At 50.3% G+C, this 63,279-nt stretch overlaps 4 protein-coding genes across 4 annotated transcripts; all 4 read right to left on the bottom strand.

Moving 5' to 3' along the window:
* Positions 1 to 3,191: 3,191 nt before the first annotated feature.
* Positions 3,192 to 5,324, bottom strand: LOC123721929 (tropomyosin-1, isoforms 33/34-like). Its single transcript, XM_045682064.1, has one exon. It carries the CDS (start codon positions 5,322 to 5,324, stop codon positions 3,192 to 3,194), a length of 2,133 nt encoding a protein of 710 aa, XP_045538020.1.
* Positions 5,325 to 12,451: 7,127 nt separating this feature from the next.
* On the bottom strand, positions 12,452 to 14,728 carry LOC123721928 (neurofilament heavy polypeptide-like). Its single transcript, XM_045682063.1, has one exon. It carries the CDS (start codon positions 14,726 to 14,728, stop codon positions 12,452 to 12,454), a length of 2,277 nt encoding a protein of 758 aa, XP_045538019.1.
* Positions 14,729 to 30,114: 15,386 nt separating this feature from the next.
* LOC106711478 (serine-rich adhesin for platelets-like) lies at positions 30,115 to 45,322 on the bottom strand. Its single transcript, XM_045682062.1, has 10 exons — positions 45,092 to 45,322; positions 43,718 to 43,802; positions 36,350 to 36,490; positions 33,053 to 36,186; positions 32,666 to 32,841; positions 32,094 to 32,270; positions 31,757 to 31,823; positions 31,289 to 31,392; positions 30,845 to 30,912; positions 30,115 to 30,318 (listed from the first exon to the last, which is right to left on the bottom strand). The coding sequence occupies exons 3-10, from the start codon at positions 36,436 to 36,438 to the stop codon at positions 30,159 to 30,161; spliced, it is 3,975 nt and encodes a 1,324-aa protein (XP_045538018.1). The 5' UTR covers positions 36,439 to 36,490; positions 43,718 to 43,802; positions 45,092 to 45,322; the 3' UTR covers positions 30,115 to 30,158.
* Positions 41,457 to 42,741, bottom strand: LOC123721927 (putative nuclease HARBI1). The gene is made up of 3 exons (XM_045682061.1): positions 42,284 to 42,741; positions 41,878 to 42,075; positions 41,457 to 41,680 (listed from the first exon to the last, which is right to left on the bottom strand). The coding sequence occupies exons 1-3, from the start codon at positions 42,373 to 42,375 to the stop codon at positions 41,518 to 41,520; spliced, it is 453 nt and encodes a 150-aa protein (XP_045538017.1). The 5' UTR covers positions 42,376 to 42,741; the 3' UTR covers positions 41,457 to 41,517.
* Positions 45,323 to 63,279: the final 17,957 nt, after the last annotated feature.

The following is a 63,279-nucleotide window of genomic DNA, read 5'->3' as shown; positions in this document are numbered from 1 at the left end:
ATGGTTTGTGGGGAGAAGTACGGCGGCGAAACCCCGCCTCCTTCTCCCCACTCTCCTGCGTCTGAGCGGGGGCGCGAGGGGATTATCCTCGCGCTCTCGCTCCCTTTCCTCCTTCTGCGAAATTACAATTTCGCAGAAGGAGGAAACCGCCTCCCATGACCCCTCACTGCCCAGCATGGCGCAAATTACGCCTGGGAGTGAGAGGTCATCACCAATCGCCGCTACCAGAGTGCGGCGCTCTTCGGACCACGCTGTACATACCTGAAGGGTGTGTTGCGCGGTGTCCTCATCAGCGCCGCACTCGTGGCACGACGTCGTCTCCTCTCTTCTTATACGGCACAGGTACCGCCCGAAGCACCCGTGTCCTGTCAGCACCTGTGAAAGTTTGTAATTCAATGCGCCGTGGCGCCTCCCGCACCAGTCCGAGAGCCGTGAGCGTATGGCCTCTATGGTGCGGGCGCCGTATTTGGCGTCCGCTAGGCCAGCAGCCCACAGCTCTATGGTCATTCGCTTTCTCTCCGCCCGGGACCGGGCGAGCTCCTCTGGAGCCGGGGCTTCGCCCCGAGCTCTCTGCTCGGCCCGCTCCCGGTACGCTTCGGCCAGCACACCCGCTTCTATCTCCCACGGGGGAGTGCCGGCCAAAGCGCAGGCCGCTGCGTGGCTCACCGTGCGGTAGGCCATGCATGCGCGCACCGCAACGATGCGCTGCGGCCTGCGGAGGAGGGCCCTGTTTGGCGCGTCCAGGGCTTCTGCCCATATCGGCGCGCCGTACAGGGCCATACTGCGAATGACCATGGCGTACAAGCGTCTGACCTGTACGCCCGGACCTCTCAAGTTCGGGAGGAGCCTGGCGAGGGCAGAAGCCGCGCCGACGAGTCGGGGGGTTAGCGTCCGGAAGTGATCTCCGAAACGCCAACCCCCATCGAGGATAAGGCCAAGATATTTGATCCGGGCCTTAACCTCGACCTCGTCCCCGTTGATCCGGAGGGTCGCTCCTGCGGGCACTCTCCACCTCGGCCCTTTGAAGCAGAGGGCCTCGGTTTTGTGGAGTGCCACGCGGAGTCCGAGCGCCTCGATCCTCCGGACCAACAGGGTGGCCCCGGCTTCCGCCCTCCTCTTAACTTTTCTCCAGGTGGTGTCCCGGACGGCTATCATCGTGTCATCTGCGTAGCAAATGACAGCCATCCGGGGCAGCACCTCCCCGCGGATGGCCCAATCAAAGCCGATGTTCCACAGCAGGGGTCCTAGGACGGACCCCTGAGGAACACCGGAGGCCATCCGCCGCTCCTCTCTTCCCTCCCTCCCCATGTAGGACACTACCCGCTCTCGCAGGTAGTGTCCCACAATCCTCCGGAGATAGAGGGGCAGTTCGTGAAACCGAAGTGCCTCCTCTATTACTCCGAAGGGGAGGGAGCCGAAGGCGTTGGCGATGTCAAGTGACACCGCCACCGCCCCCTGTCCCCTCTCGGCCGCATCCTTCGAGAACCTTTTCAGGGCGGTCAGGGCGTCCAGGGTGGATCGCCCGGACCGGAACCCGAACTGGTTCTCGGAGAGCTGCGGCCCTTCCGTCTCCAGATGCTGGATGATTCGGGAAGCCAATACTCTTTCGAGTAACTTCCCAGCCTCATCCAGCATCACGAGCGGCCGGTGACCAGAAGGAGAGTCGACGGGGTGACCCTCCTTCCTCAGCAACACCAGCCGCCCCTCCTTCCACACCCCGGGGAAACGCCCCTCCGCCAGACAGTCGTTAAACAGTCTGCGGAGGCGTTCCCCGAGGTGTTCCAGCGCAATGTGCAGGACCTTTCCAGGCACTCCGTCTGGCCCCGGGGCCTTGCGGGTCCCCCTGAGCCGGCCCGCCGCCCTGGCCATTTCCTCCTTCGTTATCGGGGGTGGGGCGAGGGCGGCGGACCGGTTCAGCGGTTCGTCGTCGTCCGCCGGCATGTCTCTTGTCATGCGCGGTGGTACAAAAGAAGGGCTATCCGGGAACAGCCCTTCGACCACCGCGCTAAGGACCGCCGGCTCCATCGTTTCCGTGGGGGGCGCCACCTTCAGCTTCGCCCGCACCATGCGGTATGGGCGCCCCCACGGGTCTGCGTCTAAGGTCGCCAAGAACTCCGCATAGGCAGAGTCCTTGGCGGCCTTGATCGCGCTGGAGAACGCCTTCTTTGCCGAGCTCAGCTCGGCGTGAAGGCGTTCTAGCTCCTCCTCTGTTCGGTTCCGCCGTCTGCGGCACCGGGTGAATGCACGTCGGGCTGCGTTACTGGCGGAGCGCAGGGCGGCTAGGTCCTGCGTCCACCAGTACACGCCTTCCCGGGGCGCGAAGCCACGTCGCGCCCTGGGCATTCCGGCGTTGCAGACGGCGGTCAGATCTCGACGAAATCTCGCCGCCCTCTCGTCGACCCCCACCGTTTGGGGGGGTTCCTCCGCCCATGCCCGGACGATGGCGGCTTCTTCCGCCAGGTCAGGGTCGAGGCGTGAGAGCTGCCACTTTGGGAAGCCCTCAACGCCTCGTCGTCCTGCCGCTGCCGTCCGGGCCTGTGACCCCTGGGGCGCGGTGGAGACCCTGAACCGGATGTACAAATGATCGGACAGGGTCTCCACCTCCTCGAGGACACGCCAACACGATATGCGTGCACCGATGCCGGGGGTCGCGAACGTGACGTCCACGACTGATCCCCCTTGTCGGCGCACGCACGTGTTGGCGTTGCCTTGGTTCTCCGGAACTAAGCCGATCATGACGGCCCAGTCCCGGAGAAGCGCCCCTTTCAGGTCAGTGATGGAGGACCCCCACGCTGCGCACTTAGCGTTGAGGTCCCCCATCACGATGACCTGGGCCGGTGATGCTCTCTGCACAACCGGCTCCAGGCCATCCAGGAACCTCTCGAATTGTCGGAGGTTCCTGTTTGGGGAGAAGTAGACTCCTATGAGTACTACTTCTCCCCAGTTCACCGCCACGTATCCCGCTCCTCGCTCCCTGAGGGAGAGGGGTCGCGGGCTCGAAGGCGGCGCCACAATGGCGACTGATCCCTCTGTGTCCCCGAACCAACTGGGTTGGGGGGGGACAAAGTAGGGTTCAGCCACGACCGCAACAGCAATTCTCCACTCTGCCAGGCACTGCATGAGCAAGTCCTGTGCCCTGGCAGAGTGGTTGGTGTTCGTCTGTAGTAGGTCGAAATGCAGGTGTCTTGGCATTAAGATACCTGCATTTCTTCCTCCTCAGCCATACGGCTGCCGTGCGGTTGGGGCTGAGTGCGAGGCACTCTGCTCGACGACGGGGCTTTGCCCTTCACCGACGGGGGTGTGCACTTGGCACCCCCCATCACATGTGAGTGTGGGCGCCCCGTCGTTGCACACACGGTGCATTTGCAGGGGGCTTCGCACTCTGCCGACTTGTGTCCTTCACTGCCGCAGCGGAAGCAGAGACGCCCGTTCTCTGTCTCCGCTGGGCATAGAGCGCGAGTGTGGCCCAGCATCATGCATTTATAGCAACGCAATGGCTGGGCCTCCACTGCTTTGACGGTGGCCATCGTCCATCCGATGGCCACTCGTCCCGCCTTCACGACTGCCTTAGCGGCAGTCGCTGGGCACTTGACCAGGGCGGAGCCTCCGCCCCAGAAACTCGGCCTGATATTGCCTACTTTCATGGAGGTGGGGGGACACCCGCCGACCGATGCCAGTTGGGCCGCCACTTCCTCAGTGGTCACCGTGTCATCCAGACCGGTGATCCTGAGGACGGCCATTTTGGTTGGGCGGGTGATGTCCGCCCAGCTGCCTACTGCCTCCACCAGGGCGGCGGCGAGACGGTCCGCGGTTTCCTCGGGGGTGGCCCCCCCGACCTCCATCAGTTTGGAGCCGGTCATGCTCGTTCGGATCCTGACCGACTCCAAACCGAATTCCCTCAGGGAAATCGAGGACCTGGCCTTTGCCAAGACCTCGGTGTATCTCGCATCAGTCGTGGCCCCTTCCGCGGTGGTCATGGTGGCCCCTTTCTTGAGGGTCACCACTATGGCCGCGGTTTTTGGGGCAACGATTTTTACGGCCTTTGGTGGGGCCGGGGCGATCTGCCGGGTTGTTCCGGCTGAGGGGGGGGAATTAGCAGCAACAGCCGCGTTTCCCCTCTTCTTCCGCCGGACAACCTCGGACCAGGAGTTGCCCGCAGTCCCCGTCTGGGCTTCCCCCTCTCCGCTTGTTCCAGCGGTTGGGGGGGGAGGGGTCGCATCTGCCTGTCCTGCCCCCTGTTTTCCCTTGGAGGGAGGAGGAGGCGGGGGGTCAGTCGGCCGCTTTGCGGCGCCTTTCTTCGGCGCCTTCTTTACCGCCCTGGGTGTGGGCGCCTGGGGTGGCTGGGCTTCCCCATCCACCTCCATGGCACCCTCCACGAGCCCCGACCGGGACTTGTGACGGGGCGGCGGCGGCTGCCGTTGGTCGGCACGCAGAGGGGGCCTCATGACGGGCTCCGGAGGAAGGCGCATCTCCAGGTCTTGTAGGCGGGCATTGATCATCCCGCCTACCGACTGTAGGAGTTGCCCCTTCATTTCCTCCATGGCGCATCTGAGCACCTCCTCAAAGTTGGGCTGCTGGGGCCCTGTCGCTTCTCTCGGGGCTGCAGCGGACTTCCGCTGCGACTCCACGTACGCCTGTTTGAAGGCACGCAGCTCGCTGCGGACAATATCCAGCTCCCTTGAAAGGCGAGCATTGTCCGCGCGGAGCCTACGCTGTTCTTCTTCAGGCGTTATGTCGCGTAGGCCCTCGACCGCTTCAACAACACATTTAGTGGCCCGGTTAATTTGCCCCCACACGGTACCCTTTAGGTGGCCGCTCTTCTTAATCTCCTCCTTTATCTTTTCTACACTTTTGAGAGCCTCCTCGGCAAGGGCCTCGACCGTGCCCCTGGATAGGGCGTCGGGGGTCCCGTCGTCAGAGGCTTTTGCTGAAGCCACTACGGGGCTCGTCTTCCTCCCGGATGGACGGTAAGTTGGGTCGGGGTCCTCCCCCTCACTATCCCCCCCATCAGCTAGGTAGTCTTTAGCCTCCTTGAGGAAGCTGTAAACCCCTACCGGGCGCCTAACGCGGCCCCTCGTCGAAGACGAGGCCACTTTATGCGCCACGGCCGGGGCGTCCTCATCCGCGGATGTAGCGGCCAACGGCCGTTTATGGGTCGTTCCCGTTCGGAACTGTAATTTAAAGCCCGCTGACCGCGGCTTACCTCCCTTGTTTTGCCTTGCGGCGTCCTCGCTGCACGCGGCGCCCGCAGCTCCCAGCCGGCGCCCGGAGGCGCCCTCGTCCTCTGAGCACGTGTAGTCCGACATGGAGGTGTCCTCCCCCATGTCGTAAGCCGCTTTGTTTCGGTCGCTCATAGCGATTGTAGACTTTTCATAAGTAAAGTTCTACAAACACTAAGATACGCACTTAAACACTAAAAACTAAACTATTATGGTCTCTGTCCACCCTAAAAACTATATCGGTCGGCTTGTCTCACTGAGATGCATCTCCCGATATATAACACGTCGAAATCGGGGCACTTTTTGGAATTTGTCGTAAAAGTGCCACGCCCAAAACGACCGTTACAACACTTAAACACTAAAAACTTAACTAATTTGGTCTCTATCCACACTAAAACTATTTCGGTCGATTTGTCTCACTGAGACGCATCTCCCGATATATCACACGTCGAAATCGAAGCACTTTTTAGACTTTGACGAAAAAGTGCCACGCCCGAAATAACCGTTAAAACACTAAAACACTAAAAACTTAACTATTTTGGTCTCTGCCCACTATGTATTATATATCACTAGATGCGTCTCGCCGAGGCGCATCTCCCGATGTATAACACACGTAAATCACTTCACTTTTTACCACATTTAAAGATTTTTAAATGCGGAGCGACACGGAAGCGATGCACACGGTACGGCAACCGGCGCGCGACTCAACCTAACCTAACCTAACCTAACCTAACCTAACCTAACCTAACCTAACCTAACCTAACCTAACCTAACCTAACCTAACCTAACCTAACCTAACCTAACCTAACCTAACCTTTTTTTTTTTTTTTTTTTTTTTTTTTTTTTTTTTTTTTTTTTTTTTTTTTTTTTTTTTTTTTTTTTTTTTTTTTTTTTTTTTTTTTTTTTTTTTTTTTTTTTTTTTTTTTTTTTTTTTTTTTTTTTTTTTTTTTTTTATACAAGGAGGAATGCTTAATGCATACTCCGTGCCTCGGGGAAGACACGCGAGTTATGTGAGATTCTCTCCCCGAATGGGAGCATACCCACTAAACCTCCTTGTTCCCTCATGGCCATACTGTGGGGCGCCACGGGATCGCGTGAGCTTGCCACCGCGACGCCCCACTGACCGCCCCGGGAGGGGCCCTCTCTGCGCCCTTAGGCGCTCCTCAAGACGACACCGTGCAATGCAGGTTCGGAATCCCCGCCTCCCCCGCTGGTGCCGCCAGGGTTTATAGAGACCCACCTCTTGGCCCCCGTCTTGATCAAGACAGGGGCCCGCGGTCCCGGTGATGGCCACCGGGATTACGCGATGGGACGCAGGATCACACGCCATCGCATAACAGCTCTGCAAGCAGAGTGCTACCGAGGTCGTGCTCCCACGTCCCGACCGACGGCCGCGACCCTAGTGGGCCGCGCCACCCACCACACTCAAGGCTCACCCTCACCTTTCGCTGCCCTGAAAAGGGCAGTTACTCAGCTCGGGTTCGCCGCCCTCTCATGTACGGACCCACAAGTGGGCCCGCACCCTAACCTACCTTAACTAACTTAACCTAGCCTACTCTAAACTAACCCTAAAAGGCGCTCGCCTTGCGGCGAGACGCCGCCCTCTCTTGTACGGACCCACAAGTGGGCCCGCACCCTAACCTAACTTACATAACTAATTAATCTAATAGACGCTCGCCTTACGGCGAGCGCCGCCCTCTTTTCTGCGGGCTCACAAGGGGCCCGCAGCCTAACCTAATGTGCGGGCTCGCATGGGGCCCGCCTAACCTAACTTAACCTAATAGACGCTCGCCTTGTGGCGAGCGCCGCCCTCTTTTCTGCGGGCCCACAAGGGACCCGCAGCCTAACCTACTTAACCTACTTAACCTAGCTTACCCTAGCTAACCTACCAGTGTTTGGTTCGCGGGGCCGAAGCCCTACCCCGGCAGAAGGCCGGGGCGTTCCCCTATCCACCACCCGGGGACGCGCCACGTCGGAGTTCACCTCTCCGCCCACTCGGACAACCGAGCAGGTCCGTGGAACCTAACCTAACCTAACCTAACCTAACCTAACCTTTTTTTTTTTTTTTTTTTTTAAAGAGGGGAATGCTTTATGCATACGACATGCCCCGGGGGGGACACGAAGTTATGCGAGATTCTCTCCCCTAGTGGGAGCATACCCGCTAAACCACCTCTGTTCCTCCTGCGCATTGGTGACGGGGCTACGGGCACGCTTTCGCACTCCTCCGCGGCCCCGTCTGCGCTAGCCGCCGAAGCAGCTCCACCACTGGGGTGGGTGAACCCACCATCCATCCTTTAGGGGAGGCGCGCCGGAACGATACGCGCCATCCTCCTTGCCCTTCGAAGCGGGTGACAGGTCCCCCCGAACCTGCCACCACGGGGCTATGGAAGCCGGAGAGACGAGGTTTTACCCCCGCCTCCCCAGCCACCATCGGCGGGTCCGATGTCGGGCCCCGCCGTTGACCCTACGGGCCGCAGAGGGGCTGGGTATGCCAGTACCCCTCCGCGGCCCCACCATACACATCCGGCCACGAGGGCTGCAGGGGGCAGGATAAACCAGTACCCACCCGCACCCCCCGCGGCCCCACCTCCAGGCATGCTCCGAAGCGGACCCCACAGTCCGCCTCTGGCAGCCTCCTCCGGGTGGGTCGGCCCTGCACGCTAGACCAGCCCAGTCCGGCCCAAGACAGCCGGTCCTGCACGCTAGGCCGACCCTGGTTCCTCTTAGCTTCACCGTGGGAGGCAGCCACGGTTACTAGAGCCCCACCGCCACGACAAGGCGGGAACCGTTGGTGGGGAACCTAACCTAACCTAACCTAACCTAACCTAACCTTTTTTTTTTTTTTTTTTTGTAACGAGGGAAAATACACTTCCGTACCCCTGCGCCGGGCAGTGCAATGGCGCAGGGAGTGTGGGACTCGCCTACAGTCGTTCAGCCATACCCACTAAAAACCCTCATGCCCACCTTAACGCAATGACCCGAGCTTTGTACCAGCTGAGCCATAACCAAAGCTCGGGCCGCGCGTCTGACGCCGAAGCGCCTCTCCCTAAGTGGTGAAAGCCAGAGAGGCAGGATCTTTTGTGTCCTACCGCCCCAGCCCCCACCGGCGGGGCCAACCGGTCCCGCCCTCGCCCTACTCTACGTGCCGCAGAGGGGACTGGAAAACCAGTATCCCCCCTCGGCCTCTCCATCTCACATTCATCCTTCTCCTCACATCTGGCCATGAGGGCCGCAGGGGGCATGGTAAACCAGTACCCACCCACAGCCCCCACGACCTCACCCCACATCCGGCCACGAGGGCTGTAAGATGGGCAGGATAAACCAGTACCCACCCACACCCCCCGCGGCCCCACCACGTCGCATCTGCCGGTGCGACCCCGGTTGGGCATGGTCAGGGCGGAGTCACTGCTGTGACCCACCACTGACGGCCCTCTCCAGGTGGGTCGGTCATGTGCAACACCCAACACGATGACCGACCCTAGAGTTTGGTTCGCGGGGCCGAAGCCCTACCCCAGCCGAAGCCGGGGCGTTCCCCTATCCACCACCCGGGGACGCGCCACGTCGGAGTACTCCTCTCCGCCCACTCGGACAACCGAGCAGGTCCGTGGAACCTTTTTTTTTTTTTTTTTTGTCAGAGGGAAAATACACTTCCGTACCCCTGCGCCGGGCAGTGCAATGGCGCAGGGAGTGTGGGACTCGCCTACAGGCGTTCGGCCATACCCACTAAAAACCCTCGTGCCCACCTAATCGCAATTATCCATTACCTGTACCAGCGTATGCCATAACCGGGTTTTGAATATGCGCTGTCGCATTTGTGCGACTCTCCTTAATGTTCTTAATACTACTAATATTATTACTCCTAATATTATTAATACTAAGACTATGTAGACTCCTTATTATTATTCTTAATACTAATACTATCATTATTGCTAATATCAATATTAATACTATGTTTACACCTTAAGTTTTAATATATATACACGTATATCTATATTTACAATTATATATACAAATGTATTCTATAACTATATCTATATCTATATCTATATCTATGTATATATGTATGTACAACCATTGATTTATTTACAGAGGCCTACGCCTGACGCAAATAGGTGCGCCGGCGACGGCCTGTTCGTCTTCTCCGGAGAGGGGCGGATTCCGGATCGGTCTCGCGCTCCCTCTCGGCGTTCTCCTTTATTGCCAACACTCGCTCCGAGAACTCGTGGAATGCCTTCCACGCGTCCTCAGATTGAAGGATCTTGTTGATAACCTCTGCGAGTGTTGACGCGTCAATTCCGGTGAGTGCGGCGATGGGTCTCCTCTCGGTTTCCCATGCCGGGCAGTCGAATAAGGTATGGGCGACGGAGTCGCTGTCTTCCGGGCAGTGGTGACACCTAGATGTTGGTTCCCTACCAGCAATTCGGTGCAGATACTTGCCAAAACAGCCGTGGCCAGTCAACATCTGCACCAGCCGGTAGGAGAGGTGCCCCCACCGCCTGTTCAGCCAGTCCTTGAGTCTCGGGCGGATCGCATCCACCGTCCACGACCCAGCCCTGGATGTTCTTAACTCCTCTTTCCATTTTTCCATGGCCCTATTTTGGGCACGGACTCTCCACTCTTTTATCTCCTCCAAGGATGGTTCTTCGCCCTGTGCACGCTTGCTAGCTCTACGCCAGTAAACCGTCGCTAGGGCGGCCGCGTCCAGGTGCCACGGCAACAGGCCCGCGATGACACACCCAGCATCGTACGACACCGTGCGGTATGCCCTCGCGACCCTGATCGCCACAGTACGCTGAGACCGCCGTATCATCGCCCTGTTCTGTGTACAGAGGTCGTTGGCCCAAACCGGACAACCGTATAGGGCCTTCGACCTCAGCACTCCCGCAAATAGGAGGCGTCGTTTCGAGCTCGGGCCACCGATGTTTGGTAGAATGCGGCTTAAAGCCGCAGCTGTGGCGTCGAGCTTCGGGGCTAGTTCCGCAAAATGCGGTCTAAAAGTCCACTTTGAGTCGAGGGTAAGACCTAGATATTTGATGGTGCTTCGGATGGGAATCGAAGTACCCCCGACTATGATTTCGAGCCCCGACTGGGGCACTCCTCTTCTACTGTCTTGGAAGAGGATCGCCTCTGATTTATCAAGGGCGACCCTCAGGCCCAAACTGCGGATCTTTGCCGAAACGTGTGCAGCCCCAGCAGTGGCCCGCAGTTTTGCCTCTCTAAAGTCAGAGCCTGTGGCTACGACAAGCGTATCGTCCGCGTAGCAAATGAGTTGCACTCCGCGGACGAGCGCTCCCCGCAGCACCGAGTCATAGCCAATGTTCCACAAGAGTGGGCCCAAGACCGACCCTTGTGGAACTCCACAAGAGATGTTGTAGTTTTCCCAACCATCTTGTGTGGGAAACACAATTTTCCTGTCCCGCAGGTAACAATTGATTATTCGTCGCAGGTACAGGGGGACGTTATGGTGTTCTAGTCCCGCCATTATACTATCCCAGGGCAGGGTATTGAACGCATTGGCGATATCAAGCGACACTGCTATCGTTACCCCGCCTTTGGATTTCGCCTCTTCACATATGTCCCTCAGTTTGGAAATAGCGTCAATTGTGGAACGCTGCTGTCTGAACCCATATTGGGTGTCGGCCAAGTCCGGTCCCACTGAGGATAGATGTTCGTTGACGCGACCGGCAATTATCCTCTCCAACAACTTGCCGGCCTCGTCTAGCAGCACTATCGGGCGATAGGCCGACGGAGAGTCCTCCGGTTTCCCGGGCTTCCTCAGCAGGACCAGCCTTCCCGTTTTCCACTTTATTGGGAAATTTCCCTCCTCGAGACATTTGGTTAGCAGTGTCTTGAGTTGGTCGTCTAAGCCGTGATGAATTGCCAGAGCAAGCACCTTCCCGTGTATCCCATCGGGTCCTGGGGCGGTGCGCTTGCTCTGCATTTTTGTTTTCGCCGAGATAATTTCCGACTCGGATACCCCCGGGACAGAACCGGGAGATATCGAGTCGGGAAGGTCAAGTCCGGTACTACGGGCACTGGGAGGGAAGAGTGTCGACACTACAGATGTTAAAAGTGCTGGATCTAGAGTTGAAGTAAGTGGGGGAGCCCAGGGGCGCAGCTTACTCATAACGAGTTTGTACGGCCGGCCCCATGGGTCTGACTCTAGACTACTCAAGAACTCCTCCCAGGCCCGGTCTTTGGAAGCGGTAATCTCACACCGTAGGGCCTTTTTGGCTTCCTGGTATGTAGTGTAGAGATTCCGTTCCTCCGACTCATCCCATCCTGGGCGTCTTCTACGATATCGGGTGTACCGGCGGCGGGCAACCACACAGGCAGAGCGCAACCGTGAAAGGTCTCCCGACCACCAGTACACTCGATTTTGTCGCCTCGGTGACGGCCGGACTTTTGACATGGCGCAGTCAGAGATGTGCGCCAATGTCTCCGTCAGCCAGTTCACGCCGTCATTTATCTCCTTATCGTCCATTCTTTGCGACCAGGTGCCGACAATGGTAGCAAGTTCGGCTACTTCCCTGTCCAATGATCTTAAGGACCACATCTGTCCAATCTCCGGGGGAATGGCGGTGTTTCGACTAGTAGGGGGTGTTGGCGAGGGGAGAACATCGAACCGGATGTAGCGATGGTCCGATAATGTCTCCACCCCAACCAAGACCCTCCAATTCTGCATGCGACATGCCAGTGCGGGATTTGCGAGCGTGACGTCCACAATGGACCCGCCCAGCATGCGCACGCACGTGTACTCAGTGCCTGTGTTTAGTGGCACCAAGTTATGTTGGGCCATCCATTCGAGCAGTAATTCGCCACGACAATCCGAGACCGGGGAACCCCAAGCCCTGGACTTTGCATTGAGGTCCCCGGCCACAACAATATCCAGAGGTTGCCCCCATTGGATCAGGGTGTCAACTTCATTTAGGTAGGCGTCAAAATCCGCCAGCGACCGGTTCGGCGAGCAATAGACTCCAATCACCGCGACGCCGGCGGATTTGACGCCTACGCATCCTCTACCTTTTTTGTGTGAGACAATTGGGTGGTCGGCTTGGGTGTAAAGGGCCACTAATTCATCGAGGTCTCCCACCCAATTGCCTCTATTCGGAACCGAATACGGTTCCGAAATCACCGCTATATTAATTGACCACTGCGCCAGGCTCTGGATCAATAAATCTTGAGCTCTGGCGCAGTGATTTAGATTCGCTTGTAAAACTTGTATAACCATATCAATCACGTGTGGCTTCGACAACCTCCATACGTTCCCCGCTCGGTGGGGCAGCGCTGCGGCGGAAAACCAGCGATCTCCTATTAACCGTCTTTCTGGGCGCCGAGCAATTTAGACTCCCCAGCCGGTGTTTGGCATCCTTGCCCGCCGCCGCGCACAGGATGCAGTTCGGTTGCGACGGGCAGGATGCGGCCTTGTGGCCCTCTTGTCCACATTTATAGCAGAGTTGGCTACGATCTTCTGCTTCACATTGACTTGCTGCATGCCCTTGTTGCATGCAGCGATAGCATCGTAGTTCTCTGGGTCTACCGATGGTGACCTTGGCAGCCACCCAGCCCACTAAGAAGCGGCCCGTCGCTATCTTCTTCGCTACTGTAACAGGGACCTGAGCCCAGATGTCGAATAGGCCAGATCTGTTCTGGCGGAGTTGGCCAGTTCGGACCTGGTCTGCCGCACATGTCCCTTTTTTGACTATGGCCTCTTTGACCTCCTCAGGTGTAGTCGAGTCGTCCAGGCCTTCGATCTTGATGTCGATCATTTTTTCGGGTCTGGAGACCTTGATATCGTCGTTTTGGTAAATTTCTTGGAGCTTCTGCGCCAGGATGTCTGCCTTCGGGGCGCTGGTGGCGCCGGGGATGCGGATGATAGTGGCCCCAGTAACCGCCCGACGGAATTGCACCGCTTCTATACCTATCACCTCTTTTAGATCGAGCTTCGATCTCGCCTCTTTCAGGACACTACTATATGTTAGCCCCTTATTGATTGCCGCTTCGGTAAGCGTCACGACAACGGCAGAGCTTCGAGGCACTTTTAGTCTCTGCGGTCGCGGTGCAGGCGCAGATGTTGGTGCCTGCGTGGGAGCCGCTTTCGACTTTTGTCGTTGTGCCTTTCCGTTTCTCCCTACAGTTACCCAGTTTTCCTCGAGCGCGTCTGGATTTGGAGGACGACGAGGAGGGGCGACATTTGATGGTGCTACGGGGGCGACAGGGGAGGACTTTGAGTTCTCACTAGTCGACGGCCGAGTTTTCTCCTTCTTTTTGGCTCCTTTTTTGGAGTCTTTCTTGTTTTTCTTCTTGGGCCCGTTGGGCGCCTGGCGCGTGAGCCCACTGGGATCGGGCTGTGCTGGCACCGGGGGCACCTTTGTCCCAGCTGTTTTTTGAGCACCCAAAGATGGTACGGGTGTGGGCTCCGCGGTTGCAGTCGCGTACGTGCGGGTCTCCTTCTTCTTGTCCGACGCTAATGGTGGTCGCAGGTTCCTTTCAGGGAGCAACCTATCCTCTAGGGAAGCCAGGCGGGCATTGAGCATACCGCCCACCTGGACCATTACCGTCCTGCAAATATCCTCAAGAGAGGTCTCTGGTTGTGGTTGTGGGGGCCGGACAGGGACGGCCTCCATTGTCGTATCCATGAGGGCATTGGCGGAACCCTGCTTCCGCACCCTCTCCATCTCCTGGCGCATCTCATTCAGCTCCTTGCGGAGGCTGGCCATATCAGCTTGCAGGCGGGCATTATCTGCTTGCAAGGCGCGCGTCTCATCCGATACCGACCTCTGGGCGAGGCCGGCGACGTCCTCTTTAATGGCGATGACGGCATCCTGTAGTGCGCGCACAAAGGTTCCCTTAAGGTTTGACGATTTCTTCGCCACTCTTTCGACTACGTCGAGGCTGGATCCGATCCGTTTGAGGACGGTGGTCGCCGTGTCTTCTTCAACTTCCAGTGGCGCGGCATTTGATGGACCTGCCGTGACCAGAGCCGATCGAGTCTTGCGGGCTTCCAGAACTGAGTCAAGGAGTTCCGCCTCGGCTCGTGCCCTCATCTCCGCCTCTGTCGCCTTTCTCAATGATTCTTTGGCGGCCGCCAGCCCGACGTACTCGCCGGTGGTTGGCGGACGGCCGCGTCCCCTTCTTTTGTGTACCCCTTTGGCGGGGGTGTCTGTGGAGCTGCCGCTCAACTCCTTATCTCTGGGCCTCTTCTGGCCGCGGCCCTCACTCCAGAATCTTCCGGCACCTTCCTGGTCTAGGGACTCCATGGAAGCAAAGCGGCTGGAAGCGCTTGCCATGGAGTCTCTGCTGTCTGAGTCTGAATCTGACAGCCTCCTCACTCTTTCTCTCTCCTTCTCTTTACTTCCTCCTGCTGAACCTATCCTACTCTCCTCCTCCACACGGCGAATGGCCCCCCCGTATACAATGGGGCCGATGGGCCGGCTGTCCGACCCACCAAGGGATTCCCCGCGAACGGGACCCTCCCGGGTAGTTTTTTCTTTGTTCGTCGTGTTCATGTTTTTTATTCCCCTTAAAAGCCCCCCCCGGTGTTGCCGCCCTCGCCGCTGGTCTCCCACCAACGATTCATCCCTTCGCCGGGCGGCGATGCTTGGGATTAGGGTGATTTTTTATAGAGGTTTTCTTCCTCGCAGCCCTACGCTCCGTGCGCAGGGCCCCCGTTTCCGCTCCGTGCGGACTTACGGTTTGCCCGACGGTGGCCGAAGCCAGCCGCCGCGCAGGGCGTTTCCGCCCAGAAAGGGGTAATTTTTTAGAGAGGTTTTCTTCCTCGCAGCCCTACGCTCAATGCGCAGGGCCCCCGGTCCGCTCAGTGCGGATTACGGTTTACTTGGCGTCCACCGATCATGAAGACCAGTGGGCGACCAAGTGTGGTGTTGCCACCAGGGTAATTTTTTATAGAGGTTTTCTTCCTCGCGGCCCCACGCTCAGTGCGCAGAGCCCCCGTTTCCGCTCAGTGCGGACTTACGGTTTACTTGGCGTCCACCGATCATAAAGACCAGTGGGCGCCAAGTGTGGTGTTGCCACCAGGGTAATTTTTTATAGAGGTTTTCTTCCTCACGGCCCCACGCTCAGTGCGCAGAGCCCCCGTTTCCGCTGGGTGCGGATTTACGGGTTTTGGTGTTTGGTTCGCGGGGCGAAAAAAGCCCTACCCCAGCAATATGCCGGGGCGTTCCCCTATCCACCACCCGGGGACGCGCCACGTCGGAGTTCACCTCTCCGCCCACTCGGACAACCGAGCAGGTCCGTGGGTCCGTGGAACCTTTTTTTTTTTTTTTTTTTTTTTTTTGTCAGAGGGAAAATACACTTCCGTACCCCTGCGCCGGGCAGTGCAATGGCGCAGGGAGTGTGGGACTCGCCTACAGGCGTTCGGCCATACCCACTAAAAACCCTCGTGCCCACCTAATCGCAATTATCCTAGCCTGTACCAGCGTATGCCATAACCAGGTTTTGGATATGCGCTGTCGCATTTGTGCAACTCTCCTTATTCTTAATACTATTCCTAATACTAATATTATCATTACTAATATTATTAATAATACTAATAATACTAAGACTATGTATACTCCTTAATGGCTAATATATATATATATACACATAAATCTATATTTACAATTACAACTAGTACTGTATTCTATAAACTACGTATATATATATATGTACAACTATTGATATATTTACAAAGGCCTACGCCTGACGCAAATGGGTGCGCCGGCGACGGCCCGTTCGTCTTCTCCGGAGAGGGGCGGATTCCGGATCGGTCTCTCGCTCCCTCTCAGCATTCTCCTTGATTGTCAACACTCGCTCCGAGAACTCGTGGAATGCCTTCCACGCGTCCTCGGAATGGAGGATCTTATTGATGACCTCTGCGAGTGATGATGCGTCAATTCCGGTAAGTACGGCGATGGGTTGCCTCTCGGTTTCCCATGCCGGGCAGTCAAATAGGGTATGCGCAACAGAGTCGCTGGCTTCCGGGCAGTGGTGACACCTAGGTGTTGGTTCCCTACCAGCAATTCGATGCAGATACTTGCCAAAACAGCCGTGGCCAGTCAACATCTGCACCAGCCGGTAGGAGAGGTGCCCCCACCGCCTGTTCAGCCAGTCCTGTAGCCTCGGGCGGATCGCGTCCAATGTCCACGACCCGGCCCTGGATGTTCTGAGCTCCTCTTTCCATTTGTCTGTGGCCCTATTTTGGGCACGGACTCTCCAGACTTTAATTTCCTCCAAGGATGGTTCTTCGCCGTCTTTACGCCTACCAGCTCTATGCCAATAGACCGTCGCTAGGGCGGCCGCGTCCAGGTGCCACGGCAATAGGCCCGCGATGACACACCCGGCATCATACGACACCGTGCGGTATGCCCTCGCGACCCTGATCGCCACAGTACGCTGCGACCGCCGTATCATGGCTCTGTTCTGTGTGCAGAGGTCGTTGGCCCAAACCGGACAACCGTATAGGGCCTTCGACCTCAGCACTCCCGCAAATAGGAGGCGTCGTTTCGAGCTCGGGCCACCGATGTTAGGTAAGATGCGGCTTAAAGCCGCAGCTGTGGCGTCGAGCTTCGGGGCTAGTTCCGCAAAATGCGGTCTAAAAGTCCACTTTGAGTCGAGGGTAAGACCTAGATATTTGATGGTGCTTCGGATGGGAATCGAAGTACCCCCGACTATGATTTCAAGCCCCGACTGGGGCGCTCTTCTACTATCATGGAAGAGGATCGCCTCCGATTTCTCGAGGGCGACCCTCAGGCCCAAACTGCGGATCTTTGCCGAAACGTGTGAGGCCCCGGCAGTGGCCCGCAGTTTTGCCTCTCTCACATCGGAACCTGTGGCTACGACGAGCGTGTCGTCCGCGTAGCAAATAAGCTGGACTCCGCGGACGAGCGCTCCCCGCAGCACCGAGTCATAGCCAATGTTCCACAGGAGCGGGCCTAAGACCGACCCCTGTGGAACTCCACAAGAGATGTTATAGTTTTCCCAACCATCTTGTGTGGGAAACACGATCTTCCTGTCCCGCAGGTAACAATCGATTATTCGTCGCAGGTACAGGGGGACATTATGATGTTCTAGTCCCGCCATAATACTGTCCCAGGGCAGGGTATTGAACGCGTTGGCAATATCAAGCGACACCGCTATCGTTACCCCGCCCTTGGATTTCGCCTCTTCACAGATATCTCTAAGTTTGGAGATAGCGTCGATTGTAGAGCGCTGCCGCCTGAACCCGTACTGGGTGTCGGCCAAGTCCGGTCCCACTGAGGATAGATGTTCGTTGATGCGACCGGCAACTACCCTCTCCAGCAGCTTGCCGGCCTCATCAAGTAGCACTATCGGGCGATAGGCCGATGGAGAGTTCTCCGGTTTCCCGGGTTTCCTCAGCAGGACCAGCCTTCCCGTTTTCCACTTCGTAGGGAAATTCCCTTCTTCAAGACATTTGGTTAGTAGTGTCTTGAGTTGTTCGTCAATGCCGTGTTGAATTGCAAGAGCAAGCACCTTCCCGTGTATCCCATCGGGTCCTGGGGCGGTGCGCTTGCCCTGCAGTTTTGTCTTCGCCAAGTAGATTTCCGACTCGGATACCCCCGGGACAGAACCGGGAGGTATCGAGCCGGAAAGGTCATGTCCGGTATTGCGGGCGCTGGGAGGGAAGAGTGTCGACACTACAGATATTAAAAGTGCTGGATCTAGAGTTGAAGTAAGTGGGGGAGCCCAGGGGCGCAGCTTACTCATAACGAGTTTGTACGGCCGGCCCCATGGGTCCGACTCTAGACTACTCAAGAACTCCTCCCAGGCCCGGTCTTTGGAAGCGGTAATCTCACACCGTAGGGCCTTTTTGGCTTCCTGGTATGTAGTGTAGAGATTCCGTTCCTCCGACTCATCCCATCCTGGGCGTCTTCTACGATATCGGGTGTACCGGCGGCGGGCAACCACACAGGCAGAGCGCAACCGTGAAAGGTCTCCCGACCACCAGTACACTCGATTTTGTCGTCTCGGTGACGGCCGGACTTTTGACATGGCGCAGTCGGAGATGTGCGCCAATGTCTCCGTCAGCCAGTTCACGCCGTCATTTATCTCCTTATCGTCCATTCTTTGCGACCAGGTGCCGACGATGGTAGCAAGTTCGGCTACTTCCCTGTCCAACGATCTTACGGACCACATCTGTCCAATCTCCGGGGGAATGACGGTGTTTCGACTAGTAGGGGGTGTTGGCGAGGGGAGAATATCGAACCGGATGTAGCGGTGGTCCGATAGCGTCTCCACCTCAGTCAACACTTCCCAACCCCGCACGCGGCATGCCAGGGCGGGACTCGCAAGGGTGATATCTACGACAGACCCGCCCTGCATGCGCACACAGGTGTTTACGGAGCCCGTATTGAGTGGTGCCAAGTCATGTTGCGCCATCCATGATAAAAGGACCTCGCCGCGGCTGTCTGAGACCGAGGAGGGTCCGTGGAACCTTTTTTTTTTTTTTTTTTTTTTTTTTTTTTTTATAGTCTGGAAATGCATTTACGCACCCCCTACGCCGGGCTGTGCAATGGCGTAGGGGAGTGTGGGACTCGCCGGCCGCAGAAGATAAAGACAAGGCGACCGGAATACCCACTAAAACCAGACTGCCCTCTCACGCGTTACGGCGGGGCCACGGGAAACGCGTTAGCTTACTTCCGTGACCCCGCCTGCGTTTGGCCGCTACGGGCCCTCAAAATTTAAGGCGTGGGGAGAAGGGCAGAAGCGGCGAATTGCCGCCTCCTTCTCCCCACTCTTCTCTGCCGGAGCGGGGGCGCTAGGGGATCCCCTTCGCGCTCCCGCTCCCTCCCCTCCTTCTGCGACATGACCAGTTCACAGAAGGAGGAGACCGCGTTCCAAGACCTCTCACTTCCCAACATGGCGCGGACGACGCCGGGAAGTGAGAGGTCGCCGCCTATCGCCGCCACCAGAGTACGGCGCTCATCATTCCAGGCGCAGCACACTTCGAGTGTGTGCTGCGCCGTATCCTCGCTGGCGCCGCACTCGTGGCAGCGCATCGTCACCTCCCTTCCGATCCGACACAGGTACCGTCCAAAACAACCATGCCCGGACAGCACCTGTGTCAGTCGGAAGGTGAGGGAGCCGTGGCTCCTCCCACACCACTCCGGGAGCTGCGGGCGTATGGCCTCTATGGTGCGCACGCCATATTTGGCGTGCGCTAGGCCTCTCGCCCACAGCTCCACGGTCGTCCTTCTCCTCGCCTCCCGGGCGCGGGAGAGCTCCTCGGGAACCGGGGCTTCGCCCCGAGCTCTTTGTCTAGCCCGCGCCCAGTAGGCTTCGGCCAGCACTCCCGCCTCGATCTCCCACGGAGGGGTGCCGGCCAAAACGCAGGCCGCCGCGTGGCCTACCGTTCGGTAGGCCCGGCACGCACGCGCCGCAACAATGCGTTGCGGCCTGCGGAGGAGGGCCCTGGTCCGTGGAACCTAACCTTTTTTTTTTTTTTTTTTGTAACGAGGGAAAATACACTTCCGTACCCCTGCGCCGGGCAGTGCAATGGCGCAGGGAGTGTGGGACTCGCCTACAGTCGTTCAGCCATACCCACTAAAAACCCTCATGCCCACCTTAACGCAATGACCCGAGCTTTGTACCAGCTGAGCCATAACCAAAGCTCGGGCCGCGCGTCTGACGCCGAAGCGCCTCTCCCTAAGTGGTGAAAGCCAGAGAGGCAGGATCTTTTGTGTCCTACCACCCCAGCCCCCACCGGCGGGGCCAACCGGTCCCGCCCTCGCCCTACTCTACGTGCCGCAGAGGGGACTGGAAAACCAGTATCCCCCCTCGGCCTCTCCATCACACATTCATACATCACCTCATCTGGCCATGAGGGCCGCAGGGGGCAGGATAAACCAGTACCCACCCACAGCCCCCACGACCTCACCCCACATCCGGCCACGAGGGCTGTAAGATGGGCAGGATAAACCAGTACCCACCCACACCCCCCGCGGCCCCACCACGTCGCATCTACCGGTGCGACCCCGGTTGGGCATGGTCAGGGCGGAGTCACTGCTGTGACCCACCACTGACGGCCCTCTCCAGGTGGGTCGGTCATGTGCAACACCCAACACGATGACCGACCCTAGAGTTTGGTTCGCGGGGCCGAAGCCCTACCCCAGCCGAAGCCGGGGCGTTCCCCTATCCACCACCCGGGGACGCGCCACGTCGGAGTACTCCTCTCCGCCCACTCGGACAACCGAGCAGGTCCGTGGAGTGGAACCTAACCTAACCTTTTTTTTTTTTTTTTTTTTTTTTTTTTTTTTTTTTTAAAGAGGGGAATGCTTTATGCATACGACATGCCCCGGGGGGGACACGAAGTTATGCGAGATTCTCTCCCCTAGTGGGAGCATACCCGCTAAACCACCTCTGTTCCTCCTGCGCATTGGTGACGGGGCTACGGGCACGCTTTCGCACTCCTCCGCGGCCCCGTCTGCGCTAGCCGCCGAAGCAGCTCCACCACTGGGGTGGGTGAACCCACCATCCATCCTTTAGGGGAGGCGCGCCGGAACGATACGCGCCATCCTCCTTGCCCTTCGAAGCGGGTGACAGGTCCCCCCGAACCTGCCACCACGGGGCTATGGAAGCCGGAGAGACGAGGTTTTACCCCCGCCTCCCCAGCCACCATCGGCGGGTCCGATGTCGGGCCCCGCCGTTGACCCTACGGGCCGCGGAGGGGCTGGGTATGCCAGTACCCCTCCGCGGCCCCACCATACACATCCGGCCACGAGGGCTGCAGGGGGCAGGATAAACCAGTACCCACCCGCACCCCCCGCGGCCCCACCTCCAGGCATGCTCCGAAGCGGACCCCACAGTCCGCCTCTGGCAGCCTCCTCCGGGTGGGTCGGCCCTGCACGCTAGACCAGCCCAGTCCGGCCCAAGACAGCCGGTCCTGCACGCTAGGCCGACCCTGGTTCCTCTTAGCTTCACCGTGGGAGGCAGCCACGGTTACTAGAGCCCCACCGCCACGACAAGGCGGGAACCGTTGGTGGGGAACCTAACCTAACCTAACCTAACCTAACCTAACCTAACCTTTTTTTTTTTTTTTTTTTTTTTTTTTTTTTTTTTTTTTTTTTTTTTTTTTTTTTTTTTTTTTTTTTTGGGGGAAATGCGGTTATGCACCCCTGCGCCGGGCCAATATGCAGTGGCGCAGGGAGTGTGGGACTCGCCTAAAGTCGTTCGGCCATACCCACTAAAACCCCTCGGGCCCTCCATTCCGCCTTGTGGCTGGGTCACGGGAACACTTGCGCAATCTTCCGCGACCCAGCCGGCGTTGTCCACTCGGACTCTCCTCTTGTGGGGACAAAGATGTAGGGAGTCCCCACAACACACGTCTTAAGGCGCACCCGATACCAGGCGCGCCTAGCACCCGAAGGTTTGGCGGGCAATAGGGCAATAGGCCGTCCATCGCCCGGAGCTCTTCCGTTACGGAGGCAGACGGCGGGTGTGCGCCTGCCGCCTGCGCCCGTCGCGACGACGACGAAGAGGGTCCGCGGATGCGTCCTCCTCCCGCCGACGTTCCGCCGCCTCCTTCAGCGCCATCACCTCTTCGCAGAAGGAGGCGACAGCGTTCCAGGAGCTCTCGCTACCCACCATCGCGTTGACGACAGCGGGCAGCGAGAGGTCCATCCCGATTTCTGCCACGAGTGCGGCGCGCTGGGCCGACCAGTGCACACACGACTCCAGGGTGTGCTGGGCCGAGTCCTCAGCGTGGCCGCACTCATGGCACCTCGCACTGGGCTCTCGCCGCGCAATCCGGCACAGATACGCCCCGAAACAACCATGTCCCGAGAGTACCTGCACCAGACGGAACGAGAGAGCCCCGTGCTTCCGACCCGTCCAGAGCTCGAGGACGGGCCGGATCGCCTCAATGGTGCGTTGGCCGGCGGACGCCGTGAGCAGCCGCTCCCGCCATTCGGTGACGAGCTGCTCCTCCGCCGCCCGCAACCTAACCTAACCTAACCTTTTTTTTTTTTTTTTTTTACGTTGGGAAAATGCATTTCCGCATCCCCCCCATTTTCGGGAGGGTATGTGGGACTCGCCGGCCAAGAAGTGGCCGGAATACCCACTAAAAACCCAACGACGTTCCGCCACGCGCCTGGTGACCGGGTCACGGGAACACTTGCGCAATCTTCCGCGACCCGGTCAGCGCCGTCCGACAAAGCAGACCCTCCTTTGTGGGGACCTGGGGTCCCTGAACTTCATGTAAGGCGCACCGGGAACATTACAGTGCGCCTTCCACCACGAGATCAATTGTGACGCTCGGCGGGCGATGGCTGACTCAGGTCCACCGCCCGGAGCTCTGCGACTATGGGGGCATGCGGCGGTCTTGGGCACGCTGCCTGCGCCCGGCCCTGCGGCGGCGGAGAGGATTACCGACTGCATCGTCCTCCCGCCGCCGCTCAGCCGCCTCCTTTTGCGTCATCACCTCCTCGCAAAAGGAGGCGACGGCTCGCCACGAACTGTCGCTGCTCGCCATGGCATTAGCGACGGCGGGCAGCGAGAGGTCTGTTCCTATTGCCGCCACTAGTGCGGCCCGCTGGGTCGACCAATGAGTGCATGACTCCAGCGTATGTTGCGCTGTGTCTTCCACGTGGCCGCACTCGTGGCACTCCTCGGTGGGCTCTCGTCTCGCCACCCTGCACAGATACCTGCCGAAGCAACCGTGCCCCGACAGGATCTGCACCAGGTGGAAAGAGAGAGCTCCGTGCTTCCGGCCCGTCCATAGCTCAAGGACGGGCCGGACCGCCTCAATTGTGCGGTGGCCGGCAGACGGCGTTAAAAGCCGCTCCTGCCACTGAACGACAAGTTCGGCCTCTGCCGCCTGCCGCCACGTACGTTCCTGCACTGGGGGAGGGGGTTCTCCCCGGAGACGGGCATCCGCTCGCCGCCAGTAAACACCGGCGAGCACTTCGGCGTCCAAATCCCAGGGCGGCGTCCCCGCCAACACACAGGCCGCCTCACATGATATGGTGCGATATCCTCGGATCACTCTGACCGCCATGATTCTCTGGGGCCCACGTAAAAGGGCCCTAGTACGGGCGGTCAGAGCGTCCGACCAAATAGGCGCTCCGTAGAGCGCCATGGATCGCACCACACCTGTGTAAAGGCGGCGACACCGCGAGCTCGGTCCGCCCAAGTTCGGCAGAAGCCTACTGAGGGCTCTAGCCGCTCCCACGAGCTTTGGGACGAGACGCCGAAAGTGCTCCTCGAAGTTCCATCGGCTGTCGAGAACAAGACCTAAGTATTTCATTGTGCTCCCGACGCCGATGGAAACTCCGCCAACCACGACTCCGGACTGGGCTGGAGGCGCTCTTCGAGGCCCATGAAAGTATAGGGCCTCAGATTTGTGTAAGGCTACCTCCAATCCCAGTCCTCGGATTCTGGCCACTATTTGGGCCACGCCGGCTGTTGCTCTGCTTCGAGCCTCCCTGTCCGTGCTGCCACAGGCCGTCACGAGGGTGTCGTCGGCGTAGCATACGACGTTAACACCCCTCGGGACGGCCCCGCGCAGGACCCAGTCGTACCCGATGTTCCACAGGAGGGGCCCAAGAACCGACCCCTGTGGAACACCGCACGACATCTCCCTCTCTGACCAGCCACCGCTGGTAGGGTACCCGACCGATCGCTCGGAGAGGTAGGCCGCCACGATCCTCCGAAGGTACCGGGGGACCGTGTGGTACCTCAGCGCCTCCTTGATGCAGCTCCAGGGCAAGGTGTTGAAGGCGTTCGAGATGTCAATAGATATCGCCACCAACACCTCCCCCCGGGATACCGCACTGTCCGCAAGGGAACCTAACCTAACCTAACCTAACCGAACCCAGTAGCGCCCGAGCTCTCGGCGCGGTCGGATCGTTTTTAGAAGGCTCCGCGCTCGAAAAATCGTGAAAATAGGATTTTTGTGACGAATAGTGTCGTGCTATATACCAAAAGTTGCGCGCTGACGAGGCGTAAGTGCCGGTGAAATCGGATTTTTGATATCACTTTCCCTTCGAAAGTTATTAAAGAAAATGTGAAGTGAAAAGTGGAAAAAGTGAAATTGCTCGAAATTCAAAGCGAGCACCTACCATTTTTATTGGTGGGTTAGATACCCCTCCCCGCCCTCTACAAGGTGGTGTCATCTGAAAGAGGACGTTAAGGAGAGTACCCCACAACTTTCAAAGTCAGGGGCACTCAAAAATTGACGAAGATATAGAATTTCAAAAATTTTTCCAAATTTCAAAATTGAATATCTCCGAAACAAGATCTGCGACCTATATAAATAAAAATATCATTAGACGCGTCTCTGAGAGCCCTATAAAACGGTACCTTCAGAAAAATTTTCCCGTCAAAGCGCGCGGAAATATTAAGGTTTTTCCGGAAACACGTGGCCACGAGGTCATTGTTCTACGGGGAAATCCAGAAAACCGAGTTTGCAGGACGGAAGAGGACCCCGAATAGTGTTATTCAAGAAAAGAAAATTTTTCGATTTTTCAAAATTTACACTAGGAAAATTGAGTTTTCCGAAAAATTGGTTTTTTGCTAATAAAAATTTTATTTTGGATTCTAAAAATATTTTAAGCCCCAGGATACATTTAGACAAAATTACAGAACACTTTTGAGTTGGAAAAACCAGGGGTCTCCATACAAAATTTTGGAAATTTTTAATTTTCAAAAATTTATCATAAAAAATTCGGTGGTCAAAAATTTTACAAGAAAAATTTTTTCGCTGAGCAATATTTCTGGAAGATTCCGCTACTCCGCATCTACTGACAACGCATTTGAAAAATTTTGACATTTCCTTCCCGAGATATACGGGAAAAACCGAGAAAAATTTTTCCGGACGGTCCCATTCCGGAAGTATAAGTCCGGGCGGATCGAGAGTGGTACCAAGGCGTTCCCCTCGCCGAGACGAACACATCGATACCAAACTTGATAGGATTTGGACAGACAGGACCGGAGAAATCGGTCCGTGAAAATAACAAGTACCTACGACAAAATAAAAATTGACCTAATTTTGAGTTTTCTCAAAATTAATTGGAGAAATTGGGACTTTGCGGAATCTACAGCTGCATAATCGAGCGCTACTTAGTTTAAGGTTAATTTTAAGTATACTAGGACATTTTCCCCTATTGGGACATCCAGATATTTTAAGTTTTTAAATTTAATTTCAAGACTATTCCCCTATTGGGATTCTAGAGTTAGTAATTTTAAAGCATTCACACTAAGTTTTTAAGTTTTAAAATAGACCGGTCAAAGACCCAGAGAACCAATCAATATTTGTTTTGTGTTGTCCTGTCCCCTATTGGGACTTTACGATTTTATTCTCAAGCATTTATCTAAATTCAAATTCAGTCTTTTGACCGCCACCCCTATTGGTGGCGTATAGGTTAGGTAGAACAAAGTTATAGTGCGATAGGGTTTATTGACCCAATAAAAACTGACTAAGAGTTCAAATTTAAACTGACACGCACCCCTGACAAGGCAACATGTTCGGCTATAGAACACCCGAAAAAAGAACCGACCGAGCCCCAGCATCAGATGCTGAAGGAGCAATGTCTCTGCAAAGCGACCCATCTCTGACAAAAACGTCAAACGTAAGAAGGAGTATTGGAGAGTGGGAAGCGGGGAGAGCGGAGACGAAAGAGACTTCAAACAGTACCCCGGAGAAAACCAAAGCACCGGTAAAGAGGACATTGCCCCTAAAGGATAAAAAAGAGGCTATAACCCGAAAGGCATCTACAGAATCGGCGAGCCCAACAAAATACGACACCAAAACGGCGGAAGCTAAGGCATGCCTGTTAAAGGCCAAATTTAACCTAAATCAATCAAGAAACACCAAAACGGAGATAAAAGAAGCAGTAATGCAAGCAATAGATAGACTGTACCACATAGTAAAAGAATTGGAAGGCAAAGAGAAGAAAGAAATAGAGAAGAAAGTGGTAGAAAGAACGGGAAAGGAAAAGGAACAGACTAAGGAGTGTACCGAGTTAGCAGAGAAAATCGAAGAACACGCAAAACTATTGAAGGAAAATAACTTAAGAATACAAGAATTACAGATAACGCTGGAAAAACAACAAGGAAGGCAAGAAGAAAAACAGCAACAACAGCAATGCTCTTACTCCTATGCCAAGGCAGTGATGCAGGGAAGGAAAGGTCCGATAGAGCAAAAGTCTCTGCACTCAGTAGCTATAACATCGAAAAATGAAATGGAGACGGGAGAGGAAGTGCTGGATAGGATACGGAAAGCAGTGAAGGCAAAAGAAGGAGGGATAACAGTAGAAAGCATTAGAAAGGCAAAAGATAGAAAGATCATTGTAGGATGCAGGACAGAGGAAGAAAGAAATCAATTAAAGGAAAGATTGAAGAGTGCGGAGGAACATCTGGAGGTTCAAGAGATAAAAAACAAAGACCCGCTCATCATATTACGAGATGTTTTTAAATATAATTCGGATGAAGAAATTATTGTCGCGATAATAAATCAAAATAAAGATGTGTTAAGAGACGGAATCGAGAAGGAAAAATTTGAAATAATATACAAAAAGAAAGCGAGAAACCCGTTGACGCACCACATAGTGATGAGAGTGAACCCACAGATATGGAAGCAACTGACCGAGGCAGGTAGAGTACGAATTGATCTTCAACGAGTTAGGGTCGAAGACCAATCGCCGTTGGTTCAATGCTCGCTTTGCCTGGGATATGGCCATCCTAAACGTTTATGTACAGAAACTGTGGAGAAATGTAGCCACTGTGGGGGGCCGCATAAGAAGACCGAATGCGTAGACTGGCAGGCTGGTCTGGAACCCATATGCTGCAACTGCAAAACGGCCAAACTGGATAGAGCAGATCACAATGCGTTCAGCCGAGAGTGCCCGGTGCGAGAGCGATGGGACGCTATAGCCAGATCGTCGTTCTCATACTGCTAAAGGCGCACCGGGCACTCTTCTTAAACCCACGCTCGATCATATTCGGGGAGACAAGATGGAGATTGTTTGCGACGAAGTCTATAATAGTTCGGTTGCTCTTCTCGAGATTATATATAATACGGGAACGGCAAACAGGAGGAAATCTCGTGATAAAATAGATAAAAAACTACAAGAAAATAAAACTAATAATAAGACAAAATTTGGAAAAATTAATAATAGTCGGAATAAAATGGTATACAATTTTATAAAGGCTATTATAGAAATTTGGGACAAAAAATTCAAATTTAAATTACTAATGAAACAAAAAGAACTGAATTGTTATTGTGGAACAGAATCAAAATTAAAATACTTACCAATAAAAAACGAGAAGACCGGGGAAAAAAGAACCGTACATCTAGCGTCGCCCCGAGCTGCCGCGAGTGGGCTGTGGGAAAAAACACCAAAAAGCTATAAAGGATATAGAGTTGAACGATGCCGAGGTCCGCAAAACCAACGGAGAAAATACTCGGAAACAAATGCCGAGTTGCATGATGAGGCATGTCACCCGGCACTTATCAGAGGAAAAGTCGTGTGGACCTCTAAGTCGTTGAGCCTGAAAAACGCTCCGAGAATCAATGGATTGACCACCGAGTTTTGCTATGCGGCAACAGCGCAGAGTCTAGAGGTGCCCCTAATAAGAGAAAAAATAAGTCTGTCCTTCCTCACCGCGCAAAAGAAGCCGTCGCGGTCGTCCCATGCATCTAAGATACTTCTGCCCTTTTGGATCCGCCGATTTTCGGTTACCTGAAACATAAAACACAACAAAGTAAAATTAAAATTATAGAAGAAATCAAGACATAGAAATAGAAAAATTTAAAGAATCATAAAAACTTAAAACAGCAAATAGTAAAAAATCAAAATTGGAGTTACTGAAAAGGCACTTATCGGAATTTGTGAAACAAAGCCGCAACCGTCGACGCTTCCTTGTATGTATGCCAACATACATAGAGAGAAGAGTCACCCCGCCTATAACAATAGCACCAATTAGATGAGCAAACAAAAAACAAACTAACACAAACTAAACAAAGGGCAACAAAATAATATAACGAAAACAAAGTCTCTGACCCTTATGTCAGGGGGAGCAGCGGGGAGGCACAAAAGGAGCCTCCCATAAAAAAAAAAAAAAAAAAAAAAAAAAAAAAAAAAAAAAAAAAACCTAACCTAACCTAACCTAACCTTTTTTTTTTTTTTTTTAAAGAGGGGAATGCTTTATGCATACGACATGCCCCGGGGGGGGACACGAAGTTATGCGAGATTCTCTCCCCTAGTGGGAGCATACCCGCTAAACCACCTCTGTTCCTCCTGCGCATTGGTGACGGGGCTACGGGCACGCTTTCGCACTCCTCCGCGGCCCCGTCTGCGCTAGCCGCCGAAGCAGCTCCACCACTGGGGTGGGTGAACCCACCATCCATCCTTTAGGGGAGGCGCGCCGGAACGATACGCGCCATCCTCCTTGCCCTTCGAAGCGGGTGACAGGTCCCCCCGAACCTGCCACCACGGGGCTATGGAAGCCGGAGAGACGAGGTTTTACCCCCGCCTCCCCAGCCACCATCGGCGGGTCCGATGTCGGGCCCCGCCGTTGACCCTACGGGCCGCGGAGGGGCTGGGTATGCCAGTACCCCTCCGCGGCCCCACCATACACATCCGGCCACGAGGGCTGCAGGGGGCAGGATAAACCAGTACCCACCCGCACCCCCCGCGGCCCCACCTCCTGGCATGCTCCGAAGCGGACCCCACAGTCCGCCTCTGGCAGCCTCCTCCGGGTGGGTCGGCCCTGCACGCTAGACCAGCCCAGTCCGGCCCAAGACAGCCGGTCCTGCACGCTAGGCCGACCCTGGTTCCTCTTAGCTTCACCGTGGGAGGCAGCCACGGTTACTAGAGCCCCACCGCCACGACAAGGCGGGAACCGTTGGTGGGGAACCTAACCTAACCTAACCTAACCTACCTACCTACCTACCTACCTACCTACCTACCTACCTACCTACCTACCTACCTACCTACCTACCTACCTACCTACCTACCTACCTACCTACCTACCTACCTACCTACCTACCTACCTACCTACCTACCTACCTACCTACCTACCTACCTACCTACCTACCTACCTACCTACCTACCTACCTACCTACCTACCTACCTACCTACCTACCTACCTACCTACCTACCTACCTACCTACCTACCTACCTACCTACCTACCTACCTACCTACCTACCTACCTACCTACCTACCTACCTACCTACCTACCTACCTACCTACCTACCTACCTACCTACCTACCTACCTACCTACCTACCTACCTACCTACCTACCTACCTACCTACCTACCTACCTACCTACCTACCTACCTACCTACCTACCTACCTACCTACCTACCTACCTACCTACCTACCTACCTACCTACCTACCTACCTACCTACCTACCTACCTACCTACCTACCTACCTACCTACCTACCTACCTACCTACCTACCTACCTACCTACCTACCTACCTACCTACCTACCTACCTACCTACCTACCTACCTACCTACCTACCTACCTACCTACCTACCTACCTACCTACCTACCTACCTACCTACCTACCTACCTACCTACCTACCTACCTACCGTCCCTGCACTCCACCAAAATGCCTCTCCGATTATTATCGAAGGCCTAACCATTTAGCATACTCTGCATCCTCTATTTTTTTAAAAAAAAAAAAAAAAAAAAAACCTTGACATGGGTTTGGTCAGAGAGTTTAGTTTTAGTATAGTAGTTCCAGCTTTATGTATGTTTTTAATTTTGTACTTTATCATAATGGTGAAAGCATTGTGTTATATGTGGGATCCTTTAATATTACGTAGCCATGACTTCTTTCGACACACAACACATATCTTTTTTCCAGCGGCTTTGCCCATCAAGATGGATTGGAAGACGTCATAGGAGTTTAAAGAAAATAAAACATAAAGAACCAATAATTCTTACACTTTTATTGTTTATTTGACATTTTATGTAGTGCGGTGGTTTAGGGCTTGGCGATCGCAGAGGCCGCAGAGGTCGCGGTGGTCGCTGGTGATGATGGGGCGCGGTGGCCGCTGAGGGCGTGGGGGGCGCGGTTTGCGGGCCGGCACGATGGCGGCGCCCCGCACCGACAACGCCTCACTGACTCTGCGCGGTGCATGACATCTCTGTACCCAGTGTTCTACACATGCCTACAACTTGCACGTTTCTCATCGAGGAGCAACGATGGCGATAGTAAAAAAACTTTTTAGAGCGTCGTTGGCTCATTGGTTGAGCTCTTGACTGTCAATCTGCAGGTCCTGGTTCGAATCCTGCCATGTACCAATGTGTTTTTCGATTTTCGATTTACATATGTGCATTTAGCCTTACGGTGAAGCATCGTGATGCAACAACCAACAACATCAACCAACAAGCACTGGGCCAGCGTCGTTGACTATGGCCTAGTCACCCCTATCTTGAGGAGGCTTCGATCCCCTCGGTGGGGACGTATAGTGAGCTGATCATGGAATGAATATTTTTCTTCTATTCATCTTTACCTTAAGTGGTTATAGTGTATGTATGTTGTAGAAAAGAAGCAGGCGAAAAGGTCAAGGCGGGAACGAGTATTAGGGAGCGCGAAGGAGCGGTGTGAAGTGGTAAGTTGCAGGACGAAGCTGGCCAGAGCGGGGCGTACCTCGGCAAAGGGCGGGCGCCGTCTTGCGGCCGGTCGGGTAGCCAGCAGGCCGGGGAGCAGCGCCGCGTCTGAAACAACCGCCTTCGGGATATTAATAATACGTTGACATCCAAACCCGTGTCTGTGTAAACGGACAATGTTAACGACTACTAGGCATCTCCTAGCCCACCCGAAACCATCCCGCCTCGTGATCGTCGCGTCGTCCACTGGTTGCCTCCCCTAAATCGTCTATGGAGCAAGCAAGAATGACGTATCTCAACTTCATATCTTTATCTCGCTCAAGGAGCGACGTCGAGACAGGGGCGTGTGAACGCCGCGGCGATCACGATAGACCTGGGACTTTAATAAGCCAAACCAAACCAAAAAAAAAAAAAAAAAGTTGCGGATTAATGGCATTGAGAGCGGTCGCTTCGGCAGCCAGCCGCGGCGCCGGTAGTTCTTTACCTTGACCGAATGCTTGGTGCTGGTGCGGGATGCGCGGAAGGTCTCCACCTCGGGAAGAGAGTCCACTGATTTCTTCACACTCTTAGAGGCAAGAATTGAAGAATCTGCTTTTATAAAAAAAAAGAAAGAAAAGATATTTTTTTAAAAAAAGTTTGCATTTAAGTGTCTGAAAGGATTAAGTTTATATAGTCTATCAGTTTTAGTGGCATATCCACTGGTGCATAATACCTCGACTGCACACAAACCAGGCGTCAAGTGCAAGGTTTTTCCTCGGTTCTTCTGATGAGGAGGCCAATTCTAGTCCCTATTCACTTCACATCTAAGGAATGTGTTACAAATTCCTAAGGTAGGAGCCACTTATCACCGCGTGGCTTTCTGAACTGTAGTTATCTTAATTTTAATAAAATATGAAAGTAATAACGTCTGCGGCTCAGTGTCGAGGTGGCGTAAAGCGCAGCGGCAGCTCACCTGAGGCTTCCTTTGTGAGTGCGAGCGCGACGCGGGCCGGCGTAGACCTGCGACCGACGCACCGCTCCTGCATCGATCCACTTCATATCTTAACCATAGCCTCACAAAAGTTCTGAGCTATTCAAAATTAAGTACAAAGTTTGTGGCTGATCCGCAGCTTCAAGAAATGTGCTCATTAATAGCGCGACAGATTTCACCGTTACTTCAAACGCCTATTACGAAGCCACACTTTAGTTAATAGCTTTGTTATAGTAAACTGAGTCAAAAAAAACTTCTGAAGAAACCGCATTTCAGAATAATTTGACAATTAATTTGTTTTAGTAATTGGTTGACGTACAGCTCGGCAAAGAGGATGAGCCGGCTGTGCAGCGCGCGGGGGGCAGGCCCGCGGTGCCAGCGCGGTGTCCGGGAAGCGCAGACGCATCTCGACGTCCGTGGGTAGCGTGGCGCGGCACGAACCCGCGACGGTCACCGCCCACTGCCCTGCACACACCTCCGACCTCGTCACATCCCTCTACTTAAGACCGCATCACTCCGTATAATAACGCAATACCAAATATGTAACTAGTGACCGTGTTGTATTGTGCCATAAGTGAACAGAAACTAATAACCTCAAATCAAATATCACCCAATTACATCGCCACATCGTTGCCAAAAACTGCCTGAAACACAAATAGGTGGCCTTGGCCGTCAATACTAAAATGCTTTGAAATACGTCCACAAAACTGAAACACATCTCCACTTTAAGTAACTATTATTAAAAGTCGACATGTATCTCGCATGAGTTAAAGAGTGGAAAAGTAACGGAATAGGTGAAAGCGGTCCTTTGGCTTGGTAAGTGGGGGGGGGGGGGGCGCGGGACGGGCTACCTTCGTCGCCGGCGGGGCGGCGTCGGCGCCGGCGTCGCGCGTGCAGCCAGCCAGGCGCCAGCGCACACAGCAGTCCGCCTGACTCGCTCGAGCTGGAGCTGGAGCAGTCCGCCGTACCGCCCGCACCGCCTGCAGCCCCCGCCCCCGCGCCGCAAAGTGGGAGCCGCACACCTTCCTCCTGTCGAACCGTCTTCTCCCTACGTCCGTTACCTCCACCTTGGTAAAAATGAAACAAAGATTTACTTCGAATATTTAATTTATTTACATTTCTACAGTGCGGTATGAGTCGCCGTGTGATTTCGTGTTATTAATTTATTGTAGTGTGCAACGGTCGGCACGTTGTGGTGCGGTGCTGGCTACTCTACTTGAATCGAAGAGGTGGTGGTGAGGACGAGAGGCGACGACGACGCGCACCAGCGGGCTGTACCTGGCGGCCGTGGCGGTTGCGGGTGCTGCGGGTGCTGCTGCGCGAACGGCCCGCGCGACTGCTCTCGCCGACGCTGCAAACTTTGTGAAACTTGTTGGATTTTAATCTTCGGATATTGGTTCGGAGTACTTTTTCGACGAGGCGACAGAGTTTGCGTAGACATGGACATGTTTCTAATAGGGCTCGTACCCGCAGATCGGTTAGGCGAGGTCGATGACCCTACAGCGTGAGTTTGCGTCAATACACTGCGATGTACTACTTTATTGGGCATCGGAGAAGTACCGGCGCTCCTCGTCTCTTTCCCAGTCGTTGAATCCGATATAGAATTTACACCCACAATTCCGGTAGTTGTGCAGTTTATTTTTAAGACTCCTTCTTTTTTTTTAAAGCTTTCTTGTTCAACATGAGACGGGTTGTCGCTTAAGGTCGGTAACGATGCCCGTCGACAGTGCATATGGTCCTCACTCACCGATTCCACGCTCGCAATGCTTTTTTCTTCTGGGATCATATCGAATACACGTTTGAAACGGAGAGAGTTCGATCGAGATCGTGGTTCGCAGTGGGGCGTGGCGGAGCGCCGCCGGGCTGAGGCCGCGGCTCCGTCAGCATGTGCGTCAGCCCGCACGATCACATCGCGCGCTGCACTCGGTGAATGTACGCTCATACTTTCCATGTTGTAAGGGATGTTGATGGAAGTGGCGTCAGAGGAAGCGGCCGAGCTCTTGCTAGTGTTAATCTGTTGGGAGCTTACTCTATCTGATACTGGGACGGGGATTCGTGACTTCTTGATCTTTGCACTGTGATTTTCATCAGAGTTGCTCGTGTCGGGGGAGCTCGCCGAACTGCTGACGTACTCTAATATCTCTAAGATTTCAATGCACCTTTTACCATCGTGTATTTCGGATTTCTGATAAATTCTTTTTGACTTGCTATCATCACGCGGCGACGACGGATAGGCCTGAAGAGACAGTTTGCCGCGTATCTGGAATTTTTCTTTCCGATATTTTTTGTCTATACCTTCCGAACACGACTGCGATGAACTATTTTTGGATAACTTTTTACAATGACTACTAAGGTCGACGTCTTTCTTCCTGTTCTTTGCACACAGGGATTCATCAGACTTTGCTGATACCATCAGGACCGACTTTTGTTTTATCCTCATACATTTAAGCTCGTCTTGAATAATTTTTAATATTGCATCATCGATTAAAGATTTAACGAGGGAAATGCCCTCTCGCTCTACCTCCTTGTTGGCGCTACGTAGGTGTCCGTGGCGCTGGTGGGCCAGCTCGCGACGCAACTGCTGTGCCTTGCAGCGCCTCGCGCGTTCCAGCCGGAGTTCTCTATTCCTGTGTCTCCTGTACAATCTTTGCTTTATAGTTTCCGGCATGTGGTCCGCCACTACGATATCTTTACTTTCACGGTCACATTCACAATGGTCATCTTTTATCGTAACAAAAAAGGCTTCCCCTTTGTCTTTCGATGCTGCGCTCTCTGTTCGACATGCGTTTTCGGGCAACAGATCTAAGACGTCGATGGAGGATCTCACGAGCTCGCTTCTTCTGCTAGCGGACTTGCTGAACGCAATCGATCGCGGTGAATTGGGATCGTCTAAGCTGTCCACGAGACTCGCACATTCGGAGCCGTGCATATCGGGATCCTCTGAGGACGAAGTGTTTACTTCCATCGACTCCGAGTGAGGAAAAGCCGAAAATCGAGCCACAAGTGCGTTGTCCGCGATGTTTTCATAGTAGTTGCTCGCTCCAACCCCGCTTATCACTTCCGAGGTCACGGAGCTCGCAGGCTTTTCGATGGCTTCTGCCGTTGTGCAATATGAGGCAGATTCGTTTTCCACATAAACATTCGCCTTAGATATCTCTATGTGAGAAATACTCGACATACTTTCATTGGAATAAAGCGCATCGCGTTCTAGGACTTGAAAGTCGTCCTGAAACAGTCTTTGTATTTGTTGTAATACCGCGCTGTTGGAGTGGTGCGGGAGGGCGGGGCGCGCGGGGCGCGCGGGGCGGTTGGCGCCGGCGGGTTGGTCGCGCGGGGCCGGCGAGGGCGCGCCTTGTCCGTCGCAACTCTCGCGTCGCTCGTCGCTGCTGCACAGCTCCTCGTGACCAAATATTATTTGATTGTTTGAAGTGGGGCTCAAGTGCACGATGGTGTTCACCCCCGTGTTTTGTAATTTAATTTTTATCTCCTTTTCGATAATATTCAATTTTCCATTGGCCCCGAATGATGCGTTCATAGATTCCAATTGGTCGGTTAACGAATTCAAGCTTTCTACTAATATTCCAGAAACGTACTCGTCGATATCGTCACCTGAAAGGTCTTTATATGAATTGTATTTTTCTGGCGATCTTTTTTCCTGTCGTTTTTGTGCAGAGTCAGAAAAGGACACGTTAGACCCTGAAGTGTAATTAGTGTCCAACGATTCCGACACGACGATTTCTAGGATATCGTACGATCGCGGTCTCGTCGTCACTGCGCTCTCCCTAGGATGGTCATTGCCGCGTTGCTGCCCATCATCAGTTCTAGCAGTGGCCGAGCTCGGCGTCATCCGCGCGGCGTCTCTCGTCGTGCACGTGGTAACAGTGAACGTGTCGCTCGAATTGGCGAATGAGCTTCCGTCGTGCAACTCTCCGCAGCCGTCGGTGCCGACGGTTGGCGTTGCGTCGCCCATGATTCCGGAACCTCGGAGGCCAGTTTCTGATACGTTTTTAGAACTCGTCTCCGAAGCAGAACCGATTCCAACGTACGTATCGGTTAATGATGAAATCGCCGCGTCTCTTTCGGCGGCGGACGAGACGCCGAGTGGGGACAGTGTGGTGCTCGAATCCACCCGCAGTAGCCGTTTAGGTGAGGTACGCCCGGAGGCGGAAGCGGAAAAGGTCGGGCGTAGCTCCGAGCGGGAGGCGTCTAGCGAACGGCAGGCGGGCGTGCAGCGACAGGCACAGGTGCAGGTGACGCGGCCGCGCAGCCGACGCAGCAGCGCAGAGCTCCGTACTACTCCGCGGTTGCGCCGCGCCGTCCCCGCTGACCCCGCCTCGGCATCGCTCAGGGCGCAAGTGCACATCTCGGGGGTGCGGTTCGATTCCTGGGCTTTCAGTTGCTCCAAGCGATACCTATAAATAAGATTAAAAAATAACTAGCCAACACATGAGTGATTACCAGCTTAAGCAATAAAAAAAATACTGAGTTGTGGACATATTTCATGTTTAACGAGTTACGTCTCATTTCCTATTGGCAGTTTCATAAAATTCTTATTGTTTTTCTGTCGACACCTACTTGCGCATGACAGTTTCCGGTGCGGAGTAGCGGCGGTGGAGCAAGCCGGGCGGCGCCACGATCTTCTCTCGGCCCGCTTGGGGCCTCATCGTATTGTTTGCTTTCTTTTCACCGCTTTCAACGTTATCATAAGTAGTTTTTCTGCATCAGAAAGATATAAATAAAACTTTACAATTATGCATAATAAAAATAAATAAATAAAAATGAGTATTTCTAAGGTTCAGAAAAAAAAACATTACTGACAGCTCATTCACATTCGAAAATATCGCGTCATTGAGATTTCTGTGTATCTTCTACAAAGCCCATATCACAGTGCTCAGAGAGCAGAGCAAAGTGCTCAGAGCCTCATGCAAATTACGGAGAGCCAGGTTCCAGCGCACAATGTATAGAGCCAGAGCCCAATGCCCAGAGCGAAGCGCCCCGCTCTCTTCAATCTTATGCACTCGATTCAATTGTAATATATGCCCGAGGTAGTCGCGCATCACTGGGCGCGGAGATGCGGCAGCGGGCGGCGGAGACATGAGCCTCGGCAAACGGAGCGAATCATTGCAAATATGAAAGTTATTTACATATTTAGTATGAGTTATCTGCTTTCCCATTGAGTCTGATACCTACTTTTTATTATATCTACATACAGCTTGTTCCAAATGAAAATCTAAATATAAGACATTTCAGTGAAAAAATTTCATACCTACCCACTAACAATTTTGCACCCGCAAGAATACGTACACGTATGTACATCATTTAGTTCTCTATAAGTATAGCTATAAGTGAATTGTGAAAATCCCCGTCCCAATCATTCCCGCATTTGGTAAATAGTACCGCCTTGGTGTTTAAATTTATGCGAATTATTATATATATATATATAGCTTCACTTCCTTAATTTCGCTTAATTTGATCGGCCCAATTTATAATTTGTATCAATGTTTCTGCATGTGTGCCCCGCGGAGCTCCAGGGCTGCCTGACGTAACCGAAAAATGAGCTCGCGGATCGGGCGCGGCTGTTTTTACAATGTTTTTGCCGGAGGACAGGATACGACAGAAAAGGGATCAAATGAATTCTTTACCACCCGGGCGAAGCAGGGGCGAGACACTGGCGACCATGTTAATAAAACTTTTTGTGATGTTCTATATTAATTTTAACACTACTTATTTCAGAAACATTTCGAGCGAAATGTCAAAACAATGCGAAACTGTTACGACGACCCGCGTGTTCGACTCGCCTCCGCTTGCCCTCACCAACGTATCGATCGTTCTTACAGCTTTTCTAATTATTATTTAAATAATCGTGTATTATGAACGGAGTGAGCGCAAACAGGGTAGTGCTAGTTCGCGCAACATTCATCGCGCTCTCGGAACTAACCGGCGCCAGCAGACACCATTGCCGAGCAACAATGAATTTTTCGTAATCGAATATGTTTACCGCTCGCAGTTATTATTCACACCGGTACAGGGTGCGGGGTCACGCGTGTTACGATGGTGGAGTGCGGAGCGAGGCGGGGTGTCGGCTAGCGCCGGACTGATGTGTTAGCCGTGCTAGTGGTAGATGCTAGATAACGTTCGTACCTTTACAACTAGAAGAGAAAGCCCGTATTTTTAAATGACTTGAAACTACAAAAAACTATAAGCAAATTAAAGACTAGCGCTGTTCGAGGTGGCCGCTGTTGCTGTTGACTCAATGGAAACGGGCTTTCAATGTGTTCCACCGGTGTGTTTGAAATTTATAAATGCTTAGTAATATTAATAAATAGTAAACATATACATATAAGTGTAGAGTAATGCCTCTGTCTTTTAGCCGTCAACTACCAAACAGCACTTACATAAAAGTCAAATAGTATTTAAACTTAATTGAAACCTCCAGCCATTGCGCTACGACGCCGCGTCGGCGACGGTGGTGGTGGCGCGGCGTGTGAGCGTACAGCGCATGTTTTATTTATACACATCGCTGATGCATACAGAGCCTCGAGCACGAATAATTTTCGAATTCGTATCGTTAAGGTATCGAGTCCTCGATACGATAACGGAGTATTACGTTAGGCGGCAGCACGAGGCACACTCCGTCGACTATCGAGAGCTCGATACGATTTCGTTAGTGACGTCATCCTAACGTAAGTAAGGACGAGCCCTTGTGAGCGTAATGAACGTTCTATTGAATGAATTATACGTCCGAAAACTGAACGAATTAGTGAAGTTTTTATTATTTTAAGCTTAACGGCCTATTTAGTGTAAATTAAATTAAAACCAAGTCCTTAAAATATAGAAAAACTTTGAATAAAGTACAGGATATTTTATTGTAAGATATTTGATGCAAAAGTATTTTAAAAGAATTAAACTAACAGCGAAACAGTGAATTTAACTCTACTTCATAATAATCCTCGCTGTAGTATAAACTTTAACCGAACGTAAGTAAACAAAAATGTCAGACGTTCCGCAATGACGGATAGAAAGAGACTGCCTCGAGCAGCAGTGCACGCTTCCTTATAAAACCTTTTTTTTGTGTGGCTACCCTCAACAGTCCTAACACGGCTTCTCCTGACATGAGACCGTCCTCGGGCTCGTTCTTCCAGCATCTTCAACACTGGAATTCGTCTGTAACAATGGCATAAAGTCTTTCGACACCAGCTCGTTGGCAGGCGCTATGCGGGCGCGCTGCTCGGCGACAGGTGCTGCACTGGCGCGCGCTGCTCGGCGACAGGTGCTGCACTGGTGCGCTGTTCGTCGACAGGCGCTGCACTGGCGCGCTACTCGTTGTCAGGCGCGGCTGTGGCGCGCCGATCGTAGACAGGCACCGCTCAGGCGCGCTGATTGTAGACAGGCACCGCTCAGGCCCGCTGATTGTAGACAGGCACCGCTCAGGCGCGCTGATTGTAGACAGGTACCGCTCAGGCGCGCTGATTGTAGACAGGCACCGCTCAGGGGCGCTGATTGTAGACAGGCACCGCTCAGGGGCGCTGATTGTAGACAGGCACCGCTCAGGCACGCTGATTGAAGACAGGCACCGCTCAGGCGCGCTGATTGAAGACAGGCACCGCTCAGGCGCGCTGATTGAAGACAGGCGCGGCTGTGGCGCGCTGATTGCAGACGGGCGCTCTGCTTGTAGACACGCGCAGCTGCGGCGCGGTGCACAACACAGCTACATAGTAGGACACAAGACCCGACCAAATCTGCATCTATATCAATAATGGTGTCCTCGGTTATTTGATCTAACTCTTTATGGTTTCAAAACATTCGACACATGACCATGCGAGCCATGACATCAGTGGCAGCTCGCAGTATGCCAGATACTGAACGTCCCGCAGTCCGTTCAATGCCTTAATTCACAAGATCATGTAGGGCAAGCGTCCCGCAGTCCGTTGCCGATAGGAGCGTCCCGCAGTCCGTCCTCTACATGATATTAATGGCAGCCCGCAGTATGCCAGATGCTGAACGTCCCGCAGTCCGTTCAATACCTTACTTCACAAGACCATGTAGGGCAAGCGTCCCGCAGTCCGTTGCCGATAGGAGCGTCCCGCAGTCCGTCCTCTACATGATATTAATGGCAGCCCGCAGTATGCCAGATGCTGAACGTCCCGCAGTCCGTTCAATACCTTACTTCACAAGACCATGTAGGGCAAGCGTCCCGCAGTCCGTTGCCGATAGGAGCGTCCCGCAGTCCGTCCTCTACATGATATTAATGGCAGCCCGCAGTATGCCAGATGCTGAACGTCCCGCAGTCCGTTCAATACCTTACTTCTCAAGACCATGTAGGGCAAGCGTCCCGCAGTCCGTCCTCTACATGATATTAATGGCAACCCGCAGTTTGTCAGTCCTGAAGATACCCTAGAAGCATCTCCTAATACAGAACGTCTCACATTCCGTTCACAATCTCACTTCTGCAGTTGGGTATCCCGCAGTATACGCAACGCAAAGCATCTCGACAATACATGGACAAAGCAAACTGAAATAATAAAGGGCATCAATGACTATTACGACATAATGACATACGTCTGACTCAGGTAATGGCTTAACACGCTCAGCGCAACCGACTAGCCTTACAAGTTCACTTTAAAATGAAAAAATCATGTTGGCATGTAACGTGTTAAATCTTGCCACGACTCGGTTTTACCTGACCCTCACTAATAAACTGATCGAGGTATTCAATTTCAGTCTTTAGTAATGAACACATATTTAAATTAATTGAAAAGTCTGATGTTGACTTATTTGTCATCAAAACTTGAAATATAAAAATATTGGTTCGATCTTACCGCAGTACAAATTGAATAGATCGCGTCCACAATCCTGTCTGCTGTGAAATACACAGACAGCGCGTGAGCCTCACTATTCACATATGCAGAATAAACGGCTTGGTCCACGCTACCCATGTTTCGCGAACACTGGTACGACTTTGATATCGACTCAACTTACTACGACTACAACGATTATCACGGTAACGATCTGACATTTTTCTCTTTGCATTTATTTTCACGAAAATGCAAACACAAACACAGAGTGAGCAAAGTGGATAGAATCACGTGGATCCTATCCCACTTCTGATGTAAGATATTTGATGCAAAAGTATTTTAAAAGAATTAAACTAACAGCGAAACAGTGAATTTAACTCTACTTCATAATAATCCTCGCTGTAGTATAAACTTTAACCGAACGTAAGTAAACAAAAATGTCAGACGTTCCGCAATGACGGATAGAAAGAGACTGCCTCGAGCAGCAGTGCACGCTTCCTTATAAAACCTTTTTTTTGTGTGGCTACCCTCAACAGTCCTAACATTATATTATATTATATAGGATATTTTATAAATATATATTTATAGGATATCTTATATTTTTTTACGGTTTCTGAACGACACGGCACCACTTGACATAGCGTCTTACGTCGCCAAGGTTAAGTTTGTTTTAGTATTGTGTTTACAAACTTTAGAAAGCATTCTACATTATTAATTATTCGTGTCGTGTTTTAAATAATGAGAACGAGTCATTTGCAATACTTGATGATGGTGGAGTTTATGGAAGTGTAAGTTTAAAAGTTTTTAATTTGCAATACTAAGTGTGTGGATCTTACTGATGAAATGCTAATGGAAATCGCAATTTCTGTTCCAGAAATGGAGATTTATCCAAACCTTCTGGTGGTCCACGAGGTCGGCATTTCATTCAAATCAAGTGGAAAGAACTGACTAACAAATTAAATAGTGATGGCACAGGAGATCCTTTAATGGTGAATGGAAATGCTTTCTACAGTAAAATAAATGTTCTATTTCTTTATTGGGTGTAAAGATATGGAAATGACTTCCATCAATACACCCTATCACTCCAGGGAAACCATACTTAGCATAAAATCTGTAAGATAAAAATAGATATCAATATGTGTATCAAGATTTATAGTTTACATAGTGAATCATGTTTATATTAAATACAATTCATATTTCAACTAATTATTTCTTCAAAGTAATATATTTATTACTATTAATTATATTTACTAATTGTAATTAAATACATTTGAAAACTATGATAAAAAAATGTTGTAATGTACTAACTTGTTTTTTATTATATCTCTCTCAGCTCTGGTATTTGGAAATTTAATAAAATGACCTAATATTTCGGGTGTGATAAGTGCATCAGTTACCTCCTTGACACATTTACTGACTGTCGTTTGGTCTAAATACTTTGCCATTCCCACTATCCGCTGGTATGATCCAGTGGCGTAAAAAGATAGCGCGCAAAGAACCTGTAATATATTTTTAATTTAATAATTTTGATAATTTGTTGATGCAAAACACATTACATTCATACCCCCCCCCCCCATTTTTTAACTGCGCGCGGACGGAGTCGCGGGCGACAGCTAGTAAATATATATTATCTTAGTCAACTATATAACATTTATATATGGCTAGCAAATTCATAGTATAAAGTTAAATATTACATTAAATAAGATTTGCTTACCTAGTTTCACGTTCAATTCCCTCATTTTCTAATAATCTTGCAGCAAGAACATAAAATAAAGCACTACGTTGGTAAATTGGTGGCCTTTGCATTTTAACAAACACACAAAAATACTTAATACTTAAATAAAATGTTTTTTAAAGCGGTTTAAAATGTTTCGAAACTTTTCTCACCGACTAATTCTAAGTGACAAAAGATTCGACTATACTCGATAGCCAGCCTTCGAAATTTACGATACCATACTTCAAAACTATGTTCGTGCTGCCACTTTTGTTTATAAAGTCTCGAGTATCGTAGAGTTGTCGATACGTTAGCGATACGAAAGTAAACAAAAATCGTTCGTGCTCCCAAATTTAGTTACTTTTACGCACGATAGGGGCGCTGTACAAATCTCATACAAATTTTTGTCGATCTCGATACGAATACTTTTTCGCAAGTCGTTCGTGCTCGGGGCACAGAACACGCGGACAGAACACTAACATGAATGCATCGAGTTAGGTATCTGAATGTGTTGGGACTAAACTTAGAATGTGCGTGCGCTGCGCCTGTCTCGACGACTGAACCGTCCCTGTTTTTGATTTGATGTTTCGCGCTGCACCAGAATCTCGAGCAGAAGTACTCTACCGGTTGCAAACGATACACATACTACAAAATGCATACCAATTGCTTATATGTATATCATTTATATGCAGTCTCCGGCAGACCGCGACGCTCATGTTACATTTTGAGTTGAAGAGATATGAAGAGGTGCGGACGTGTTATGCAAGTTAGTCGTAGCCGATGTTTGTTCAGTGACCGTGTATAGGGATACAAAAAGCGAGCGTGACATGTCGCAGGACAATACGAACAGTACAAACAAAGCGCGTGCGCCGCTGCGAGCAACACGGCCATGTCGCGTCGGGGGCGCCACCGTCGCGTCGCTAGAAAGACCGAGATACACATCATTAGCCGGCTTCCTCGCCGATGCTGGCCAGCGCTCTCTGTGAAGGATGACCTCCAGTTCTGCGGGTTGTCTGTCCTTCAGTGCTGGGTCAGTGAGAATTGCGCATAGCAATACAGTTGTGCAGGTAGAAACTGTCAATTCAGCTCCACAAGTCAAAAGAAAGGGTGGGGCCTAAAGACGTCGGCGAAAGACTTTAAAGATAAACGGATGACAAAAGGCCGTGGATTGTTCCGATTTTTCCCAGACATCGGTTAAATTGACAAAGTAGAGTTTGTTTGTGCGTTAAGGAAGTAAATATTTATATTGAAAAACACAGTCAGTGATAAAATAATAGATACATTGTTCCTCCTGTTACTACAACGTGAATACTTCTCGGTAGGACTGCTTTATTTTGGAACATAATCAAAGATAAAAGCCTAGAGATATCAGATCGGCTGGGAGCTGGTGCGAGAGCGATTACGAGGGCATGGAGTCGAGGGCGAGTTACTGACCGCTCTGTGTGCAGCCGCGCCGGCTGCGCCCAGGCCGCGGGCACGCTGCCGTTCTTCCCGCGAACCCTGCGTTCTTCTCGCCCACCTGGACATACAAATGTACAAATGTTTATTTTAATCGTTTAGATTTGTTTTAACTTCTCGACTAATTAGATACTGGACCAAGTATTCGACCTAGTTCTCGACCGACTACGTGACTAACTACTTAACCACTAAGTCGACCAATTACCTAGTCTACTAAATGTTCTGATATTCAAGTAAAGTAAAAAGTAAGTGTTTTCCTGCTGAAAATTGATGCGCCCGACCCGCTAGGTTCCTACTTGGAGGCTTCTGAATTCATTTGTTATAATTCTTTTGAAATATGTTGGCGGCTCAAGGTCATCTACCCGCTGTGCAGTCCCCTTCCCCCGCATCCCCCTTACGCCCGTTTACATCTAAAATTGTTTTTTATACAGCAAACAGTTAACAGTACGATGTTCCGTAAACTATACTACCTGTTACGTTACTTATGTTAATTACCTATATAAGTTGCATCTATGTTCAACACTTTGTTTTTATTTATTGTATTTTATTTTATTGAGAACAGCTTTTGCCATCGTCTTCGTCTGCGCAGAATTAGTGAAAAGGATCTTATGAGTAACTAAAGATTATTATGTTCTTTATCTGTGCCTTTCAATTAAATGTTTTTATTCGCTGCTGAGTTATCGAGTAAATACCTAACTTAAACGTATCTCACGGGAACCGTACAAATTTCCGGGATCGTAGGTAGCCAATGTGTTCTTCCAGGCTGTGTTGTACATATATACCAAATTCCATGAGACCCATGCAGCCATTCTGGAGATACCTACTTACAAACATACATACATCCAAACATTTTTTATAATAATATTAGTAGGATTTTTAATAAATACTTTGCGATCGATAGTTTGAAAATAAAAACGTTAAAACCAAAGATTTACTTTGAAAATATTATATTGGGCTAAGGAAAAAAGAACTTCTGCAAAAACAATTCATAAAAAAAATTTGGGGGTCAGGCGACCGCGTGACGTCACAGAGCCTGACTCAACCGCAACCCGCAACACTTGTGCCTTCGTCGAGTCGCAATTAAATAATATTTTGGGGTCACGTGACTTTATAATCTGACAAGTAATATAAGTAACATTTTTATTTTCTCAACATTTAAAAAGGTCATCTGTCGAGGTTAAGCAGTCGATCGAACCCGGGCCGTCTCGCACAGCGCTCTCAAGCAATCACAGCCGGTGGATCTTCTACAATTGTACAACTTTACATACAATCCACTAATTTCGCGGGCACAGTTATTGACTTTTAGACACTTTTTCCATCATTACAATTTACACTTACACTAACAATTACCTACGTAAATTTGTTGCGCGTCAGAAATCTATACAAGAATGTCCGTTAGTAAGATGAGTGGTGGCGAGTGGCGGAGTTACGGCGGTGGCTGCGAGACTTGAGTTCGAGTTCGACTCCCGCGGGGACTTCAGAACTGCGTTTACCCACTCTCGCACTCGCACTGACGAAAGCGAACGACGTGCGATTAGCCCGCACCGCGCCTGCCGACTGCCCTACACCTACACTACTCACTGCCCGCTGCCCGCTGCCCGCTGCTCGCCGTACACAGCCCGCCGCCCGCCGCCCGCCGCCCGCCGCTACGTCACACATGTGGTGTATTCGTGCAGCTGCACCACTACCATGCAATGCACCAGTTCCACTTGTATTTCAGTGTCAGTCGTATAGTTTTGCACACTCTCGTGAGCGGCATCGTTACCATTGCCGATTTCGCGATAAGTACGCAATTTTACGAACAAGAGCAAAAGCTCACTTACATTTGTATCACTAGCATTAGATCAACGTTCATTTCAGCATAATATTTTTTTGAAAGAATATAATTGAAAATGCAATTACTGAAACTACCGTAAAGCTTATAACTAGTCAGAGATGCCACGTCTTCGGTTTGACCCGATTTGAACTTAGGGCTACTTCGCTTTTGGCATCGACCTTTTGGGATCGGAGTGGTTCACTAGACATCGTTTTTCTCTTTTTCGTCGTGTGCCATCGAGTAAAAAGTTAACTAGTTAGTGTTGTCAGTTTTCGTTTTTGTTATTCGCCGCGCGATCGTTACTCTCATGTAGTCCTGGTACCAATACGTTTATTGAAAGGTGGCAATGTTAAAAAATAGCGCAGCCGGGCGGCAAATCGAACCAATTCCATTACTAGCTTTTAGCCGCGACTTCGTCCGCGCGGAATAACAAATAGAAAACGGGGTAAAAATTATCCTATGTCCGTTTCCTGGTTTTAAGCTACCTGCCCACCAATTTTCAGTCAAATCGATTCAGCCGTTCTTGAGTTATAAATAGTGTAACTAACACGACTTTCTTTTATATATATAAGATATAGATACATTATCTTGGGATTGGAAATAAACTTACATGTTAAATATATTTCTTAGGTTTTGAATTCCGCGCGGAGTCACGGGCGATAGCTAGTCCTTACTAGTAATATTATAAATGCGAAAGTAACTCTGTCTGTCTGTCTCGCTTTCACGCCAAAACTACTGAATCGATTTAAATTAAATTTGGTACACAGATAGACTAGAGCCTGAGGAAGGACATTTTAACGCGAAAAAGGGGTTGAAAGTGGTTGAAAGTGGGGGTGAAAGTTTGTATTGAAGTATCGCCTACTATAGTCTACTAACCTACATTTGGTACGGTCCTGGCACACCTCTCTCTATGTCTAGTCTACATCCATACATAAACGCATAGCACGTCGGTTAAGTAAAATAATAAGCTTTAAAAAAATGCTAAACGAAAACTTTATTAATTTTTATTGTTTTAAACTGTTAGATTGTATTTAATTATTATGTCTCAACTTAATTGTAGTCTATTATTATTATTATTGTTGTTTTCTTTCCTTTCTTTTTATTTACTGTAGTTGTGAACAACGATGTTGGGTACATAATTACATTGTATGTGTTATATTTATACTATAGATATATACCTATTATGTAGTCGTTAGTTGTTCCAAATAAATTAAAAAAAAAAAAAAAAAAAAAGAAAACAGTATTTCACGCGGACGAAGTCGCGGCACAGCTAGTATAGATATATAGATACATTATCTTGGGATTGGAAATAAACTTACATGTTAAATATATTTCTTAGGTTTTGAATTCCGCGCGGAGTCACGGGCGATAGCTAGTTTTCTATAAAATGATTTTTTATTCGAAACTCTCAATATAATAGTTTAAGATATTGCAATTTTTTAAATTGTTATATTATCTTTTAATGTTAAGTATATAAGAACAATTGTCACATTTTTTGAAGATTTTCCGAGATTTCCTTCAATTCTATAAATACGGGATACTTTCCATCCAATAAAAAAGTTGACGTACGTGTGAGGGTGGTTTGCAGGGATCGGGCCAGCTTGCGCGACAGCCGCGCGCGGGCAGAGCCGGGCCGCGGCGAGCGGGGCGCGGCTGGTGGCGGCGCGGGCAGTGGCGGCAGCGCGCGCCGGCCGCGCGGGGGCGTGCGGGCGCAGCTCCCTTTGCCTTCCGCGCCACCGCCCAGCAAGCGGCGCACGCGCAGCGGCGGCAAGCGCGCGCCCGCTCGCCCACCGTACCACGACCACATGTCCTCAGAAAACCACGAACTGGTGGCGCTAGTACAAACAACGATGCTTACAATAAAACTTAAACGGTTTTCTAACGAGCATTGGTTGGAGGTCGGTGAAGCTACTGATGCTTGCTATTACTATAACTACGCAATAACAGTTACATAATAATATGTCCTATTATATACTTATTGATAAAAATTAAGTAATTCTGTTTCCTAGGCCTAGTCACCCCGAACTTGGGGTAGGCTCCGAGCCCCTCGGTGGGGACGTGTAGTGAGCTGATGATGATGATGATGAATTCTGTTTCGAGCACTACTTACTTGCTCTTCATTACTCTGTGGTTAAACTGTAGGCAGTAGATGTTTGAATTTATATTTTGTTTGAATGCAACAAGGTCATTTTACAAGGCAATAATAATGTATCACGTCCGATTGACGGGTCACAGAGCCCACTTAATCCAACTACACTAAATTACAGTACCAGGTCATCCGCGTCCAGTTGGCCAGGTCGAAGGCGAAGGAAGCGGTGGGCGCGATGGGCACGGTAGGAATGTTGGTCGCGGAGGGCTCGGTGGGATCGGTGGGCACGGTGGGCCCGGCAGGAACGAAGGCGGCCAGGCGCGGCGGCTCCGGGGACAGCACACCGAACGGATGCGTGAAATAGTACAGGCACAACGGACGCGTCTGCAATCACAACAATGTGGTTTGTGCAAAATCAACAATGTGGCTAGTGATGTGTGGACACAGACAGGAGCAGCCTACCTTCATGTCCTCAGTGGAAGTGGAGGCATCAGATCTGCCGCTATTCATATTTAACTTTCAAAAACTTTCAACGGCAGGAATACAGTTTGTGTATAACTTGTCCACAAACAAGCATTCATAGTTCTTAGGTACTTTACTATTGATAAAAACTTTAAACATGAAGAGTAATGATAAGTTTATAAATAGGAGTAAGAGGAGCAAGACTTCAACGTGATGTCAGATCGGAAGCGTGCGGCGGGCGCAGTGAACGACTGGCGCGCAGCCTCGCTTGGCCCCTCTAGGCGACGCGCAGCGGCAAGCGGCGACGTCGCGGCCGCGGCCTCGGGCCTCGTACCTCGGCGAAGCCGCCCCTGCCCGCCCCCGCCCGCCCTCGTAAGCTAGCAATACCGTACACTTCCTTGTATTTTATGTTTCGCTAAATTTGTGTTTTAGTTTGTAACATGTGACTTTGTAGGTATCACACAAAGCAAAATTCACAAACTTTGAAGAGCTACTTAGTTAAGTTATTAACTAATATAGAAACGGCTAAAACACTCACAAATGTACGTGAGTGTTTTAGCAGTTTCCTATTTCAGTGAATGATAATGTCTCAGGAAAGTTTGAATAGTTAAGTTATCGCGTTTTGTGAGGACAGCGCACAGATGAGTCTGAGTATTTAGTTCTAGCTGCCTATCGCATCGTAGACCGCGACCGGCAGCGGCGTCGACGGCCTCCGAGCGGCTAGTCAGCCAGTTAGCCAGTCAGGCAGCTAGCATGCTAGCATCTGGCTGGTAGTCGCGGGGCGTACACTGACGCTCGCTGTCGTGCCGCACTCGGTCGCGCTCTCGAGCGCCATTTGGCCACCGCAAACGTCTCGCTTTACTATGTCTGTGATTAAAAATTATTTATTTGTTCATATCGACCTAGATACGGAGCGGAGCACTCTCTGATAAAGCAATGTACACTTACTTAGGTTTGTTAATTGCAATTCGGTGTTTTGACAGTTGTGCAATGTGTTTACACTAGCAGCCTAAATCGCATTCTCCTTCTAAAGTTTACTAAGAAAAAAATATTATGTATGTAAAACAAGATTATAACTTATATTTGCCCAAATTATTTGACAATGAGAAAATTGAGTTTAAAATATTATCTACATATCAGGTACATTTTTACGAATAATACTAAAAAAAGTTAGTTCTGCATAAGTAAAGTTCTTACTACATTATTATGTAAAACAAATTTGAGATATAGTTAAATATAACTGAAATATGAAAATGACAATAGCAATAATAAAGCTATCAAAAACCACATGAACAAAACACATGGCAGTAAGGGCGCGAGCGCAGGTACCCAGCCCCAGTCAAGTCGCGGTCGTCGGTGCCGGTGTCGGGTGCTCTGCTTCATTGTCAGAAAGCAATTCCTGATAAACACATCTCTTTTACTTGTCATATTTGAATAAGTTTGAATAAGTTACAATAATTGCGATGAAATGTGAAGAGGAATGTTTCACTGTACCTTTCACCCTTTTAACACATTCATGGCTTATAAATTAGTATAGGTACATACATATATCCACAATGAGTAAGACAGTCGTGTAAGACAGCGTAGACAGTCGTGTAAGACAGTGTATGACAGTCGTGCAAGACAGTGTAAGACAGTCGTGTAAGCCCGCACTCAATGCAGATGTGATAATATGTACTGAGAATCTATATTTATATATATCTGACCTCAGTTTGGCTTCTTTGTCATCTAAGCCACGAAATGGATTAATTAAATACTATTTTCATCATCTCGTAAGTGATGTATTTCGGATAATTTTTTCTGAACATCTTTAAATATGCCTTTTTTGGCTGACGCAGGCTAAATGGTTATAGTTAAGTATATAAAAATAGTGTATAAGAGAGTTGTAGATCTCAAACAATTCTACAAAAAAGTCCCCGATGGTATATCTCTATCTGTATGTGTTCGTTATCAGGAGAATTTAATTAATTAATTATAATAATTTAATTTAAATTGCCTTTTACAATATACTATGTAAGTATATAATTCTGATAACTACCTAGTTTTAATGTAACCGAATAATCAGCTCGCGAGCCGAGCGTGACCGTTTTTAAAAGGTTTTAGAGTTTAGACGGACATCATCAGGTCATCACTTATCACTTATATGTCATAACAGAGATCAGACGTATATTCTTTGGGCGAAGCCCGGCGGGTGGATAATAAAACAGCACAACGACAACGAGTGCGAGTCACTCGTTCTTGAACGTAGGGAGCGAGCCATGCGGGTGCCGCACGCCAGCGCCCTCTCACTTTCTCCTGTTGCGGTTAATACACAAGTTTTATTTGCGCTGTTTATTTACTTGTTGTGTACGGCTATTTTTAGGCGAGCCTTGTTGCGTTGACCTTGCTAGGGCGCAGCTCCTCCGTCGACTCTCGTCGGTGCCCGCTGCAAACGTGCACGACGACATGCCATCGCACAAATGATAACACTGTATTATGAGATTCAAACAGTATGACTGCTCGATTGCTCGTAGTTAGCTGCGAGCGCATGTCTTCGCAGGTTGTTGCTAGTTGGGTTCGCTACGGGTTTAGTCTAGGAAAGCAATCCTACACTTCATTGTGATATCATGAAAGAAGGAAATAAATGTTATAGCTCACGCCCAGAGTCACAAGATTAGTCGCGTTGATGGAACAGTATTTAAAACTCTAAAAGTAATCTGATTATGAGCGTTATTTAATCAATTGGTGCGTTTTGTAAGCGATTTGTAGCAATACACAAATAATCCTTAGAAAAATGTGGTTGCAGTTTTCTCCATAAATATTCGTTTTTCCATTTATTTATTTATTTCATGTAACATAACATGACAGCTTATGAAGTGCTAACAAAAGTTCTAGAGAATCTTCGATTTGAAACTATTTAACTACTTATTGCATATATTACAAAGTAAGTGGTAGTGATGATGATCATGAAATCGTTTCAGCACCGGTAATTCTTGCCACTCCCGGCAGTATATTCAGAGATGGCTGACGAATATGAAGTGTAATTAAGTATATATTTTTATTGATAGAAGACTATATATTTTTATTGTGTCTGTTTATGTAGCATTGAAATACTTAAATTATATTACTAGTTAATATACATTATCCCTCTAAGGAACGAACGAAGAACCGAGATTGAAAATGTAAAACAAACTTTGTGATAGTGATAGTGCTACTTGGAAGTTGTGACGTAATGCGTGGGTGTGCCGAGAGATGGCGTTCCTCAGGCAGCTGTCTCCGTTGGACCGCCGTAAAATCGAGTGGAAGGTGGAAGTCGGGGATCTTCCCGAATACACCTTCACGCCATATGAAAAACACTTAAGCCACAGCACATGTACGTATTGCCCTAAACTTGTTTAGTCAATTTTAATTTTTTGGTTAAAGATAAATGGGTACTCGATTCTTTATGAAACAGAACATTTACTTACTACAAGAAAATTCTCATTTCACTACTTACTTAATGAAAATATAATAACTGCAACAACCTCGCTCGTGTTTCCAGACTGCAAAGACTGCAAAGGAATTTATCAGGGCTCACTCCAGAGAACCCTGGTATTCAGATTCTTTGGTCGAGAATGAATGACAATTTCACCCAACTTAACTCCATTCAAAGTTCCTTCGTTTGGGCACTAGAAGGCTTACAGATAATTTTCAATATATAGAACAAAGATATTTTATATAGATACATATTGAAACCATAGTTATTACAATATGTATTCACATAAAAGTTCTAGGGAAAAGGGAAAGTCAAAGGAGTACAACCTGTTTTCTCATATATATCTTCAAACTTTCGTGGTTTTTACTGATATACTGTTCGTAAGAAACGGGATTCTTCCCGGGATTCTAACATCGGGAGCTCAAACAGCCTAATCGTGGTAAGAATCCCGTTTCTTACGAACTCTTTCCTTATGTTTATATTTTATTTCTTACTTATTAGTATAGTATATTAAAATTATATTTAATGCAGACATTTTTAAAACTAGTTAATAATTTTATAATAATAGTAAAACAAAATATTGTCTTTGTTAATTAATATGTCAATAATTAAAATGTTTTAATTTGTCCAATAATTTTTTTTAATATTATAATAAATTAACAATAGTTAACATTTGAGCAAACGTTTTCGTTTGTTAAACTTTCAATTTTTGTACGCTACAGGTTCCCGAACTAGGGAAAATTTTACACATTACTGTGGTATACTTAATACTTATGCGTCACGCACACTTTTGACATTAAGAAAATGATCTCACTTTTGCCCTGTCTATAAATATAAGTCTACGCTGACAACATTATTTTGAAATTTGACAACTGCATGTGTCATTAAAACATCACATTCTGTATTACTCCAAAAATACTATTAAACACTGTTTAGTTACATACGTGTTTTAACCCTTTGACCGCCGCTGATTGATATTGTTGACGTCAACGTGGTTTTATGTTTCACCATAAATATGTATCACCACAATGCTTTCGGCTTCATTATTTATTGGTATACCTACATCGCATTTCGCAAGCCTATGCATAAAAAGTTTCAATCACCATGATTTGTGAAAAGTCCGCTCCGGGCGCTACAGTCACGGTATAAAAGGGTATGTTTAAGCTAAAATGTATTTGAAACATTGACTAAGTTTTTTTTATAGTAAGGCCCATATTTTGTACGTTTTCATATTGAGCGTTTTTATGAATACATACATAAATAATATCAATAATTCAATTTTACTCCAACATCATTGCAGTGTTGCCAATGCTACAGCAATTACCGCGTTTTACGGCATTCAGGACAAAAAAATTGTAAAAGCAAAGTTTGGGGGAGGTTATAAGAAATCTTCTTCGAAAAATTTATTTGTTTTAAACAACGAGAGGCAATCATTTCATTTATTCATAGTTTGTCCATTTTATGATGATTAGTTTGACAGCTCACGTTTATGAAGTATCGACGTTATTTTTACGACAGTTTATGTCACATTACGTGCCTAACGAAGAACTCTTACCTATCGAGAATCGATCTTGTAAAAAATCTCAAACAAATTAATATCATGATTAAGGTATTTTTATTGCATTTCCTATTGTTAAAATTATTAGGCTGTCTATTGCACAAATTATTGAAGAAAAACCATTAATTATGATTTTTTTGATTGTCAACACTTTGATATTTGGTTTGTTTGATTCTTAAGAATAAAGGAATAATATAAACAACTCTTTTTAACTGTATTTTAAAATCAATAATCTCGAGGTTAGGGTTCCAAGTTCTTCCAAACACTCTAATCTCCATAAAACGGACGGATAAATGGATAGGACATTGCTTGAAATGATAGCTTTGTTCCACTGCGCCGTTAGCCTGACGCGCCTTTTGAAGTTTCTGACAGTTAATTATATTTCTATTATTAGTTCTAATCGTCACCACTGCTACCAACCGCAACCGTCAGTGGCAAAATGGCAAAATCAAATAGGCACAAAATATCACGGTGTTAGCCTTTCCATTAAGAGGTCAGTGAGCACACAGCACCGTTTGTTTGGCTAATTTTGAAAAGTGTTTCCGTTTAGTTTATTTTGATACAGCCCAGCGTAGATGTTCTTCCATAAAAATGTGGCTTTTTTATTTAATTCTCAGTGAACGTGAACACTCTGTCGGGTAAAAATTGTTATTGGCAACACTTCCACCCCACCTCTTGTTCTCGCTTGTATGTGTAGCTGTAGTTAGTAGTTGTATAGTTGTGGTTTGTACTTCGTAGTTTCTCTGCCGTCCGAAATAATGCCTTAACTGTTTAAAAAATTTGCATTTTTAATTTTTACTTAATAGTAATAGTGTTAAAGTGCTATTATATTCAAGTGGTTACAATCGAGATTATTGCACGCAGATTATATTGACTTCAGGAGAGTTTAAAAAGTTTGGAAAAGTTTTACAAGTGTTGTGATCGTGTGTTGTCATGTTACAGAAAGTTTGTAAGAACATTAAATCTCGTTTGTAAACGGGTCGTCGTAAGGAAATACCATTTTTGAAAAATGGAGTCGAGCACCGCTGGTAAGTATTGTGGTGGTGGCGAAGGGCGGTATCCGCACGTTACTTAACAAATTGGACCTTGAGAACATAACTTGAGATGTGATGCAATGAAGTAATGATGCGGGATGACATTATCAACTTTTAATTACTTAAGTGCTGCGATTTTAAGGTTTTCGCAGCCGATTTTATCTTATCATTGAGTGCATACAAAACTTGATAAAAGTTCTTGATAAACATTCCTTTGCCATCTCGGGATTATCCTAATAGTGCTGTTTAGGCTTACAAATGTGTTACATCTAATCTGCTTTTGTTAAATTATGAAAGATTAATTCATGACATTATTTCTATAAATGTGTAACTAAACCAGCATAACATTTTTAACAAGACAGCAAGAGTATAGTACACAAGTATGCTGCACTGCACACATCCACACAAACACGGGCAAGCACATTTGTCATGCCCTAGTTGTGTTATGTTGAAGAATGTGTAAGATTGCACTAGATATTGATATAACCAGTGCACTCTCACACTTTTCAGAAGATCAACCTGGTTCCCTGGAGTCCCAAATAAACCCCATCTGCTATAACATTGTTACAAGAAGAAGCTTTGGGAGTCTTATTAGAGAATTAATGAGAATTTTAAAAGTTCAAAGGAAATTTAAAAAAAAGTAAATGAAATTTTTGTTGACATATTTTAACACAACTCTTAAACATAAAATAAATAGGAAATAATAGTGCTGGTTGGTATCGCTTGAGGGTCGGGGTGCAGGCGCAATTGTTATGGATGACACTGCAGCCCCGGTTTTCAATGAACCCTGAAATAGGAGAACAGTTTATTTACAAAATGAAAAAAAAAAACATGTTTAAAACTAACACTCAATCTCACCTGATATTTAAAATAAACTCATTTATTTGTTCTGCATGTTGTTGAAAACCATCTTGATATAAGTTTGGTTTAGTTAATTCGGAGTTTATCTTAAACTAAGATCAGGAAATGTGACTATTTAAATATATGATGATAGCTGTCGCCTGAGACTCCGCCCGCGCAGACTTAAAAAAATCTTAATAAGTAGCCTATGTGTTCTTCGAGACAATGCTCAACCTCCATGCAAAATTTCATTGAGATCTACACAGCCGTTCTCGAGATTCCTTCAAACAAACATCCATCCATTCTTTTAAATATTCACATTTATTATATTACTAAGATAGCTGCTACAGTTAGTAAATTTAGCATTTACATAAATAGATATTTAACATAAAATGATTTATTCTGATCATTATCATTTCAACACTTGATGTGTTAGTTCGATGAAGAATATCAATTAGGGTGTTGGGTAGTCTTGTATAGTAATGCTGGCTGCAGTATGTCTTTTGGTTGGCAATGCATCTATGGGTCCTCTGGTAATGCAGAAATTCACGGGTGTTGATGAATTTGTTTACATTTATCTTAAAATATAAAAATATAGTCATATAGTTGTGGAAAACAAAGCCCCTACAACTAACTAGTCAGGTGCAGTTGGTGCCAAAAATATCACATTTATAATGATTTTAAGTAAGTTAATAGGATAGGGTAATTTACACCAGTTGTGCCCATGAGTCAGCACATTAATTTCTTCCAGTGGGAGCTCCACTTTATAGACACAGTTACTGTCAGCATAATTAAGCCTAATAAAAGTTATAAGGATGTCAAAATAATATAGTGGGATTTTCTGCAAAAAATTTTACTGAATGAAGTTGTAGAAATTAAAAAAGAATCGTAGATTTTTTAAATTTCAAGTCAAAACTGGTGATAACAACATTAAGACAGGCATTTTTTGAGATTAGAGAAAGTTGCAATTTTGTAAATATAAAGCAAGCGGCATAGCTATGATCACCGATTCTTGACCAATGCTGTGTGAATAAAGTGAGTTGTCGCACGCCGCACGCCGCTTACAATATTCATTAGCAGAACATTTCTGTTTAACATTTCATTTCATGACATTCAGCTATGTTGGTTTTTTAGTGCGAAATAATGGTTAATGGTGATACGATAGACAAAAAATAATGTGCGCGTAAGATCATGTGTGCGCGCGGGGACGAAGCAAGCAGTACGACGACTGCCTGACTGGCCGTCAGGCTGAATGTTACTGCACAATGCACATCGAACTAATGCATCGTTTTCGTCGTCGTTACATTGACAAACTTGAAAAATAAAGTAAACAAACGCTATGGCAATTGTTTTGTATAGTGTGAGCAGTACGACGACACATCGGACTTAAGTTGCTTTGAATATCTGGTGAAGCTTGGGACGTAGGGTCGCGTCGCAGCACGACATCGCACGACCGCTTCTAACAGAATGTTGATAAAGTACATATTAGTTTTATTATTTGCTTGGCTTAAAAAGTACTTACAGGTTTATGCTCTTGATGAACTGAGATGTGGCGTGTCGCAGACAAACGGAGATCGGCGCCAATTAACAACGTTCGTTGTGTCAACATAACCCGCGTATCTCGTTATTTGGACAACACGAGACGCATACTTTGTGCCGCCACTCTACATCACTCGACCTCGCGACCTGTTCACACGACATCGCTAAGACTTGCAGATATAGATATTAAACAGTTGACAGTTGGTAGTGAGGTGAGAGGTGGTGCGTGTGCTCGTGCGATGCGCGAATTCTTATATTCTATTACAAACCGCATACCGCAAACGGTACCTAGTTCTAATCTAAACACTGAATAAAATAACCTTAAATTAAAAACAAAATCCATCTGACTGAGAAGACTCCAGTAACCAGTAGATGAAACAGCGCCATCTATTGTCTGAAAAACCTGTCACCTTTTTGTTAGGTGATAACCAATAGACAAATAATTGTACAAAAACTCGAAAAAAAGCAATATTTCTTACTAGCGTTCGCCCTCGACTCCGTCCGCACGGATTAAAAAAAAAAAAAAACTTAATCAGTAGCCTATTTGTTCTTCCAGACTATGTTATGTATGTATGACGAATTTCAGCCAGATCCGTGTAGCCATTTAAGAGATACGTACGTAGTAACAAACATCCATCCATCCATGCATCTAAACTTCGCATTCATAATATAAAAAGTAAAAAAAATGAATTGGTGTAACTTTATTTTACAATAATAAATATCTGTGGTAAATTACATAAATGGACTGAAAAGAAAAATCTATATAAAATGGTAGCGTATTCTTCTTGCGTGTTCTTGACTACGTTTTTGTATGAATTACATTTTTACCTGAGGGGTCTTGCAATAGTAATGACGTAACAAGTAGTACTGTCAAGTCTCCTTGGGATGGAATATGTGAGAACCATCAGCTTTCAAATAGCCATAAAATCGGTTCTCTACTGAAAAGTTCGAAAGTATTTTTTTATATTATAAGGTGGCCGCCGATCGACGGAGAAGGAGACGCACCGAAAGAGAATATTTCCCCTTCCTATGCTGGACGCAAAACTCGTCCATCAAATCCTTTTCCCCTTCCCTTTCTTTTTATAATAAAAGAGTGGGAAAGGAAAGAGTACAGAAATTAAGCGTCTGGTTGATACACGGAACGTGGAATTACTTCCTATTCACGGCCTGTCTTGGTCAGTCACTGTTTGTGAATCAGAAGTTGTCGTTGTTGCAGACGAACGCGAGGACGTGCAGAAGAAGACTTTCGCCAAATGGATCAACTCGCAGCTGGTCAAGGTGCGCCGCTCTATCTCGACAACGTCCACAACTTTCAATTGTAGTCGATTAATTACAATCGTAAACGAAATATGTGGTCGCGTTGCAGAACAACAAGCCGCCGGTGCAAGACCTGGTGCAGGAGCTGCGCGATGGCGAGGTGCTGCTGTCACTGCTCGAGATCCTCACCGCCCAGCGCTACGTAAGGCCCGAGGGTCGCACGGTACAGGCACTGTAAGGGGGAGGGCGGCTAGTGACAGCGAGACGTGTGTTGCAGAGGCGAGAGCGCGGGCGCATGCGCGTGCACCAGCTGAACAACGCGAACGCGGCGCTGCGCGCGCTTGAGGCGGCCGGAGTGCGCCTCGTCAACATCAGCGGCGCCGACATCGTCGACGGCAACGCCAAGCTCATACTCGGTGCGTTATCGCCCTTCTCTATCTCCGTGTCTCACGGCGCTCTGTGGACACTATAATTTATTCCAATACCGTCATTATCCTAAATATATCACGCTGGTCCGATGCGGGTTGGTTGATGTCTTAGCTATGAGCCGTTGGCATCGCGATGTTTTCCTTCTCCGTAAGAACGTTGGATAAATATGTTAAATATAAAAATCTAGAACATAGTGTTGGTATGCACATGGCGGCGGATCGAACCCGGGACCTATGCAGTACATGTTCAGTGCCCCCTGTGACGCCGACGCTCTCGTATGTACCGATGTCTCGGATGCGGATGAGTAGCGACGGCTCTGGGTAGCAAAGAGGGCGTGTCGCGAGGAGTTAGGGCTTGGCGTGTCGCAGGACTGGTGTGGAGCATCATCCTGCACTGGCAGGTGCATTGTCACCTGCGCGAGCTGCTGCCGGACGTGCAGCAGAGCAATCTGGAGAAGACGCTGCTGGCCTGGTGCCGCGCACACACGCAGGTAACTAACGAACACTCACTCAATTTATCACTCGATTCGTTTAATTTTCTAGTCCTTTTTGGCCACTTTGTGTAATCGTCCTAATCGAAAATATTTAGAGCGGTATTACATAAAATATGTATAATGCTAACAATATTGAACCCTATAAAAGATTAACATTTGACCGGTTGCAGAACTACGCGGGTGTAGACATCCGCGACTTCACGCGGTCGTGGCGCGACGGGCTGGCGCTGAACGCGCTGCTGCATCGCTGGCGGCCGCAGCTGTTCGACTACGCGGCCGTGCTGCGAGCCGAGCCCCGCGCGAGACTCGACCACGCCTTCCGGCTCGCGCACGCGCACCTCGGCATCGCGCGTCTGCTCGACCCCGAGGGTGAGCCGCCCCACTGCCGCACCCCACACCCCCCATAGAATACATGTAGTAAAGTTTGTGCGTTGTTGTTGTTGCAGATGTGAACACGGAGCACCCGGATAAGAAGTCCATCATGATGTACGTCATGTGCCTGTTCCAGTCGCTGCCGCACTCGCGCGACGACTTGCGCAACGACGCGTGCGAGGACATGCGCGACTACATGCGCGATGACATGCGCGACTCCGAGCATGCGCCTGAGGTACTGCCGCCGTTTGCAGTAACGCATGCATGTACAGTCGCTCACGAAGTCGCCGGCCGCCAACATGTAATGTTTTGTATAAGAACACTATAACACTGCACTAACCTGCAGGCGCCGGCGTCGCGGCCGCTGTCCTCGGCGACGACGGCCTCGGAGCTGGGCGGGTACGGCGCCGCGCTGGAGGAGGCGCTGGCGTGGCTGCTGGAGGCGGAGGAGCGGCTGGCGGCGCGACCGCTGCCAGACACGTCGCCAGACACGCCGCCAGACACAGCGTCAGACACAGCGCACGACGACCTCGCCCTGCTCAAGGAACACTTCCACGCCCACGAGGTGACCATTCTACGAAATGATGCGATTCTTTCTGTTCCTGCAATCCAGTTCCGGTTCGTTCAATCCAGTGGACGAAATAAAACATGAAGCAATGTGTTGCCCGCAGCGGTTCCTGCTGGAGCTGTCGGAGCAGCAGTGCCGGGTGGGGGGCGTGCTGGAGGAGGGAGCGCGCCTGCTGCGTGACGCCGCGCTCTCCCGAGACGAGGCTAACGAGGTGCCCTCACGCCTTTTACATATTATAGCAATTAAATTAATATAAATTCTAGATAAAATGAAAAATTGAAGTTTTTGGCATTGAAACGAAGTGTCGTGTCGGCGCAGGTGCGGCTGCAGATGCGGCTGCTGAACGAACGCTGGGAGCAGCTGCGGCAGGCCGCCATGCGCCGCCAGGCCGCCGGACACGCCGCGCTCATGCGCGCGCAGCAACACCACCTGCAGCGCTTCCGGTACGCCACTGTCCTCACACCCCGCCCAGTCCCCGCCAAGACCTCGCGCTTCAGTTACAAACACGAATTACATTTGTGTACAGGCAGTGGCTGACGGAGACGGAGGATCGCATGTCGCGCATGGAGGCGGAGGCGGAGGCGGAGGTGGAGGGCGAGGGCGAGGGCGAGGCGGCGCTGCGGGCCGCGCGCGAGCTGCACGCGGAGCTCCGCCGCCAGCAGCCGCTGGTGGACGCGCTGGCCGACTGCGTGGTGGTGGTGGACGACGAGGCGCGTGACGACGGTGAGCTGCGACATGACCGAGGCGCGACTCTCGTATCTCTCGTTGTGTGCAATGTTGTCTGTGTACTGGGGGCGCAGCGGGCGTGGCGGAGATCGAGGACGAGCTGCGCGCGCTGGGCGAGCGCTGGTCTCACGCGTGCCAGTGGACGCTGGCGCGGCTGGCGAGGCTGACGCGCGGGGCCCGCCGCGGGGCGCGCCGGCAGCACCTGCAGCGCCGCCGCCCGCACGTCGACCGCCTCGAGGACACGCTCAAACAGGTGCGCGAACACCTCTCGGTTACATTTTTACTGTAAGAAACCGCAGTAAAGATCTTTGGTGAAAATGGTCGTAAGAGTAATGATGAATGATTTAGCCGCCACCGTATATATGTATTTAATTTGAAATCGTGACCCATTTTCATAGATGGAAGCCAATCCTGTGAGCGAGGTCGGCGAGGTGCTGCTCCGGATCCAGGAGCTGCAGCGCGTGAAGCGAGCTCTGCGCCTGGAGCGCCGCGCCGTCGCCCACATACTGCAGGACGCCGCGCCCGCTGCGCCCACCGCGTCCACCGCGCCCACCGCGCCCGCCGCGCCCACCGCGCCCACCGCGCCCGTCGAGCCCGCCGAGCCGGAGCCCGCGCTGGCCGAGGAAGCGGAGGCGCAGCTCGACCGGCTGGACGCGCTGCTGCTCATACTGGACGTGCAGGCCTCGCGGGTCAGTGCTCGCTTGGACAAATCGTAATATAATATTTAGACTTCAGCAGATTAAACAGTTTGGTGACAGATACGGGAGCTGGGTTTCGAGTTCGACATCGACACGGGCGAGGAGACGAGCGAGTCGCCCACGCAGACGGAGGCGACGGAGGAGGCGGAGGCGGAGGAGGTGTCGCAGGAGGCGGGCGAGCGCGCCCACACGGCCAGCAAGAAGCCGCGGCTGGCCGGCGAGGGCGCGCGCGACTTTCAGGCCGGCTACCGCGCCTTCGACGCGTGGGCGCGAGACACGCTGCACGAGCTGCGCCAGGTCGGGCCTCGCTTACATCTGTACATAATAGACAGCGGTACACGCTAGACGCTAGCAACAACATTCCTTGTACGGATTGTCCGGCTCGCCCGCTGCAATACTACGACCTCACGAAGATAGGCGTCGTGCCGGAGGCCTAATTTTAGTTCTCTTTCCCTTCCCATCCTTTTTTTTTAATAAGGAAAGTGAATTTATCGGAGTAGGCGATGAATAGGAATGGGAAATATTCTCATTTTGTGCGTTCCTTCCTCCGTCGATTAGAGGTGGGCATCGCATCGACGGGCAGAGGTCGCTCCGCTATTTCGGCATTATAACATGAGAAGAACATCGCTAGCGGAGATGATACAGTTCCGTTTGTAAGATGTAAGTGTAATGTGTCAGTGCGAGAGGTCGCTGGAGGAGAGCTCGCCGGCGCAGTGGGCGAGCTGGGCGAGCTGGGCGGAGCGGGCGGGCGCGCTGTGCGAGCGCACGCGCCGGCACGCGGAGGAGCGCCGCCAGGAGCTCGCGCACGTGCAGGAGATCCAGCGCCGCCTGGCCGCCGAGCCCGCGCTGCAAGGTACCGCCGCCAGCCGCCGCAACCCGCCTGCTAACTCACGCTTAGCTCTGAGACAATGCTGTGACTTTCGATGTTTTACAGATGAGGCGCAGCGTCACGCCGACAGCATAGCGGAGCTGCAGCGCGGCTGGGAGGAGGTGCGGGAGCTGGCGGCGCGACTGGAGGCCGCGCTGGAGGCGCTGCGGGATGCGCGCGAGTTCGCCGAGGGCGCGGCCAGTCTGCGCGCGCAGCTCGAGGAGACGCGCGAGTGGAGGCGGCGCGTGCAGGCGGACAGGCCCTCCCACAACCAGCTGATACACCTGCGCAACAGGCTGCGCGCGTTGCGCCAGCTGGAGCCGCGGCTCGAGGAGCTCGTGGCGCGCGGCGGAGCTCTGCTGGCGAGGCCGCTGCCGCAGGGGCTTAGGGACGACGTCGAGAACGAAACGAAGCGAACGAAGGAGGAGTTCGAGGAAATGGTCGCGCATTTGACGGAGAAGGAAGCCGAGATGAAGGCGGGCCTGGGGCAGCGCGCGCAGGGCAGGGGCCGGCACGAGGAGGAATTCCGCGCGCTGCAGACGCAGGTCGCGGACCTGGAGGGGCAGATCCTCGCCGAGCACGCCGACGTATCGACGCGGAAGGAGACGGAGAGCAAAATTCAACATCTAAAGCGGTTGCAGACGCGATTCGAGGAGCTGCAATCGACGTACGATGCGGTCGTGAGAGAGAGACGAGAGAAGTACGACTCGGGCAGCGTCCCAGACTTGAACCTCGCGAGTAGCGTGGAAAATCTGGTCACCAAGGTCGGCGACTGCAAAACTATTCTGCAGCAGAAGATAGACAAACTGGAGAAAGGTAAAATGGGTATATCGGTCATTCTCCGTCTCCTTTGTTTATTGAGATGTTATCTTGTAACCGATGTATTGTTTGTTGACAATCAGTCGTCAGCTTCAAAAGTGTCGTTTTTGCCAATTTGTCCTCGCATTTGCTGTTCTTACTTTGACACTTTGACCGACGTTTCCAACATTGTGCGCTGCGTGGTGAGAAGTAACGTGGTATAACGTGGTGGTGGTGTGTGCAGGCGCGGCGCGACTGGCGCGGCTGGAGGAGGCGCTGGAGGCTGCGGGCGCGCGGCTGGCGGCGGCGGAGCAGCTGCGGGTGCAGGCGGCGGGCGCTCTGCCCGGCGACCTGGCCGAGCTGCAGGACCTGCTCCGGCGCGCGCAGGTGACGTATACTGCTGCATGACACCACGCTACAGTATAAATAAACAATGGATCTGCGCTTTACTGTGCCGATATGAATATCGCCGAGTGCCGCCTCGATTACAATAACTCAGCCATCATTCGAATCGATGGGAAACAAAGTCGAGTACGT

This window comes from Papilio machaon, chromosome 18, assembly GCF_912999745.1.
Source record: "Papilio machaon chromosome 18, ilPapMach1.1, whole genome shotgun sequence".
NCBI classification, from domain to species: domain Eukaryota; kingdom Metazoa; phylum Arthropoda; class Insecta; order Lepidoptera; family Papilionidae; genus Papilio; species Papilio machaon.
This window is presented reverse-complemented; position numbering and strand designations above follow the sequence as displayed.

Bases quoted from the DNA above. Each gene is read 5' to 3' on its own strand.
- LOC123721927 (XM_045682061.1), bottom strand. From the start codon at position 42,375: ATGCAAAGGCCACCAATTTACCAACGTAGTGCTTTATTTTATGTTCTT. The intron at 42,076-42,283 runs GTAAGCAAATCT...AATTAAAAATAT, and splicing joins GGAATTGAACGTGAAACTAG to ATTACAGGTTCTTTGCGCGC. The intron at 41,681-41,877 runs GTTAGTACATTA...TTTATCTTACAG, and splicing joins AGAGATATAATAAAAAACAA to ATTTTATGCTAAGTATGGTT.
- LOC123721929 (XM_045682064.1), bottom strand. From the start codon at position 5,324: ATGGGGGAGGACACCTCCATGTCGGACTACACGTGCTCAGAGGACGAG.
- LOC106711478 (XM_045682062.1), bottom strand. From the start codon at position 36,438: ATGAGGCCCCAAGCGGGCCGAGAGAAGATCGTGGCGCCGCCCGGCTTG. The intron at 32,842-33,052 runs GTACAGCCCGCT...ATTTTTACCAAG, and splicing joins GCAACCGCCACGGCCGCCAG to GTGGAGGTAACGGACGTAGG. The intron at 30,913-31,288 runs GTAAAGAACTAC...CGGTTGTTTCAG, and splicing joins GCACCAAGCATTCGGTCAAG to ACGCGGCGCTGCTCCCCGGC.
- LOC123721928 (XM_045682063.1), bottom strand. From the start codon at position 14,728: ATGAACACGACGAACAAAGAAAAAACTACCCGGGAGGGTCCCGTTCGC.